We start from the raw sequence: 72,089 nt of genomic DNA, 5'->3' as shown, positions 1-72,089 counted from the left end.
CACTACACCCAACCACCCCTCCCCCACAGGACTGCTACAGGTACTCAAGGTCATTAAAGATATGATTTGATCTTAACCACCACAGAACTTCAATAGTGAATGTTATGGCTTTTTCCGCCATGCATTCGCACCACCGAAAACTCTAATTGAGCTATGTCAATAAAAGATAGTAACCATTCATGTTTAGATCGTGAATGAGGAGGTTTCCATCACCAGGCAACCATTTTTTTGGTTGCCGTGAGGCCAGACACCCATAATCGCTTTTCCTGCAAAGACAGATCCAATTTGGAGGTGTCATTGAGAGGTATAATCTGCGGAGAGAATTGTGGAGAGAATACTGGAGACTAGTCTCCAGAATTGGGATACCTCCGAGCACTCCCAGACCATATGAATGAAGGTACTGGGAACACCCTGAGGGGAAAGAGAGCATTTCGGGTTTGGATGTATTTTCATTTGGAACGGTCCGCACGGGCTAAGATAAGATCTGTGGACAAAATAAAAAATTATATTCTGATGATTAGGATTTCTAGAAGAGAGAATTAGATTAGGCCATACAGTTTACCAGCTAATTTCAGTGACTGAAGGTGAGAGGTCTCTCTTCCATTGTTGGTCAGTGGCAGGGGCTTCTGAGATGCTTTTAAGAAATGCAATTATAGATCAGAAACCAGTCCCCTGGGTTTAGGGGGTGAATTGGTAGTGTTTCGCAACAGAGGACACCATCAGCTCGCATGGCGTAGTGAAGTTGTAAATGAAATAAGAACGATTTGCCCAGTAAATTAAAAGTTGTTTGTAAATCCTGAAATGCCCAGAGGACCCCCTCATCGAGAACATTAGCTGTGATGTGTACAGCCTTGTCACTCCACTGGTGGAAAGATATAAGTGCCCTTCCTCAAACAGAGGTCGTGATTGTGGAACAAAGGAGTGTGATTGTGCCAATTGGTTTTGATTTTGGATAACTTTTCTGTGGTTTGCCACACATAGATAGATCAAATCAAATCATATGTTATTTGTCACATACACGTGTTTAGCAGATGTTATTGTGGGTGTAGCGAAACGCTTGTGCTTCTAGCTCCGACAGTGCAGTAATATCTAACAATTTCACAACATATACCCAATACACACAAATCTAAGTAAGGAATGGAATTAAGAATATATACATATATGGATGAGCAATGACAGAGCGGCATGGACTAAGATACAGCAGAATATTATAGAATACAGTATATACATATGAGATGAGTAATGCAAGATATGTAAACATTATTAAAGTGACTAGTGTTCCATTTCTTAAAGTGGCCAGTGATTTCTATAGGCAGCAGCAGCCTCTAATGTGCTAATGATGGCTGTGTTATTAAGGCGCCAAATGTTGTTTTGGAGTATCTCAAGGAGAGATGGTGCAGATGTATTAGGTTCTCCTCTATGGGACGCCAAGCAATCTGAGCGTCTAAATCAAACCACGTAGAAAGAGGGAAAACAAATGACCAGAAATAATACTCAACATTTGGAAGGCTTTGGCCACCTGCGCTCTTTTGCCTTTGCAGGGTCGTTTAATGTGTGGAGGCTAGTTTTGTCAGACAAATTTAGAGACTGAGGAATTGATTTTTTCCCCAATATCCAGTTGGTGGTGCCAGAGGGAGCATTGAGCTCAAAAAGTTCAAGCGTGGAAGGATGTCCATCTTGATAATAGAAATTTGAGATTGAAATTAATTTGGATTTTCTTTCCATCTTTCCAGATCTGACACCACGTCTTTGAGAATCTTGTTGTAATTATTTGTAACTAGGGATTTGATTGTGGGGTGGATATTAACTCCCAGGTATCTAAAGGGTACTACAGGGTACCAAGTGTTGCAATTGGATAATCTCCCATATTAATGAGAGGTAAAATAGCAGACTTGACCCAGTTGATTTTATAGCTTAAAATGTGCCTAAATTCATTAAAGATGTCAAGAATATGAGGTAGAGATTGCTGTATATTTAGGAGGAATAGCAGGATATCGTCTGCATATAGGGAGATGTAATGCTTAGTGTCATGTATAATGATTGGTATGTGAATAGTGGATTGGCGGACCGTCTGGGCAAAGGTTCCAATGATAAGGCAAATAACAGAGGAGAGAGTGGACAGCCCTTTCGTGTGCCCCGGGGTAGAGCACAATGGGAGGAGCAATTGTTGCCCGTCAGGACAATCGCAGAAGAATTGGCATATAGAAGTTCAATCATACTGTATCTATGAAGCTTTTTCCGAGACCCATATGGCGCAAGACTGTCCACAAGTACTGCCACTCGAGGCGATCTGTAGTGTGACATAGTACAGTAAGCTACCAAAAGTAAAAGGAATAAAACATGATTGTTGTGGTGTGCTGACGCTCTAATCAAGATTGTCTGGACCACTGAAGGATGCTCAGTCCTAAGAATGGAAAACTGCAATAGTAAAAGAAGAAACATAATTGAAGGGAATGTTAAGCTGCCCCCCAGAACCTCCTATTATAATGCAAAGGAATAAATATAATTTTAGAGGTGTGAAATGCATTAATCAATATGAGTCATTCATAATGTATGAGTATGGACATTCACCCTGCGATAAAACCAACCCTTTCTGATATAGGAGCAATGAATTGCCATGGAAACAGGGTCTTGGGAAGAAAGGAAATGTCAGAATGCTGTTTAAGTGTTTCTGAATCAACGCCTGAGGCCGTTTGCAGGACGCAGGGTGTGCAGGAGTACAGACTATCAATCACACACCACACACTGGTTAACAGATGGTGGGAGGAGGTTGACTGATTACTGACAACTTGGCAAAATTGGTTGAAAAGATGTCCAGCTGAATTTTTGTGACCACAGAGATCCTATAAATCAATATATGTAATAATGGTACCGTCTTCCACATGCCTTTTGGCGAACACCAAACGTGTTTGCTTATTTTTTTCTTTAGCAATGGCTTTTTTCTGGCCACTCTTCCGTAAAGCCCAGCTCTGTGGAGTGTACGGCTTAAAGTGGTCTTATGGACAGATACTCCAATCTCCGCTGTGGAGCTTTGCAGCTCCTTCAGGGTTATCTTTGGTCTCTTTGTTGCCTCTCTGATTAATGCCCTCCTTCCCTGGTCCGTGAGTTTTGGTGGGCGGCCCTCTCTTGGCAGGTTTGTTGTGGTGCCATATTCTTTCCATTTTTTTATAATGGATTTAATGGTGCTCCGTGGGATGTTAAAAGTGGTGCCCCTTGCTTAGTGGTGTTGCAGACTCTGGGGCCTTTCAGAACAGGTGTATATATACTGAGATCATGTGACAGATCATGTGACACTTAGATTGCACACATGTGGACTTTATTTAACTAATTATGTGACTTCTGAAGGTAATTGGTTGCACCAGATCAGGCTTCATAGCAAAGGGGGTGAATACATATGCACGCACCACTTTTCTGTTATTTATTTTTTAGAATAAATATATATATATATACAGCTCTGGAAAAAGTATCAGTTTCTGTGGTTTTACTATTTATAGGTATGTGTTTGAGTAAAAGTTACATTTTTAAAAATTCTATAAACTACTGACAACATTTCTCCCAAATTCCAAATAAAAATATTGTCATTTAGAGCATTTATTTGCAGAAAATGACAACTGGTCAAAATAACCCAACAAAATGCAGTGTTGTCAGACCTCGAATAATGCAAAGAAAATAAGTTCATGTTCATTTTTAAACAACACAATAGTAATGTTTTAACTTAGGAAGAGTTCAGAAATCAATATTTGGTGGAAAACCCAGATTTTCAATCACAGCTTTCATGCGTCTTGGCATGCTCTCCACCCGTCTTTCACATTGATGTTGGGTGACATTATGCCACTCCTGGCGCAAAAATTCAAGCAGCTCGACTTTCTTTGATGGCTTGTGACCATCCATCTTCCTCTTGATCACATTCCAGAAGTTTTCAATGGGGTTCAGGTCTGGAGATTGGGCTGGCCATGACAGGGTCTTGATCTGGTGGTCCTCCATCCACACCTTGATTGACCTGGCTGTGTCGCATGGCGCATTGTCCAGCTGGAAAAACCAATCCTCAGAGTTGGGCAACAATGTCAGAGCAAAAGGAAGCAAGTTTTCTTCCAGGACAACCTTGTACGTGGCTTGATTCATGCGTCCTTCACAAAGACAAATCTGCCTGACGATTCCAGCCTTGCTGAAGCACCCCCAGATCATCACCGATCCTCCACCAAATTTCACATTGGATGTTGGAACAGACTGTGCTATTACACCCTCTTAAGCATTATTTGGACAGTATTGTACTGCAGGAAGTAGTATATTGCTATCATAATGGCGAGAAAAAGGCAATTAACAAAGGAAGACAGACCATTATAACCCTTAAAAGTGTAGATCTTTCCTTTAGAGAAATTGCAAAGAAAGCCAAGGTGTCAGTGAGTACAGTTTCCTACACCATCAAAATGCACTTGGAAACTGGAGGGAACTCTGACAGGAAGAGGTCTGGCAGACCCAAAGCCACAACAGAATCAGAAGACAAGTTTCTGAGAGTCAACAGCTTGAGTGATAGGCGGCTCACAGGACAACAGCTTCAAGCACAGCTTAACACTGGTCGAAGTAAGCAAGTCTCAGTTTCAACTGTGAAGAGAAGACTTTGAGCTGCAGGTTTGGTAGGTCGAGCGGCAGTAAGAAAGCCATTGCTATGAAGCACCACCAGTGGACTCCTGAAGACTGGAAGAAGGTCTTATGGACCAATTAATCAAAATGTTAAATCTTCGGTTCATCACGCAGGGTTTTTGTACACCGTCAACTGGCGAAAGGATGGTTCCTCAGTGTGTGACACCAACTGTCAAACATGGAGGAGGAAGCGTGATGGTCTGGGGCTCTTTTGCTGGATCCAGAGTCAGTGACTTGCACAGAGTGAGTGGCACCCTGAACCAAAACGTCACCACAGCATTTTTCAGCGCCATGCAATACCCTCTGTGTACACCTAGTTGGTAAGGGGTTCCTACCGCAAGATAATGACCCAAAACATACCTCCAGGCTGTCAGAACTACCTTAGAAGAAAATAACAAGACAGTAGGCATCAAATCATGGAATGGCCAGCACAATCTCCAGACTATCAAATTGTATCAAATAGTTTTTGTATATATTTTTGGAATACCTAAAATTCTACATCAAATAGCTAAATGATCCATGGTATGACCATCTTAAAACAATTCCATATGTCATCTTAGAATGCTTGGAATTTCAGCCTGTTTGAGGTGGAATGGAGTTTTTGGGCGCCGCATAACGTCACATGGTAATCTGATTATAATAGACCAATATTTGCATAATTATCTTGTATTTGCCTATGTACCCTCCTATGCTAGAACGAGAGAGAGGCTTCTTCTGTCAAAAACACATCCTGCCCTAGGCTACTAGCTAGCTAGCTAACGTTACAGTGTGGAGTTTTTAATAATGTGCTTTCAATAATGCTTGCCCTGAATTTACCTGATGCCATCGACAACACAGAGCTCAGTCAAGAAAGTCAGAAAGAAAGTTAATGTCGAGTGAGAATGTTTCACTTTCAGTCTTCTGCCGTGAATCATTCAACCATATACAGGTATGAGACTAAAGTTATGTTACAGTGCATACATTTTTTGTTCAACTGTATCAAGTTGTTTGCTTTGCTAGCTATATTGTTAGCCAGGTAGCTAGCCAGAATGTTGACTGAAATTACATTTAAACTTAGTCTACCGGTTGTCTGTGCGGTTTGTCCTTCAGCTGCTTGGAATTTGAGACAAAATATCCACAGGAAAGTAAGATTTAAATTGGGCTTCTTTTTTAGAAATAGATCTTGGGTCTCCCTAAAAATCAGGAAGCAGTTTGTACAGTCAACTTTCCTGCCAGTTCTTGACTATGATGACAAAATTTACCAGAATGTAGCAGCCACTACTCTTAAACCTTTGGATGTCGTCTACCATAGCGCCCTTCGCTTTATCACAGGGGATAGTTTTAATACTCACCACTGCATCCTGTATCAAAAGGTTGGCTGGTCCTCATTAAAGTCCCGTAGGTCACTTCACTATTCTCTTTTTGTTTAAAAACTCTACTACACAAGCTTCCGACTTACCTAACGTTGTTGTTAAAGTATAAAAACATGAGTTACCAAACCCGTTCACAGGGTCTCCACCTAAATAGGTAAATCCACATTTAGTTTTAATGCGCCACATTGCTGGAACAATTTGCATAACTCATTACAATTGGATGTTCTGGTGCCGCTCTGGCAGTGTAGGGTGTTGATTGAGGACCTACAGTAGCAGCTGAGGAATGTAACAGTTTTTCTTAACGTAAAAAAAATATATGAATAATAATTGAACATGCATGCCATGACAATGACAATTGTAACAACGAGAGTATAAATGTAATTTTATTCAACATTTGCACAATTTTGCAGGCATTAGTTTCATGCTGTGTATACCAATTAATTGTGTATTACAGCCTAATTAATCAGACTAGGAACCTCTGTGACTTGTTTTTTAGCTGGTGAATTTGTGTACAGTTGTAGCAGTCAACAGGCAATAACAAGTTATAGGAGATGAATGAATACATGTTTTAACTCTAACCTATATTTCTGGAATTTGTCTTTCAGCATAAAAAAAAACCTGCCTCTCCTCCACCAGTGAATCAATGAGGGTGAATAAGCAGCACTTCAGGTATTTTGTCTTTGTATTGCCTAACCCTTATGATAATAGATCATATGACTATGAAAGATCAGGCTTTGTGCTCAGATTGGTAACTAAATAATCCTGCCTGGTCTAGCTGGTTTGTGACTTTGTTACTTACAGGCATATAATATCATAAATATTTCAGGTATGGACATTCAGATATAAAATGATGTTACATGTTTTCTCAAATGTTAGAGTGAAAACCTTAGGATTGTAAAATGTTACTTTGTCACCTTGCAAACAGGTTGATAACATTTACCTACACAATTCTCTTCCATTCATGATCACCTTTCTTATGTGCTAAAGGGTCATTGCTGAGGAAGACCTGAATGATGAGGAGGACCATGAGGTCATGGACTTCCTGGAGGAAGATGCTTTTGATGAGGAGCTACTTGAAGATGAGGACGAAGAGTATGAGACTGACACACACACACACACACACACACACACACACACAGGACAGACAGGTGAACATCGACAGGTAAAGAAGCAGCTGAACGGGTTCCCCGCTAACCCTCCTAGGTTGATGCTGGTGGAGGTGGCTGCTGTACATACCAAACTGGTGGTGCAGTCGTAGAAATGCTTTAGCCTGGCCCCAGATGTGTTTATGTTGTCGTGCTAACTCCTAACGTATGATAGTTGTCATGCAATGTTACCATAGAATTTAGGTATATATAGGAGTTGGCAATATTTCACAAACAGATCGAAGACCAGCTAACATTTCTCTGACTGTCAGAACAGAAAGAGTGAAACTTCAATGTACTTGAAGACTACTCTAGAAATTGTTGGCTTTATTACAGAAAATATAAAATGGAGAATATTACGTTGTTTTTTTGTGCTGCACCTGAATGCGATGGCAAGCGGTTGTGTATGATGTTATGGTTATGATAGTGATGTAGGTCCTAACTTGCACTTTGTTTTCAGGTTTGAATGAGACAAAGTATTCCCCTAACCTTATTCTTTCAATATAGCTATTGCTTTATTGATTTTATATTACTTGTGTATGTCTTTCCTTATCAAATGTAAGACGCAATGCTTTCTGTAGTTTTTTTATTTGTTTAATTTACTATCTGGTTAAGAAAGTCTGATCATGAAGAATACCATAGAATTTTTGAAAAGTATGATCAGTCACTAAAACAGGTGTTCCTTATTTTGTAAGGATCAGAATAGAAATACCTACACTGCTCAAAAAAATAAAGGGAACACTTAAACAACACAATGTATGTCACGCCCTGACTCTGGGGACTCTTATTTGTTGAGTCAGGGTGTGATTTTCTATGTGGTGTAGATCTATGTTTATAGTCTAGTATGTCTAGATCTATGTTGGCCGGTGTGGTTCCCAATCAGAGGCAGCTGTCGCTCGTTGTCTCTGATTGGGGACCATACTTAGGCAGCCTATTGGCACTAGTGGGTTGTGGGATCTTGTTCCGTGAAAGGTATGTTGTTTGTGTCTACCTTGGACTTCACGTTTCGTTTTGTTTATTGTTTTGTCGAGTGTTTATTAAGTTTAAATAAACATGTATGCATATCACGCTGCGCCTTGGTCTGACCCGTCTATGAACGAACGTGACAGAAGATCCCACCGAACAAGGACCAAGCAGCGTGCCCAGAAGGAGCAAACGCCGGGGATTCAACGGGAGGTAACTTTAGTAGATATCTTCCTCGGTTGGGGGAGAATAACTGAGGAGGAGGCCGTCCGTTATCGGGAGGCGATGAAGGTTGATGCCCAGGTAGGAGAGGAGAAACGGCGCCAACCGTGCCGACGACGGAGACCCGAGAGGCAACCCCAATAATTTTTTTTGGGGGGGCACACGGGGTGGATGACGAGGCAGCAGGAGGCCGTTAAAGGGCGGATCTGCAGATTAGGAGAGGAGGCCACCATGTTACGGGGGCTATTGGTTCAGAGGGAGCAGGAGTTATTCGGTCAGAGGGAGGCGCTACAGGAGGCTAAAAGGGAGAAGGAAAGTGTAGAGGCACAGCGAGAGGAGCTGGTTAGGCAGCAGAAGGAGCGGGGGTTAATAAAGGAACCCAGTCCCGCTCCTCGCACCAAGCAAGTGGTGCGTGTCGCCAGTCCGGTCCGGCCCGTTCCTGCTCCCCGCACTAAGCCAGTGGTGCGTGTTCCCAGTACGGCCCGACCGGTTCCTGCTCCTCGCACCAAGCCAGTGGTGCGCGTCGCCAGCCCGGTCCGGCCTGTTCCTGCTCCTCGCACCAAGACAGTGGTGCGCGTCGCCAGTCCAGCCCGGCCTGTTCCTGCTCCTCGCACCAAGCCAGTGGTGCGCGTCGCCAGCGCGGTCCAGCCTGTTCCGGCCCCTCGCACCAAGACAGTGGTGCGCTTCGCCAGCCCGGCCTGGCCTGTTCCTGCCCCTCGCACCAAGCCAGTGGTGTGCATCGACAGCCCGGCCCGGCCTGTTCCTGCCCCTCGCACCAAGCCAGTGGTGCGCGTCGCCAGCCCGGTCCGGCCTGTTCCTGCCCCTCGCACCAAGCCAGTGGTGCGCGTCGCCAGCCCGGCCCGGCCTGTTCCTGCCCCTCACACCAAGCCAGTGGTGCGCGTCGCCAGCCCGGTCCGGCCTGTTCCTGTCCCTCGCACCAAGCCAGTGGTGCGTGTCAACAGCCCGGTCCGGCCTGTTCCTGTGCAAGGAGGAGCAGGAGGAGCACTGCCACAGCCCTGCAAAATGACCTCCAGCAGGCCACAAATGTGCATGTGTCTGCTCAAACGGTCAGAAACAGACTCCATGAGGGTGGTATGAGGGCCCGACGTCCACAGGTGGGGGTTGTGCTTACAGCCCAACACCGTGCAGGACGTTTGGCATTTGCCAGAGAACACCAAGATTGGCAAATTCGCCACTGTCGCCCTGTGCTCTTCACAGATGAAAGCAGGTTCACACTGAGCACATGTGACAGACGTGACAGAGTCTGGAGACGCCGTGGAGAACATTCTGCTGCCTGCAACATCCTCCAGCATGACCGGTTTGGCGGTGGGTCAGTCATGGTGTGGGGTGGCATTTCTTTGGGGGGCCGCACAGCCCTCCATGTGCTCGCCAGAGGTAGCCTGACTGCCATTAGGTACCGAGATGAGATCCTCAGACCCCTTGTGAGACCATATGCTGGTGCGGTTGGCCCTGGGTTCCTCCTAATGCAAGACAATGCTAGACCTCATGTGGCTGGAGTGTGTCAGCAGTTCCTGCAAGAGGAAGGCATTGATGCTATGGACTGGCCCGCCCGTTCCCCAGACCTGAATCCAATTGAGCACATCTGGGACATCATGTCTCGCTCCATCCACCAACGCCACGTTGCACCACAGACTGTCCAGGAGTTGGCGGATGTTTTAGTCCAGGTCTGGGAGGAGATCCCTCAGGAGACCATCCGCCACCTCATCAGGAGCATGCCCAGGCATTGTAGGGGAGGTCATACAGGCACGTGGAGGCCACACACACTACTGAGCCTCATTTTGACTTGTTTTAAGGACATTACATCAAAGTTGGATCAGCCTGTAGTGTGGTTTTCCACTTTAATTTTGAGGGTGACTCCAAATCCAGACCTCCATGGGTTGATACATTTGATTTCCATTGATCATTTTTGTGTGATTTTGTTGTTAGCACATTCAACTATGTAAAGAAAAAAGTATTTAATAAGATTATTTCATTCATTCAGATCTAGGATGTGTTATTTTAGTGTTCCCTTTATTTTTTTGAGCAGTGTATTACTGTAAACGAGTTATACCTTCCAGAGCTTGAGTTGTAAAACAAGAACTTGAAAAGATACTTACATGCCATGATTTTGACTTTCAATATAACCTTGTTTACCATTTGTTTATTATGTTATGTAAATAACTAACAAGATAATTTATGTAGAATGACAACAACCTTTCATTGCAGTCTGGTTTCTTTATTTACTCGCTACATTATGAAAAACGTTTTGATGATAGTGAAGATTATTCCATGGGCCTCTGCATCAGACAGTATATAGGCCAGGATGGTCCACCATGCAAACAGACTGTTCTGGTCCTGCATCTTCTGGTGACCTACTGCATCTTGAAAACAGTACAACAATGCTATAGCAAATTAAGATGCGTGATGTACGCCTTTTGTTTTGATGACAATACAAAGTAGCCTACACACCTGTGGAAGTTTGTCACTTTAAGGGTCCTGCTCCAACTGACAGGTTGAATACCGTGTGCCTTTATTTTTTAATTTTTTGGAAGGGGTAAGGGGGCGGTCTCTCAATGATTTTATCAGCCAATCAGGGCTGTATATGCAAATATATTCACATTTGTATCCCCACACCTACACAGTCGGACTGAGCATTTCAGTGGCCCAAGGAGGCTCAGGGAAATAAAATAAAAAAAATAAAAAATTGGAGTTAAAAAAATAAAAAATACACAAACACACAGTGATTTATTAGACATAAAGTGATTATTTCAACATAAAAAGACTGCTTGGGGGCTTTAAGATATCAGAGACATGCAAAAAGTTTCATGACTACTAATTAACAGTTTCTCTCTCCAAGGGCATAGTCATGTGCATGTCTTTTTATTTTTTTTATTCCTTTATTTAACTAGGCAAGTCAGTTAAGAACAAATTCTTATTTACGACGCTGGGCCAATTGTGCGCCGCCCTATGGGACTCCCAATCACGGCCGGTTGTGATACAGCCTGGAATCGAACCAGGGAGTCTGTAGTGACGCCTCAAGCACTGAGATGCAGTGCCTTAGACCGCTGTGCCACTCGGGAGGTGTCATAGTGTGCATGCATAATAAACGGTGGTGCTGTTTCCAATGTGATTAACATGAGTAGAGGAGAGATGATGAGTAACATTTTTAATTGGAGGAGAGGAGCTGGTATCAAAACACCTGCAGCGAGAGGGAGGAAGAGGGAGAGAGAGAGAGAGAGAAAACTGTAGCGGATGATTTGGACGGAGTCAGGCGCAGGAGGGGTAAATCACAGACTAAATGGTTTATTCAGCCAATACAGCGGTTCGCAGCAATGCGTAGAACAACTGCAGTGCGGTATAACGGCGCACTGGAGAAAAACAAAACATACAGGTGAATATCCCGGCGATCACAGTAAATAAAGCTCCACCGAGCTATCGACACCTCCACATGAAACAATCACACACAAAGACATGGGGGGCAGAGGGAATACTTATACAGGGACTGATGAGGGGATGAACGGCCCCACAAACCGCGGGCTCAGCTTCCGGCAGGGCAGGCGGAGGGGCAGGTTCCGGGTCGAGAGCCAGACCCGATCACCCGGTACAAAGACCGGGGCCTCACTGCGGTGACGGTCAGTGTTGGCTCTCTGACAACGCACGGCGTGCTGGAGGTGGACGTGGGCGGCGTTCCACATCTCCTCCGTGCGCCAAAACCAGTCATCCACCGCAGGAGCTACAGTCTGGCTCTGATGCCATGGTGCCAGGACCAGCTGATACCCTAAAACACATTGAAATGGAGATTAGTGGAAGATAGAGGTTAGTGGAATAGTGGCGGAGAGAGTTCTGGGCATTTTCGGCCCATGGCAAGTACACCGACCACTCCCCCGGCCAGTCCTGATAGTAGGACCACAGGAACCTACCCACATCCTGATTCACCTGTTCCACCTGCCCATTAGATTTGGGGTGAAACTCAGAGGTCAGGCTGACGAGACCCCCAGACGTTCCATGAATGCCTTCCAGACCCTAGACGTAAACTGGGGACCCCGGTCAGACACTATGTCCTCTGGCACCCCGTAGTGCCGGAAGACGTGAGTAAACTGGGCTTCCACAGTTTGCAGGGCCGTGGGGAGACCGGGCAGAGGAAGGAGGTGTCAGGCTTTAGAAAAGCGGTCCACATTGACCAGGATGGTGATGTTACCCTGAGAGAGGGAAAGATCAGTTAGGAAGTCAATCGATAAGTGGGACCATGGCCGTTGTGGAACTGGTAAGGGATGTGACTTACCCGCTGGAAGGTGCCTTACTCTGGGCGCACACCGAGCAGGAGGAGACATACACCCTCACGTCCTTAGCCAAGGTAGTCCAGCAGTACTTCCCGGTCAGGCAGCGCACTGTATGGCCGATGCCTGGGTGACCAGAGGAGGGGGACGTGTGGTCCAATAGATAAGGCGATCACGGACACTAGATGGCACGTACCGCAGCCCAGCTGGGCACTTAGGTAGAGATGGCTCGGTGCGTAATGCCCGCTCTATGTCCGCGTCCACCGCCCACACTACAGGCGCCACAATGCAGGAGGCCGGGAGTATGGGGGTGTTGTATATGGGCCTCTCCTCTGTGTCGTACAGCCGTGACAGTGAGTCTGCCTTCACGTTCTTTGTGCCTGGTATATAGGACAGCGTGAAATCAAACCGGGTGAAGAACAAGGCCCACCTAGCCTGGCGAGGGTTCAGCCTCCTCGCTGCCCAGATGTACTCCAGGTTACAGTGCTCAGTCCAGAGGAAATGGTGTTTCACCCCCTCGAACCAGTGCCTCCACGCGGTCAGGGCTCTGACAACATCCAACAGCTCCCGATCACCAACATCATAGTTCTGCTCTGCCGGGCTGAGAGAAGAAGGCACAGGGGCGGAGCTTAGGTGGCGTGCCCGAGCGTTGGGATAGGACAGCGCCTGCCCCTACCTCGGACACATCCACCTCCATTACGAACGGTAATGACGGATCGAGATGGGCCAGTACCGGGGCTGAGGTGAACAGAGCTCTCAGGTTACTGAAAGCCCTGTCAGCCTCAGCAGACCAATGGAGCCGGGATGGCCCACCCTTCAACAGAGAGGTGATGGGAGCTGCGAAATTGTCAAAGCCCCGGATTAACTTCAGATAGTAATTGGCAAAGCCAATGAAGTGCTGCACGTCCTTTACCGTGGTTGGAATCGGCCAACTACGCACGGCTGAAATTCGGTCTCCCTCCATCTCCACACCTGATGTGGGGATGTGGTATCCGAGGTAGGAGACGGATTGTTGGAAGAACAGACACTTTTCTGCCTTGGCATATAGGTCATGCTCCAACAGTCGGCTTCACTCTGCGAACCAGGGACACATGCTCGGCGCGCGTAGCGGAATACACCAGAATGTCATCGATGTAGACCACCACACCGCGACCAAGCATGTCCCGAAACACCTAGTTCACAAAGGACTGGAAGACTGATAGAGAGTGCATCAACCCGTACGGCATCACCAGGTATTCATAATGCCCCGTGGTTGTGCTAAATGCTGTCTTCCACTCGTCCCCTTCCTGGACACGCACCAGGTTGTACGCACTCCTGAGATCTAATTTTGTGAAGAAGCGCGCCTCATGCATTGATTCGATAACAGAGGAGATGAGGGGTAGAGGGTAACTATAGCGAATGGTAGTTTGATTAAGTGCACGGTAATCAATGCAAGGGTGCAGACCTCCGTCTTTCTTCTTCACGAAAAAGAAACTCAAGGAGGCGGGCGAAGTGGTGGGACATATGAACCACTGGCGCAGGGACTCGGAGATGTATGTCTCCATAGCCTCTGTTTCAGCCTGCGGCAGGGGATATATACACTACCATTCAAAAGTTTGGGGTCACTTAGAAATGTCCTTGTTTTCCATGAAAACATACATGAAATGAGTTTGAATAGGAAATATTGCAAAATATATAGGAAATGTAGTCATTGACAAGGTTAGAAATAATGATGTTTTATTGAAATAATAATTGTGTCCTTCAAACTTTGCTTGGAATAGCATGCATTTCTCAGAACAAGAATAGACTGACGAGTTTCAGAAGAATGTTATTTGTTTTTGGCCATTTTGAGCGAACCCACAATTTGCTGATGCTCCAGATACTCAACTAGTCTCAAGAAGGCCAGTTGTATTGCTTCTTTAATCAGCACAACAGTGTTCAGCTATGATAACATAATTGCAAAAGGGTTTTCTAATGATCAATTCGCCTTTTAAAATGATAAACTTGGATTAGCAAACACAACATGCCATTGGAACACAGGACTGATAGTTGCTGATAATGGTCCGCTGTACACCTACAGTGGGGCAAAAAAGTATTTAGTCAGCCACCAATTGTGCAAGTTCTCCCACTTAAAAAGATGAGAGAGGCCTGTAATTTTCATCATAGGTACACGTCAACTATGACAGACAAATTGAGAAAAAAAAATCCAGAAAATCCCATTGTAGGATTTTTAATGAATTTATTTGCAAATTATGGTGGAAAATAAGTATTTGGTCACCTACAAACAAGCAAGATTTCTGGCTCTCACAGACCTGTAACTTCTTCTTTAAGAGGCTCCTCTGTCCTCCACTCGTTACCTGTATTAATGGCACCTGTTTGAACTTGTTATCAGTATAAAAGACACCTGTCCACAACCTCAAACAGTCACACTCCAAACTTCACAATGGCCAAGACCAAAGAGCTTTCAAAGGACACCAAAAACAAAATTGTAGACCTGCACCAGGCTGGGAAGACTGAATCTGCAACAGGTAAGCAGCTTGGTTTGAAGAAATCAACTGTGGGAGCAATTATTAGGAAATGGAAGACATACAAGACCACTGATAATCTCCCTCGATCTGGGGCTCCATGCAAGATCTCACCCCGTGGGGTCAAAATGATCACAAGAACGGTGAGCAAAAATCCCAGAACCACACGGGGGGACCTAGTGAATGACCTGCTGAGAGCTGGGACCAAAGTAACAAAGCCAACCATCAGTAACACACTACGCCGCCAGGGACTCAAATCCTGTAGTGCGAGACGTGTCCCCCCTGCTTAAGCCAGTACATGTCCAGGCCCGTCTGAAGTGCATTTGGATGATCCAGAAGAGGATTGGGAGAATGTCATATGGTCAGATGAAACCAAAATATAACTTTTTTGGTAAAAACTCAACTCGTCATGTTTGGAGGACAAAGAATGCTGAGTTGCATCCAAAGAACACCATACCTACTGTGAAGCATGGGGTTGGAAACATCATGCTTTGGGTCTGTTTTTCTGCAAAGGGACCAGGACGACTGATCCGTGTAAAGGAAAGAATGAATGGGGCCATGTATCGTGAGATTTTGAGTGAAACCCTCCTTCCATCAGCAAGGGCATTGAAGATGAAACGTGGCTGGGTCTTTCAGCATGACAATGATCCCAAACACACCGCCCGGGCAACGAAGGAGTGGCTTCGTAAGAAGCATTTCAAGGTCCTGGAGTGGCCTAGCCAGTCTCCAGATCTCAACCCCATAGAAAATCTTTGGAGGGAGTTGAAAGTCTGTGTTGCCCAGCGACAGCCCCAAAACATCACTGCTCTAGAGGAGATCTGCATGGAGGAATGGGCCAAAATACCAGCAACAGTGTGTGAAAACCTTGTGAAGACTTACAGAAAACGTTTGACCTGTGTCATTGCCAACAAAGGGTATATAACAAAGTATTGAGAAACTTTTGTTATTGACCAAATACTTATTTTCCACCATCATATGCCAATAAATTCATTAAAAATCCTACAATGTGATTTTCTGGATTTTTTTTTCTAATTTTGTCTGTCATAGTTGACGTGTACCTATGATGAAAATGACAGGCCTCTCTCATCTTTTTAAGTGGGAGAACTTGCACAATTGGTGGCTGACTAAATACTTTTTTCCCCCACTGTATGTAGATATTCCATAAAGAATCAGCCATTTCCAGCTACAGTAGCCATTTGCAACATTAACCATGTCTACACTGTATTTCTGATCAATTTGATGTTATTTTAATGGACCAAAAAATTGATTTTCTTTCGAAAAGAAGGACATTTCTAAGTGACCCCAAACTTTTGAACGGTAGTGTATATGACTCCTGGGAGGCACAGCATCTAACAGGAGGTTTATCGCGCAATCCCCCGCCCGATGGGGTGGTTATTTGGTCGCCTGCGTTTTGGAAAACGTGTGCGCCAAAAAGAGGTATTCGGGGGGAATGCGCACGGTGGAGGTAATGTCTGGACTTTCCACCGTGGTTGCACCAACGGAAACAGCTAGACACCTACCATGGCACTCTCACGACCACCCCGTGAGAACCATCTGCGGCCATGAAAAGGTGGGGTCGTGTAGTGTTAGCCAGGGAAGGCCCAACACAACAGTGAAATCAGGGGACTCAATAATATAAAAGGTGATTTGCTACCTATGGGTCTCCTGCGTAAGCATAGTGACTGGTGCTGTAACCTCCCTAACAAAACCTGACCCTAGTGGTCGACTGTCAAGTGCTTTGATGGGCAATGGAATGGACAGGGGAACCAATGTAATACGTAGACTATTAGCTAAAGACCTGTCCATAAAGTTCCCAGCTGTGCATGAATCGACCAGCGCCTTACACTGGGGAACTATCGTGTAATCAGGGAAGTTGACGTGGATGGTGAAATGCGCAGCAGAGGGCTCTGAACGAGTGTGGGTTTGCCTTACCTGGGGTGACGCGAGAGTGCCCTGCCTGCCGCCTCCAGACCCAAAAGAACTCTGATGACAGCATGCAGCAGAATGTCCTCTCTTGCCACAAGAGTGACACTGGATCTGTCATCCTCTGTTCTCTCGGATCGCTGCACCACCCAGCTCCATCGGAACGTGATCCGGGTTGAAGGGGGGTGGAACAGGCAGGCCCCTTCCAGGACGTCCTCTTGAAGCCAGCAGGTTGTCCAACCGGATGGCCATGTCCACCAGTTGGTTGAAGGTCAATGTGGTATCCCGGCAGGCTAGCTCTCTTCGGATGTCCTCATGCAGGCTGCATCGGAAGTGGTCGATGAGGGCCCGCTCGTTCCACCCGGACACAGCCGCTAGAGTTCTAAACTCCAGGGCAAGGTTTTGCGCGGTCCTCGTTCCCTGCCTCAGATGGACCAGACGCTCGCCCGCCTCTCTTCCTTCAGGGGGATGATCGAAGACGGCCCGGAAGAGGCGAGCGAACTCCCCGTAGTTGTCCAACGCGTCTCCTCCTTCACTCCAGACAGCGTTGGCCCACTCCAGGGCTTTCCCTGAGAGGCAGGAAGCGAGGGCGGACACCTTCTCCCGATCCGATGGAGCCGGGCTGATGGTGTAAAAATAGAGGTCCAGCTGCAGGAGGAAACCCTGGCAGCGGGCTGTGGTCCCGTCATATTCCCTCGGTCGAGACAGGTGAATACCTCTGGGCGCTGTGGTGTGGGTGGCTGGATCCGGTCGCTCAGCTGGTTCCGCAGGGTCGGGTCCTCTACTCTCCAGGCACTGGACGACCTGGAGAACCCGATCCATCACTTTGCCCAAGCTGGCTAACATGTTGGAATGCTCCCGGACGCGCTCAACGACTCCAGGCATATTCCCCGCTCCTGCTGACTCCATGCTGTTGGGTGTGTGATTCTGTAGCGGGTGATTTGGATGGAGTCAGGTGCAGGAGGGGTAAATCACAGAATAAATGGTTTATTCAGCCAATACAGCAGTTCGCAGCAATGCGTAGAACAACTACAGTGCGGTATAACGGCGCACTGGAGAAAAACAAAACATACGGGTGAATATCCCGGCGATCACAGTAAATAAAGCTCCACCGAGCTATCGACACCTCCACATGAAACAATCACACACAAAGACATGGGGGGCAGATGGAATACTTATACAGGGACTGATGAGGGGATATTAACCAGGTGTGTGTAAAAACAAGACAAAAAAAATTGAATGATGAGATGAGGAGCGGCAGTGGCTAGAAGGCCGGTGACGACAAACGCCAAAGCCTGCCCGAACAAGGAGAGGAGGCAGCTTCGGAAGAAGTCGTGACAAAAATGAACAAGTATGACCAAATTAAAGTTTTATTCCAACACTAATGACACACTGTAACATGAGGTTGTAGTTCATTATCGCATGGACACTAGTAAAGACTCTACCGAAGTGGCAATTGTCACAAGGGAACATGGCAGGCACTACAAAAGGAATTCTATACTTGTCCTTGCCTCATTAGAAATGACATAAACCATCTTATTTGATGGTTTTTGTTTTGTCATCATCGTTCTCTGTCTTCATGATTCTACATAATGTATTGCTTCTGGTGCATCGTTACACCTCTCAACAGATGAGAAAGAAATACTAGTTTCACTCAAAAAAATTGACTAGCAGGTCACACACACATGCATGCAAGAATGCGCATGCACACAAACACACACACACAGTGGAAGCAAGGACAGTGAACCCTAACTGGACTGACAGCCATAATACATATCTATCAGGGGTTATTCTACACGGCTTAGAGATGGAGTCCATAGTGTGATCTCACCTTCACCATCACTTGTCTGTTTGGTGTAAATGTGAGATTAGTTTACTGTTATGTTGGACTGCATGAACAGACTCCTAACCTCTCAATGTTTTTATTTGTCTAGAAATGTATTGTGTTTTTATATTTCTCACTGTTTATTATTACATTCATGTATTTGAAACGCTTTCTTTTTTAAAAACTAAAATGGGCTATTTGAGTGACTGTCAGTAGCTAGATTTCCATCCAATTGGTGACAGATTTTCATGCAAATATTAGAAATTTTTTATAATAAAAAAGCATTTTCCCATCAGTGGTGTTTCCACCAAACGGACTTGTCGCGGATAAAAATGAGTGTGTGATGACATAGTGCACACAAAATGTACTTTTCTGCTTAAGTTTTCATGTACCGAATACATATCTAAAGTTCAATGACTCTACACTACATTTTAGTCATTTAGCAGACACTCTTATCCAGAGCGACTTACAGTTAGTGAGAGCATACATTTTTCATACTAGCCCCCCGTGGGAAACGAACCCACAACCCTGACGTTGCAAACGCCATGCTCTACCAACTGAGCTACACGGGGCCAATCAAAAGCTACACTACCAGTCAAAAGTTTGTACACACCTACTCATTCAATGGTTTTTCTTTATTTTTACTATTTTCTACATTGTAGAATAATAAAGAAGACATCAAAACTATGAAATAACACATATAGAATCATGTAGTAACCAAAAAAGTGTTAAACAAATCAAAATGTATTTTATATTTGAGATTCTTCAAATAGCCACTCTTTGCCATGATGACAGCTTTGTACACACTTGAAGAAACTTTCAAAGGTCTTGACATTTTCCGTATTGACTGACCTTCATGTCTTAAAGTAATGATGGACTGTCGTTTTTCTTTGCTTAGTTGAGCTGTTCTTGTCATAATATGGACTTGGTCTCTTACCAAATAGGGCTATCTTTTGTATACCCCCCTACCTTGTCACAACACAACTGATTGAATCAAACACATTAAGAAGGAAAGAAATTCCACAAATTAACTTTTAAGAAGGCACACCTGTTAATTGAAATGTATTCAAAGTGACTACCTCATGAAGCTGGTTGAGAGAATGCCAAGAGTGTACAAAGCTGTCATCAAGGCAAAGGGTGGCTATTTGAAGAATCTCAAATATAAAATATATTAAGATTTTCTTAACACTTTTTTGGTTACTACATGATTCCATACGTGTTATTTCATACTTTTGATGTCTTCACTATTATTCTACAATGTAGAACATAGTAAAAATAAAGAAAAACCCTGGAATGAGTAGGTGTCCAAACTTTTGACTGGTACTGTATACTATCAACGGGCCCTAAAAAACTGCAATATCCTATGTTTCTCAGAGTCATGGTTGAACGAGGACATGGATATACAGTTGAAGTCGGAAGTTTACATACACTTAGGTTGGAGTCATTAAAACTAGTTTTTCAACCACTCCACAAATTTCTTGTTAACAAACTATAGTTTTGGCAAGTCGGTTAGGACATCTACGTTGTGCATGACATAAGTAATTTTTCCAACAATTGTTTACAGACAGATTATTTCACTTATAATTCACTGTATCACAATTCCAGTGGGTCAGAAGTTTACATACACTAAGTTGACTGTGCCTTTAAACAGCTTGGAAAATTCCAGAAAATGATGTACTGGCTTTAGAAGCTTCTGATAGGCAAATTGACATCATTTGAGTCAATTGGAGGTGTACCTGTGGATGTATTTCAAGACCTACCTTCAAACTCAGTGCCTCTTTGCTTGACATCATGGGGAAATCAAAAGAAATCAGCCAAGACCTCAGAAAATAAATTGTAGACCTCCACAAGTCTGGTTCATCCTTGGGAGCAATTTCCAAACGTCTGAAGGTACCACGTTCATCTGTACAAACAATAGTACGCAAGTATAAACACCATGGGACCACGCAGCCGTCATACCGCTCAGGAAGGAGACGCGTTCTGTCTCCTAGAGATTAACGTACTTTGGTGCGAAAAGTGCAAATCCATCCCAGAACAACAGCAAAGGACCTTGTGAAGATGCTGGAGGAAACAGGTACAAAAGTATCTATATCCACAGTAAAACGAGTCCTATATCGACATAACCTGAAAGGCCACTCAGCAAGGAAGAAGCCACTGCTCCAAAACCGCCATAAAAAAGCCAGACTACGGTTTGCAACTGCACATGGGGACAAAGATCGTACTTTTTGGAGAAATGTCCTCTGGTCTGATGAAACAAAAATAGAACTGTTTGGCCATAATGACCATCGTTATATTTGGAGGAAAAAGGGGGATGCTTGCAAGCTGAAGAACACCATCCCAACCGTGAAGCACAGGGGTGGGGTGCTTTGCTGCAGGAGGGACTGGTGCACTTCACAAAATAGATGGAATCATGAGGAAGGAAAATGATGTGGATATATTGAAGCAACATCTCAAGACATCAGTCAGGAAGTTAAAGCCTGGTCGCAAATGGGTCTTCCAAATGGACAATGACCCCAAGCATACTTCCAAAGTTGTGGTGTAGTGTCGAGTTAACGTTGCTAATTATGCTGTGATGACAAGGAGGACCCGCTGACGCTGTATTTTCATCATAAGGTTTATTCATAACAAAGGGTTACAGCGTCGATTTACAGATACCTGCAGATACCCGGAGAATAATCGCCCCATCTCCAATATGATTATTCTGACCTCTTTTCTGTCCTAACTGTGGTATATATGCTATGTAATCTGATATGGGTGTTCCCCTACAGACCAATCCCAGGAGGACACCTAACAGACTTCCTCTGTTCTATGGTGTGTCACTCTAAAACGGCTCCCTGTAAAACTGAATAAACATCCTCTCAGGTTCCACTTGAAAACATTAGCAAAGTCATAATTCTTCATACACTACATATTCCCCCCTTCGAGACTAACTAAAAGTCTCGAAAACAAAAATAATAGGATTATGACAAGTAACAATTTCTCTTATTGAGTATTTTTTAACATTAAACCAAAAACAAATTTTTCTAAGGAGTGTAAATACCTTTCTATGAAATATGAACAAATCTTTATGAAGTGTAAATACATTTCTATGAAATATGAACAAATCTCTATGGAGTGTGAATACATTACTATGAACTATGAACAAATCTTTATGGAGTGTGAATACATTACTATGAAATATGAACAAATCTTTATGGAGTGTGAGAGCGAAAAACCTGTCTGGCAGCCTTCTTTCCAAATATCCATCCATCAATCAATCAAGACAGTAAAATTCTCTCACGGCCCCTCTGCCCCAGGCAACCACTTAAGTACTCTAGATCAATTCATACATCTTTATCAATGCATTTGAAACTATGATGCAATTAAATACACATGAAAGCCCCAGCAAACAAAATACTATCCAAAATGTCCACACTCAGGCTGGTCGACCCATCGGACCCTACTGTGGATTCTCTCTATCCCTTCCTAGACTCCATATCCCTAAGCTTCCACGAAATAAACAAAAACATCTGAGATCCCCACATGTATCTAATAACAGCAAATATCATTCTACAAAAATTAATACCTAATACAGAAAGAATATGACACAAATTATGTATTCGACATGCAAATATGTCTATATATCATTGCTGTCATGAACCCTGCATCCTGAGTCGGTTCCTGCCTGTGTTGCCTTTTTTCTGCTCGGAATCTCCAGTTTCCTGAGGGTTCGTGAACGCTCCCGGCCTGGTTGCCGGGCGACGTTGCTAGGCGGGAGATCTCCCGATTAACCGCACCTGCATCTCATCAGCGGTCTGCACACCTGGTCCTGATCATCACCCTTCTTAAGCCCTGACCTGACATCCATTCCCTGCCGGATCGTTAGCCATGAACAGTATGTTTGTCAGTGTATCAGTCTTGGAGTTTCTAGCGTTAGTTTTGTTGTTTTGCACCTTGTTGGCTTGCCGTGTACTTACCCCCGTTTTGTTTCTATCTGCAGTCAATCTCCCGGAACCTTCACCCAACCCCTGCCTGGTTGTCGGCGGCTGCCGAGCCATTCTTGGATCTACCACTGCACCTCCACCAACTCGTCTCCGCCGTCCGCTCTGTCCCCTGGATTATTCTACATCGTTTTTTTGAATCTGTTAAATAAATACTCACCTTCGTTCAACTCACCTTGTCCTGGTCTGCTTCTGGGTTCTGGCTTAATAAACCGTGACAGAACGATCCGGCCAGAAATGAACCCAGCGGACCTGGACTCTGTTCGCTATGCCATTACCCATCAGGAGAAGATGTTGGGACAACATAGCACGGCGCTACAGGAGATAGCTTTGTCCGTTCGGAACTTTTCTACCCGTCTGACGAAGATCCAGGCTCAGCTCAGTTTGCCGGTGGAGAATCCACGACCGGTTTCACCCATCTCGCCTGCCGCTTCTGGAGCTGTGCCCTTCCGTGAGCCCAAGGTTCCGACGCCTGATAAATATGAGGGGGAGTTGGGAAGATGCCGTTCTTTCCTTATGCAGTGTGGATTAGTGTTCGATCTACAGCCCCACTCTTATGCCACAGACAAGGCTAGGATAGCCTTTGTCATTGAGTTGCTGCGTGGTCGAGCTCTGGAGTGGGCTTCAGCCGTTTGGGAACAACAGGACACCTGCATGGCCTCATACCAGGAGTTCACGGCCGAGATGAGGAGGCTATTTGACCATCCCGTCCGAGGTATGGACGCAGCTAGGCGCCTGTTTTCGCTTCGCCAAGGAACTCGCAGCGTTGCCGACTTCGTGATCGAGTTCAGGACTTTGGCTGTGGAGAGTGGGTGGAATGAGGAATCTCTGCAAGCAGCCTTTTACCAGGGGCTGTCGGAGCAGCTCAAGGATGAGTTGATCTCCTATCCGGAGCCTAGTGACCTGGACAGCTTGGTAGCCTTGTCTATTCGGGTGGATAACCGAGTTCGAGAGAGAAGGAGGGAGAAGCAATGGGGCCCGTCCACTTGTTCCCGGCGGTCGTCAAACTGCTCGGCTCGCTAAAGTTGGGAGGACTTTTAGCGAGCCAGTTTCAACCTCTCAATACCTCTGTCAGACCCCGTTTCCCGGCTACCCTCATGAACAGGAATCAGAGTCTAGCGATTAACGCTTTCGTCGATTCAGGTGCCGATGGAAGCAAATATGATTCCCAAAAACCCTACTCTTTTAAAATCTTCTACCAGACAGCCGTCTGGTGTACATCTTATTGTACAGTTCAACTTACACAATGCTTCTCTTCCCAACAATGCAATAGATTAATTTTCTTTATTTTTATAGCAGAGCTCAATTGGTTCCTTTAAGAGTAATCAACTGTTTTACTCCCTCAAATCCCTATCCTAATTAGTCAATTTTACATAGTGAGATGTGTAACCTCTTCAGGCTGAACACAGATAAAAGCTTTTCTACTATTCACCATCACTTCTCATAGTCCTTTGTTTATTTTCACTTCAATTGTTGGATTATTTTTTTCCCTAATTGGTGCTACCAGCTGACACCCCCCTTCGGATCTTCTAGGCACCCCTAGAATCCTTGCTCCTTTAAGGGTTCACCTGTCCTCCAGATGATCTTCACTTGCTCCTGTATCTTCCTCTGAAATTCCCTCTTTCCAGAAACAAAACAACAAAACAGTACTCGCCTTGATTTTTGACTTGATTTTTGATCTGTTGCAGCAGACTCTGTCGCGTCACACCCTGTCACATGATGTACACGTCAGCACTTCCGCTCTCTCTCTCTCTCCTCGTTCCTCTTATGTCTCTCATATGACAGAATAACAAAGAAACAGACAAGAATTTAGCAGTTTATGCAGTCACTGAGTTATTTCAACCATTAAATATTCCTCCAGTCACATTCGCGCTAAGAATTAACTCAGGAATAATATAAATAGCTCAATAACATTTTTTATTTTATTTATTTATTTAATTATTTTTATTTTTAATCCGTCAACATCTCTCTCTCATTTATCAATTCAATAGGTCTCAAGAAAACAGTTTCATCGTCAAACAACAGCCGATGTAACAACCAGAATACACTATTAGACTAACTCTTCTCTCCTCTCTTTGTTCCTTCATTCGTCTGCGTCTCCCCGCAGAGGAGTGTAGCAGAGGAGTGGCATATTTACCCCTACGTCACGCTAGTCATAAAATCACACGCGCATGCGCAGTCCATTCATCACTACGATTTCACAGTGGAAGGAGCTCTCTCCCAGCTCTCTCCAAGTCAGGCAACAGAAAGTTAACAGTCCCACTGTATTTCCTCTCTTTTACCCCTCATAGACAAACAATAAAACTTAACAGAGCTCACAAATCATAGGACTCAAATCCCACGCTATCCTAAACACAGTTCTGGAGGCTCGATCCATTCCAATGGACCTCCAAGGTAAAAATACCGCATGTAGCACGCATCAAATTAGCATGTAGCATGTATAAGATAGCATGTAGCATGAAGCATTTAGCATGTAGCATTTGGCATTTTAACCTCCGCCGCGTCGTAAAATTCCTTTGTTCCTAAATTTCTGCTACCACGAGGTCCCGCCGGAAATCTAATGAGCGGTTACGTCAATCAAAATGATTCGTCAACCACAAGCTGAGAGGTAACATACAACCAAATATATACCACAGCCTCAAGTCCCCTGGACTTACCTACTTCACCTAACGTGTTATAGGATTTTTTGGCCCATCATAATGATCACCTCCTTAAGAGGGTTTCCGTAGATTCGCAGCGGTTCTAAGTTACACACATATACCTTGGCCTTATTCCTCTCAATCTATTCTTCTTGAACTTCATTCAAGCAAAATATCCCCATAGACACTCCCCCCTTTTTGCGTTGTTTACCAGCGCAAACAAATTTAGAACGGACTCCTATCCCACAGCACATCAGCAACGCACACACGCAAGTTCTTTAACGGTGTATTCTTTCAACGCACACACACAGACACACGAACTGACCAGAGCCCAAAGTAGCGAGAAAACTCACCCTTATCTGCCTCTGGAGCCAGAGTCAGCTCGGCGCCCATGAATGAAACGCTGAGGAAAAACGCAATTCCTTCCAAATCCTCGCCGCCATTTTGTAGTGTCGAGTTAACGTTGCTAATTATGCTGTGATGACAAGGAGGACCCGCTGACGCTGTATTTTCATCATAAGGTTTATTCATAACAAAGGGTTACAGCGGCGATTTACAGATACCTGCAGATACCCGGAGAATAATCGCCCCATCTCTAATATGATTATTCTGACCTCTTTTCTGTCCTAACTGTGGTATATATGCTATGTAATCTGATATGGGTGTTCCCCTACAGACCAATCCCAGGAGGACACCTAACAGACTTCCTCTGTTCTATGGTGTGTCACTCTAAAACGGCTCCCTGTAAAACTGAATAAACATCCTCTCAGGTTCCACTTGAAAACATTAGCAAAGTCATAATTCTTCATACACTACAGTGGCAAAATGGTTTAAGGACAACAAAGTCAAGGTATTGGAGTGGCCATCACAAAGCCCTGACCTCAATCTTATAGAAACTTTGTGGGCAGAACTGAAAAAGCGTGTGCGAGCAAGGATAAATCATTATCTCTACTATTATTCTGACATTTCACATTCTTAAAATAAATTGGTGATCCTAACTGACCTAAGACAGGGAATGTCTACTAGGATTAAATGTCAGGAATTGTGAAAAGCTGAGTTTAAATGTATTTGGCGAAGATGTATGTAAACTTCCCACTGCAACTATATATACATACATACATACATACATACATACATATACACTGCTCAAAAAAATTAAGGGAACACTAAAATAACACATCCTAGATCTGAATGAATGAAATAATCTTATTAAATACTTTTTTCTTTACATAGTTGAATGTGCTGACAACAAAATCACACAAAAATGATCAATGGAAATCAAATGTATCAACCCATGGAGGTCTGGATTTGGAGTCACCCTCAAAATTAAAGTGGAAAACCACACTACAGGCTGATCCAACTTTGATGTAATGTCCTTAAAACAAGTCAAAATGAGGCTCAGTAGTGTGTGTGGCCTCCACGTGCCTGTATGACCTCCCTACAATGCCTGGGCATGCTCCTGATGAGGTGGCGGATGGTCTCCTGAGGGATCTCCTCCCAGACCTGGACTAAAGCATCTGCCAACTCCTGGACAGTCTGTGGTGCAACGTGGCGTTGGTGGCTGGTCATGGCTCACATCAACACCATCATCCCAGACACCCTGGACCCACTCCAATTCACATACCTATCAAACAGATCTACAGATGGCGCAATCTCAGTTGCACTCCATACTGCCCTCACCCACCTGGACAAAAGGAAAACCTATGTAATAATGCTGTTCATTGACAACAGCTCAGCATTGAACACCATAGTCCCCTCCAAGCTCATCACCAAGCTCAGGACCCTGGTACTGAACACCTCCCTCTGCAACTGGATCCTGGACTTCCTGACTGGCCACCCCCAGGTGGTGAGGCAACAAAGCATCTGCCATGGTTACCATCAACACAGGTGTACCTCAGGGATGTGTGGTTAGTCCCCTCATGTAACCCCCGTTCACCCACGACTGTGTGGTCACAAACGACTCCAACACCATCAAGTTTGCTGACAAAAAGACGGTGGTAGGACTGATCACTGACAACGATGAGGCAGCCTATAGGGAGGAGGCCAGAGACTTGGCATTGCTCCCTCAACGTCAACAAGACAAAGGAGCTGATCGTGGACTACAGGAAATAGAAGGGCGAGTACGCCCCCATCCACATCAATGGGGCTGTAGTGGAGCCAGTCAAGAGCTTCAAATTCCTCAGTGTCCAGATCATTAAGGAATTAACATGGTCCACACACACCCACACAGTTGTGAAAAGGGCATGACAGTGCCTCTTCCCTGTCATGAGGATGAAAATATTTGGCATGGGCCCTCAGATCCTCAAAAAGTTAAACAGCTGCACCATTGAGAGCATCTTGACTGGCTGCATCACCGCTTGGTACGGCAACTGCAACGCACCCGACCGCAAGGAGCTACAGAGGGTGGTGAGTACAGTCCAGTACATTAATGGGGCCGAGCTTCCTGCCATCCAGGACCTCTATACCAGGCGGTGTCAGAGGAAGGCCCAATGTTTTTGGAAAGATTCCAGCCGTCCAAGCCATAGACTGTCCTCTCTGCTACCGCATGGCAAGCAGTACCAGTGCACCAATTCTGGAACCAACACACTCCCACACACACATAACATGCGCACACATGCATACTGACGCCACACACACACTCACACAGACACACTTTCGCATTCACCACATACGCTGCTGCTAATGCTCCACATACGCTGCTGGTCGAGCTCAGTCTATTGTCTACCCTGTTCCCTAGTCACTTTAACCCTACCTATATATACAGAGCTACCTCAATTACATTGTACTGTTGTTTACGAAGCATGTGACAAAAATAATTGATTTTATTTGAAAATGTGTTATTTGTTCACCCAGGTTCCCTTTATCTAATATTAGGCTTTGGTTGAAGATCTCAACACATTCAGTGTCTGTCACGGTTAACTAAGCCAGAACCCAGAAGCAGACCAGGACACGGTACGTGAGACAAAGGTGAGTGTTTATTTATAGAGTCCGAGTGAAGCTGAATAAATCAAATCAAATCAAATCAAATTTTATTGGTCACATGCGCCGAATACAACAAGTGCAGACATTACAGTGAAATGCTTACTTACAGCCCTTAACCAACAGTGCGTTTATTTTAAACAAAAAAAGTAAGAATAAAACAACAACAAAAAAAAGTGTTGAGAAAAACAAAGAGCAGAAGTAAAATAAAGTGACAGTAGGGAGGCTATATATACAGGGGGGTAACGGTGCAGAGTCAATGTGCGGGGGGCACCGGCTAGTTGAGGTAGTTGAGGTAATATGTACATGTGGGTAGAGTTAAAGTGACTATGCATAAATACTTAACAGAGTAGCAGCAGCGTAAAAAGGATGGGGTGGGGGGCAGTGCAAATAGTCCGGGTAGCCATGATTAGCTGTTCAGGAGTCTTATGGCTTGTGGGTAGAAGCTGTTGAGAAGTCTTTTGGACCTAGACTTGGCACTCCGGGTACCGCTTGCCGTGCGGTAGCAGAGAGAACAGTCTATGACTAGGGTGGCTGGAGTCTTTGACAATTTTGAGGGCCTTCCTCTGACACCGCCTGGTATAGAGGTCTTGGATGGCAGGGAGCTTTGCCCCAGTGATGTACTGGGCCGTACGCACTACCCTCTGTAGTGCCTTGCGGTCAGAGGCCAAGCAGTTGCCATACCAGGCGGTGATGCAACCAGTCAGGATGCTCTCGATGGTGCAGCTGTAGAATTTTTTGAGGATCTGAGGACCCATGCCAAATCTTTTTAGTCTCCTGAGGGGGAATAGGCTTTGTCGTGCCCTCTTCACGACTGTCTTGGTGTGCTTGGACCATGATAGTTCGTTGGTGATGTGGACACCAAGGAACTTGAAGCTCTCAACCTGTTCCACTACAGCCCCGTCGATGAGAATGGGGGCGTGCTCAGTCCTCTTTTTTTTCCTGTAGTCCACAATCATCTCCTTTGTCTTGGTCACGTTGAGGGAGAGGTTGTTGTCCTGGCACCACACGGCCAGATCTCTGACCTCCTCCCTATAGGCTGTCTCATCGTTGTCGGTGATCAGGCCTACCACTGTTGTGTCGTCGGCAAACTTAATGATGGTGTTGGAGTCGTGCCTGGCCATGCAGTCATGGGTGAACAGAGAGTACAGGAGGGGACTGAGCACGCACCCCTGAGGGGCCCCGTGTTGAGGATCAGTGTGGCAGATGTGTTGTTACCTACCCTTACCACCTGGGGGCGGCCCGTCAGGAAGTCCAGGATCCAGTTGCAGAGGGAGGTGTTTAGTCCCAGGATCCTTAGCTTAGTGATGAGCTTAGAGGGCACTATGGTGTTGAATGCTGAGCTGTAGTCAATGAATAGCATTCTCACGTAGGTGTTCCTCTTGTCCAGGTGGGAAAGGGCAGTGTGGAGTGCGATAGAGATTGCATCATCTGTGGATCTGTTGGGGCGGTATGCAAATTGGAGTGGGTCTAGGGTTTCTGGGATTATGCTGTTGATGTGAGCCATGACCAGTCTTTCAAAGCACTTCATGGCTACAGACGTCAGTGCCACGGGTCGGTAGTCATTTAGGCAGGTTATCTTAGAGTTCTTGGGCACGGGGACTATGGTGGTCTGCTTGAAACATGTTGGTATTACAGACTCGGTCAGGGACATGTTGAAAATGTCAGTGAAGACACTTGCCAGTTGGTCAGCACATGCTCGGAGTACACGCCCTGGTAATCCGTCTGGCCCAGCGGCCTTGTGAATGTTGACTTGCTTAAAAGTCTTACTCACATCGGCTACGGAGAGCGTGATCACATAGTCGTCCGGAACAGCTGGTGCTCTCATGCATGCTTCAGTGTTGCTTGCCTCGAAGCGAGCATAGAAGTGGTTTAGCTCGTCTGGTAGGCTTGTGTCACTGGGCAGCTCGCGGCTGTGCTTCCCTTTGTAGTCTGTAATAGTTTTCAAGCCCTGCCACATCCGACGAGCGTCAGAGCCAGTGTAGTATGATTCAATCTTAGACCTGTATTGACTCTTTGCCTGTTTGATGGTTCGTCGGAGGTCATAGCGGGATTTCTTATAAGCTTCCGGGTTAGAGTCCCGTTCCTTGAAAGCGGCAGCTCTACCCTTTAGCTCAGTGCGGATGTTGCCTGTAATCCATGGCTTCTGGTTGGGGTATGTACGTACGGTCACTGTGGGGACGACATCATCGATGCACTTATTGATGAAGCCAGTGACTGATGTGGTGTACTCCTCAATGCTGTCTGAAGAATCCCGGAACATGTTCCAGTCTGTGCTAGCAAAACAGTCCTGTAGCTTGGCATCTGCGTCATCTGACCACTTTTTTATTAACCGAATCACTGGTGCTTCCTGCTTCAGTTTTTGCTTATAAGCAGGAATCAGGAGGATAGAGTTATGGTCAGATTTGCCAAATGGAGGGCGAGGGAGAGCTTTGTATGCGTCTCTGTGTGTGGAGTAAAGGTGGTCTAGAGTTTTTTTTCCCTCTGGTTGCACATTTGACATGCTGGTAGAAATTAGGTAGAACGGATTTAAGTTTCCCTGCATTAAAGTCCCCGGCCACTAGGAGCGCTGCATCTGGATGAGCGTTTTCCTGTTGATTAATGGCCTTGTACAACTCGTTCAGTGCAATCTTAATGCCAGCATTGGTTTGTGGTGGTAAATAGACAGCTATGAAAAATATAGCTGAAAACTCTCTTGGTAAATAGTGTGGTCTACAGCTTATCATAAGATACTCTACCTCAGGCGAGCAAAACCTCGAGACTTCCTTAGTATTTGATTTTGTACACCAGCTGTTGTTTACAAATATACAGAGACCGCCACCCTTTGTCTTACCGGAGCCAGCCGTTCTGTCCTGCCGATGTAGCGTGTAGCCTGCTAGCTGAATGGTATCATTGTTGTCGTTCAGCGCGACTCCGTGAAACATAAGATATTACAGTTTTTAATGTCCCGTTGGTAGGATAACCGTAATCTTAAATCGTCAATTTTATTCTCAAAAGATTGAACGTTGGCTAATAGTATTGATGGGAGAGGCAGTTTACTGCGCTCGCCGTCGGATCCTCACAAGGCACCCCGACCTACGTCCACGATATCTCCGTCTCTTCCTCAGGCGAATGACGGGGATCTGGGCCTTGCCGGGTGTCTGTAGAATATCCTTCGCGTCCGACTCGTTGAAGAAAAAGTCTTCGTCCAATGCGAGGTGAGTAATCGCTGTCCTGATATCCAGAAGCTCTTTTTGGTTATAAGAGACGATGGCATAAACATTATGTACAAAATAAATTACAAATAACGCGGAAAAACACACATAATAGTACAATTGGTTAGAGGGCTGTAAAACGGCAGCCATCTTCTCCGGCGCTGGGGACAGGGAACAGAGCGGGTGGCGTGGATGGGTTGTTGAGGGTGCAGTGGTTGGTCCGGTACTGGCTCGGCAGCCGCCGACCATCAGGCAGAGGTTGGGTGAAGGTTCCGGGTGAGAGACTGCAGACAGAACAAAACGGAGGTGAGTACACAGCAAATCAACAAGGTGCAAAACAACAAAACTAACGCTAGAACTCAAAGGCTGATACGCTGACAAACATACTGTTCATGGCTAACGATCCGGCAGGAACTGGATGTTGGGCCAGAGCCTAAGAAGGGTGATGATCAGGACCAGGTGTGCAGATTGCTGATGGGATGCAGGTGCGGAAAACCAGAGCGCTCCCCGGAGCGTTCCCGAACCCTCGGGAAACTGGAGAATACGAGCAGGAACACTAGTCACCAGACAGGACCCGACTCAGACAGCCGGGATCGTCACAGTACCCCCCCTCCGACGAACGCCACCGGGCGGACTTCCCGGAGCGCCAGGATGGAGGCGGTAGAAGTCACTGATGAGGGTCTGCGTCTAGGACCTGTCGCCGCGGAATCCAACTCCTCTCTTCAGGGCCATACCCCTCCCAGTCCACGAGATACTGGAAACCCCGGCCCCGCCGTCTGGAATCCATGATGCGACGCACCGTGTAGGCAGGACCACCTCCGATCATCCGAGGAGGAGGAGGAGGAGGCGGAGGAGGCAACAGAGGACTGAGGAAGACAGGCTTGAGGCAGGAGACATGAAAGGTGGGATGGACTCTGAGCGTCCTCGGTAGTTTGAGTCGAACTGCCACTGGATTGATCACCTTCTCCACCACAAACGGACCAATGAACTTCGGCAACAACTTCCTAGACTCAGTCCGTAACGGAAGATCCCGCGTGGCCAACCAAACCCTATCTCCGATGGTATAGGTGGGAGCGGGAATCCGGCGACGATTCGCCTGGAGCTGATACCGGTCGAAACTCTAAGGAGTGCCTTTCTGGCCCGATGCCAGGTCCGGTGGCAACGCCGAATATGGGCCTGCACAGAAGGCACTGAGAGCTCCTTCTCCTGAGAAGGAAACAGGGGAGGTTGATAGCCATACAGGCACTGGAAGGGAGACATCCCAGTGGCAGATGTAGGAAGAGTATTGTGGGCATACTCAACCCAAGGCAACTGAGAGGCCCAGGAGGTGGGGTTGGAAGAGACCAGACAGCGTAGCGTTGATTCCATCTTCTGGTTGGCTCTCTCCGCCTGACCATTGGATTGGGGGTGAAAACCAGATGTGAGACTGACCGTAGCTCCAATGGCCAAACAGAAGGACTTCCAGACAGCAGAGGTAAACTGAGGGCCACGGTCGGAAACGATATCACTGGGCAAACCGTGGACCCTGAAAACCTCCCTAACCAGGATCTCGGACGTCTCCGAGGCAGAGGGAAGCTTGGCAATTGGCACAAAGTGGGCGAACTTGCTGAATCTGTCCACGATAGTCAGAACGACCGTGTTCCCCTCAGAAGCGGGCAACCCCGTGACGAAGTCCAGGGCCAGATGCGACCATGGTCGCGGGGAATAGGAAGGGGGTGAAGTAGTCCAGAGCTGGGCCGATTGGTACTCTTATTCTGCGCACACACTGGACAGGCAGCAACAAAACCCCGAGTATCCTCGGCCATGGCAGGCCACCAAAAAGCGTCTGCGAAGAAACGCCATAGTCCGAGCCACGCCAGGGTGACAAGCCATCTTGCTGGCGTGGGACCATTTGAGGACAGCAGGACGAACCCGACTCAGGCACAAACAACCGACCGGGTGGACCGTTACCGGGACCGGGCTGAGTCCGAAGGGCCGCCAGCACCTCCTCCTCAATCTTCCACATAACTGCTCCCACGACGCAGTTCCGGGGGAGGATTGTCTCGGTCTTGGACCCACTCTCCTCCGTCTTGGAGAACATCCGGGACAAGGCGTCCCGCCTTGCCGTTCTTAGATCCAGGTCGGAACGTCAGGGCAAACTTGAATCGTCCGAAAAACAACGCCCACCTGGCCTGACGGGAGTTGAGACGTTTAGCCGATTGCACGTAAGCAAGATTCTTGTGGTCCGTCCAGACCATAAACGGTTGCTCCGCCCCCTCCAACCAGTGGCGCCACTCCTCCAAGGCAAGTTTCACCGCGAGAAGCTCCCGGTTACCCACATCGTAATTCCTCTCCGCAGGCGAAAGGCGACGAGAGTAGTAGGCGCAGGGATGGAGTTTACTGTCCGTGGAGCATCGCTGCGACAGGATGGCGCCAACTCCCACATCAGACGCGTCCACTTCAACGACGAACTGACGGGCCGTGTCCGGTTGAGAGAGAATCGGTGCGTTGGTGAATCGCCTCTTCAAATCCAGAAACGCTCGATCCGCCTCCGGATTCCACTTGAAGGTCCTGATGCTGGAAGTCAAGGCAGTTAACGGAGCGGCCACACGGCTGTAATCCCGGATGAATCTGCGGTAGAAATTCGCAAACCCCAAAAATCTCTGGAGCTGCAATCTCGTACCGGGCTGGGCCCATTCCAGAACCGCTCTAACCTTCTCCTGGTCCATCCTAATCTCTCCCCTGGAGATGATGTACCCGAGAAAGGATGTCGTGTGGGCGTGAAACTCGCACTTCTCGGCCTTCACAAACAGGCGATTCTCCAACAATCGCTGCAGAACCTGCCGGACATGCTGGACGTGGTCGGAAGGTTCCTTCGAGAAGATCAGAATGTCATCCAGGTAAACAAACACAAAGAGACCGATCATATCTCTCAGGACGTCGTTCACCATACTCTGGAATACCGCTGGAGCATTGGTCAGTCCAAACGGCATCACCTGATACTCGAAGTGACCCATCGGTGTATTGAAACCCGTCAACCACTCGTCCCCCTCTCTGATCCGGACCAGGTGATACGCATTGCGTAGGTCTAGCTTGGTGAACACCGTAGCACCCTGTAAGGAGTCGAAGGCAGAACTCATCAAGGGCAGGGGATACTTGTTCTTGACCGTGATGTCATTCAACCCCGATAATCAATACACGGTCGAAGAGAGCCATCCTTCTTACCCACAAAGAAGAATCCTGCCCCCAGGGGTGATGACGAGGGACGAACGAGACCAGCAGCTAGGGACTCCTTGATGTAGGTCTCCAACGCCTCACGTTCAGGTCGGGAGATACTGTATAACCTTCCCTTGGGGTAGACAGCTCCAGGGACCAGGTTGATGGCACAATCATATGGTCGGTGGGGAGGGAGTGACAGAGCCTTCTGCTTACTGAAAACTTCCCCAAATCGTGATATGTCTCGGGAACCAGGGACAAATCTGGGGGTTTAGCCTCAATCACCTGACTGGGAACCGAATGGGGGCAGGCAGTCTTGAGACAGTTAGCATGACAATCAAGGCTCCAACTCGTTACCTTGCCCGTCACCCAATCGAACGTGGGATTGTGTTCCTTCAGCCAGGGGTATCCAAGGACCAGAGGAACATGGGAAGACGGCAGAATGAAGAATGAAATCATCTCAGAATGATTCCCCGACAACCGCATCTTAACCGGTTCAGTCCTCATCGTGATACGTGCCAGACTACTGCCGTTCAGAGTGGTAGCTTCAATGGCTTCCGGCAATTGCTCCTTGGAAAGCCCCAGCTGTTCCACCAACTCGGCATCTAGAAAGCTTCCATCGGCACCTGAATCGATAAACGCGTTAATCGCTAAGCTCTGATTCCTGTTCATAAGGGTAGCCGGGAAACGGGGTCTGACAGAGGTATTGAGAGGTCGAAACTGGCTCGCTAAAAGTCCTCCCAACTTTAGCGAGCCGCGCAGTTTGACGACCCGACTGGATCCTGAGAAGCTGATCGGTTGGACGGGACCCCTTGCTTCTCCCTCCTTCGCTCTCGGACTCGATTATCCACCCGAATAGACAAAGCTACCAAGCTGTCCAGGTCACTAGGCTCCGGATAGGAGATCAACTCATCCTTGAGCTGCTCCGACAGACCCTGGTAAAAGGCCGCTTGCAGAGACTCCTCGTTCCACCCACTCTCCACAGCCAACGTCTTGAACTCGATCACGAAGTCGGCCACGCTGCGAGTTCCTTGGCGAAGCGAAAACAGGCGCCTAGCTGCGTCCCTCCCTCGGACGGAATGGTCGAAGAGCTTCCTCATCTCGGCCGTGAACCCCTGGTATGAAGCCATGCAGGGATCCTGTCGTTCCCAAACGGCTGAAGCCCACTCCAGCGCTCGACCACGCAGCAACTCAATCACAAAGGCTATCCTAGCCTTGTCTGTGGCATAAGAGTAGGGCTGTAGATCGAACACTAGTCCACACTGCATAAGGAAGGAACGGCATCTTCCCAGCTCTCCCTCATACTTATCCGGCGTCGGAACCTTGGGCTCACGGATGGACACAGCTTCAGAAGCGGCAGGCGAGATGGGTGAAACCGGTAGTGGATCCTCCACCGGACACTTGCGTTGGTTCTGGACCTCCGTCAGACCGGTAGAAAGGTTCCGAACTGACAACGCGATCTCCTGTAGTACCGTGCTATGATGGCCCAACATCTTCTCCTGCTGGGTAATAGCATGGCGAACAGAGTCCAGGTCCGCTGGGTTCATTACTGGCCGGATCGTTCTGTCACGGTTAACTAAGCCAGAACCCAGAAGCAGACCAGGACACGGTACGTGAGACAAAGGTGAGTGTTTATTTATAGAGTCCGAGTGAAGCTGAATAATCCAGGGAACAGAGCGGGTGGCGTGGATGGGTTGTTGAGGGTGCAGTGGTTGGTCCGGTACTGGCTCGGCAGCCGCCGACCATCAGGCAGAGGTTGGGTGAAGGTTCCGGTGAGAGACTGCAGACAGAACAAAACGGAGGTGAGTACACAGCAAATCAACAAGGTGCAAAACAACAAAACTAACGCTAGAACTCAAAGGCTGATACGCTGACAAACATACTGTTCATGGCTAACGATCCGGCAGGAACTGGATGTTGGGCCAGAGCCTAAGAAGGGTGATGATCAGGACCAGGTGTGCAGATTGCTGATGGGATGTGTGACAGGTTAAAGGACATATTCATAGCCTGTTATACACTAAAAAGTATTAGTAAGTTCATGGTATGTAAGGATCTTAAAATATCTAAGGTTAAAAAAGATTATGCATCCAGTACTACTTCATAGAGATTGATAAAATGCATAAATGTGTTTAAAATCCGTCAAGAGTCAAAGGGTTAATATTGTAAGAGGAATGTGTAAATGTTATATTGACTACTTTATTTTGTGGTGCCTAATTTAAGGGTAAAAGTGTTCATCTGTGATCTACTAAATGCTCTTAATCTATGAGCCTGAGATCGATTGCTCTGGTCTCCACCCAACTTCCTGGGGGAATCGCGGTCTTTTTCTCATTACACTAAATTTGTCAGTGAGGAAACATAACTGCGTCACGTTCGTGATTATTTCTCCCCCTTTTTCAGGTACGTTATTGATATGAAACGAGTTAATTTGAATGTAATAACTTGCTAACCTGTGAAGAGAGTTTAAGGTATGTGTTAGTAACATCTTGAGGAAGTTAGAGTTAAGTTGAAGAGAGTTATTAGGTGCGTGTGTGACTGTAATCTGCTTGGTTGCAGCGATAGCTTCGTACTGAGAGTAGCTGCCATTTTATGCTAATTGTGAATGAATATGTGCGTTGTTAATATAATATTTGGGGTTATTTGTATAATGTGTTTTCGAATACTTTGTTGACATGGTTGATAAATGTAGTTATGGGTTACTGAGCTAAAGCTACTTTGTGTTTGACAGTTATATTGAAACATTTGTATATGTTTTAGTGAATTACAGTTTATGCTGTTGTGACTTGAATAAGCTTTGTACCCTACAAATCTCTGGTTCCTGTAGATCTGTTGTTCTGTAAAATGTGGTATTTTTGTAAAATCATTACACTAAATTTGTCAGTGAGGAAACATAACTGCGTCACGTTCGTGATTATTTCTCCCCCTTTTTCAGGGGTGTAACATTTTGGAGGCTCCGCTGAGATTGCTGCTCAGATGTCCGGCTTCCACATCCTGGTCGCTGAATTCCGAGCCAGCTAAATCCCTACATAACAACCCAGGCAGGCTGCAGTGAGGAAAGTGTTGCTGTTCGAGGGGAGCTGGAAGTTGGGGGGTTAAGTACGTGTCAACTGAGGCCGTTGAGAGACCATCAGAGACAGTAAGGACCACCTAATTCAGAGTCAACTCCTGCACAGTAAAGGTTCCTCCTGTCCTGTCAACATGACAACCGCCTTGGAAGAACTACAGGAAGAGGTAGTAGGAGAATTGCACACCCTGACTAAAGACAAGTTACTAGACGTATGTGATTTCCTTGACATATCAGGCGAACAGAGAGAGAGATGTTCAAGACAAATCCCGCATATCACTGATGACTCACATTATGATGTTCCTTGAAAGAGAGGAAGTTGCAGAGTTAGAAGATGGCGGCATGTCGGAATTATTGTTACTTAAAGACAAAATGACAGAGATGATCAGTGGCATAGATAGCAAGACAGGGCAAACTGACCATGATATTGAAACAGCCAGAACACATCACAGAATAGAGGGACTGAGAACTGTAACCCCACAACAAGGGGGTGGGAACTGAGCAGAGTACTGCAGACCAAGCCAGTGATTCTCTGCGCCAGCCCCAACCCCCTGCCCATCTTCAGAGGAGCATGCAGCTCTCACCCAGTGCACAGCCCGGCTCATACTGGCGCAAAGAGTTAAAAATTTCTGGTCAGATAGGTGAACCGGGCCAGAAAGATAAACTGACTTTTTCCAGCCTTGCCCATCAGATTGAGAATGGACTTAACAGAGGCTATCCTGAGGTAGAAATAGTAGACGCAGTAATCAGGGCTATTTCTCCAGGCTCACAGCTACGCAGCTACTTGGAAGGTAAACCCCAGCTAACTCTTCCCACACTTAGATGCATCCTGCGTTCCCACTTCCAAGAGAAGAGTGCAACAGAGCTTTACAAACAGCTAGCTTCAGAAGCACAGCATAGCAAGGAGACCCCTCAAAGCTTCCTGATGCGCGTCTTAGATTTGAGGCAGAAAGTACTATTTGCGTCCCAGGAGTCAGAATCAGGGCTTAAGTATGACCCTGCCCTAGTCCAGCGCATGTGTTTACACACAGTCCTTACAGGTCTCCAGAGTGACAGTATCAGGATAGACATGCAGCCTCTCCTGCTTGATAGCGAAACATCAGATGAGGTTTTGCTAGAGAAGCTTAACATTGCTTGTGCTAATGAGTTAGAAAGACGAAACAAAAAGCGTTTTAATGCCCCACAGCCTGCTACAACTGTAAGTGTAGCTCAGTTAGAAGATACGCCATCTGCAAAGTGTCCTGTGAAGGAAGCCAAAGCTAAGATACCCGTAGAACTGTTAACAGAGTTAGCTGAACTTAAGACAGGTGTAGCTTCCCTAAAAGGTCTCAGTGCAGAGATTGCTCAGATTAAGGAGACATTACAGCAGCCTATGTTTCAGTCATCGCCTTATGCCCATGCCCCACTTCCAGTTAGGAGGCCAGATAGGGAACCCCAGCCACCTGTTTCCCAGCAGCAGTATTACACGCAACTACAGTCAGCCCCATGCACCTGACCCTGCGCAGTATCAATATGCACCTAACCTGTATACCAACCGCTCTGCTCAAGCTCCAAGGAGGTGTTTTGTCTGCCAGCAGGCCAGAACAGATGCACGCTGCACACACTGCTTCCGATGTGGGAGTGAGGAACATTTTCAAGCTGGATGTAAAATCCGGGGAGTCAGACCATCCAAAGAGGCCCCTTTAAACGGGGAAGGGTTACCGCTGAGGGACAAGTGTTAACCGTAGCTACCAAAAAGTCCCAGAAATGTGCAAATTGTGCCAGAGAAGAGTCATTTGAGAACCTGAAACAATGTTCATCATGTAAAGAGACACTGTACTGTTCCAAAGGATGTCAAAACCAACATTGGACTAAACATAAGGAAAAATGCACTCACCTGAAAATTGACTCTACCTGTGAAAAGCTTTCCTGTACAGAAGAAAATGCCCACTCTTTACCATCCCTAGCTCAAGGTTGCCACCCCCATAAGGTCACCTCGCTAGTCGGTAGACAGTGCCTTGTTGAGTGTCACCTGAATCGCCACCACCTCCAAGCTCTATGGGACACAGGCTCTCAGGTATCGGTCATTGATGAACGATGGAAAGCGGAATCTCTCCCAAACGCAAGGCTGAGGGATGTTTCAGAAATTCTGGACTCACCTGATGATCTAAGATTGACGGCAGCAAATGGGACTGAAATGCCGTACCTGGGATGGATTGAAACAACTTTTCGGCTAGCCTCTGAAACTGACCAAACGAAGGAACTGATCATCCCAGTGCTGGTAATGAAAGGCTGTCACCTATCTCATCCCATCATAGGTTTCAATGTTATTGAGCACATCCTGACAAGGACCGAAAAGACTAAACGGTACAGCACAGTGAAAAAAGCTTTCCCAAGCCTCAAAAGAAATAAGGTGAGGGCTTTTATACAGGCTGTTAGCGCAGAACAGACAGATGAATACGCGGTGAAGACCAAGAAAGAGAAGGTTGCTGTACCAAAACACAGTAGCATTCAGATTGAGTGCCGGGTAGCTTCCCAGCCTTTCAAAGATGACATGACAATGCTTTTCCAGCCAGACCTGAACCCGCAGTGGCCAGATGAACTTGAGTTCTTTGACACACTAGTCAGAGTTAAGAAAGGTGTTTTTCCAGTTGTCATGCTTGATGTCTCTAACCCCACTGACCACGACATTGCCCTGCTAGGACGCACCATAATCGGTACAGTACAAACCATTATGACTGTGTTACCTGCCCAAGTCTTTGAAAAAGCTGTCACCCCAGCCACAGTGAATCACACCAGTGTTCAAACCCCATGTACTGCTACTGAACAGTGGGATCCACCAGTAGGTTTAAGTCACCTAACCGAAGAACAGAGAGAGGTTGTTAGGAAAATGCTTAGAGAAGAGTGTCACTCCTTCTCCAGATCAGACAATGACATTGGCTGCATTGAACGATTGAAAATGACTATTTCTCTAAAGGACTCTGAACCAGTCAAGCGCACATACATGTCAGTGCCCAGGCCACTGTATCAGGAGATGAAGGGTTACCTTCATGACCTCATAGCCCAGGGTTGGGTTAGGAAGTCAAACTCTTCATATTCTTCACCTGTCGTGGTGCGTTAGGAAGAAGGGACGGGACCCTCCGGTTGTGTATAGATTACAGAGACCTGAACAGAAAGACACATCCCGACCGGCCAGCCCATCCCTCGGGTCCAGGACATCATGGACAGTTTAGGTGGTAATTCCTGGTTCTCCCTTTTAGATCAGGGAAAAGCATATCACCAAGGGTTCATCTCTGAAGAAAGCAGATCACTGACAGCATTTGTGACCCCATGGGGACTCTATGAGTGGATACGTATGCCATTCGGCCTCATGAACGCTCCTGCAGCTTTTCAGCGTTGTATGGAGGAATGTTTGGAAGGGCTCCGGGACAACATCTGCATTCCTTATCTGGACGACACGCTAGTTTTCAGTAAAACTTTCGACAGCCATGTGAATGATGTGCAAAAGGGTTTTGCAGCGTCTCAGAGAGTATGGCATCAAACTCAAGCCAAGTAAGTGTGATCTCTTTAAACCCCAGGTCCGTTATTTGGGCAGAATAGTGTCTGCAGACGGCAGCAAAGTTGACCCAGCCGATTTTGAAGCAGTAAGAGCATTGAAAGAGATCAGACCACAGACTGTGGGCCAGCTCAGAAAAATGCTTGGTTTACTCACTTACTACAGACAGTACATCAAAGACTTTTCTAGGAGGGCCAGCTGTCTGTATGACCTCCTGAAAGCAGATTCAGAGAAATTACCTGACCACCCACGGAAAGCAAAAACAAAGAAAGTAAGTCATGTGGTGCCCTCAAACAAGCCAATCCTGTGGACTGACCAGCATCAACAGGCACTTGAACAGCTGATTGAGTGTCTGCTTCACCCACCAGTCTTAGGTTTCCCTGACTTCACTCAGCCATTTGTTGTACACACTGATGCGTCACACCAAGGCTTGGGAGCAGTTCTTTATCAAGAGCAAGATGGGAAGCTTAGGGTCATTGCTTATGGCTCTCGAACCTTAACAGCAGCTGAGAAGAACTATCACTACCACTCTGGCAAGCTAGAATTTCTAGCTCTAAAATGGGCAATCACTGATAAGTTCCATGATTATTTGTACTATGCTCCGACCTTCACTGTATACAGTGATAACAACCCGCTCAGCTACATTCTGTCTACTGCAAAACTGAACGCAACCACTTCCAGGTGGGTTGCAGAATTGGCTGATTTCCACTTTACAATAAAGTACAGGCCAGGCAGAGAGAACGGTGATGCAGATGCTTTGTCGAGGATGCCACTGGATGTAGAGTCACTGATGAGAGAATGTTCTGAGGAGCTTCCACCAGACACCATTGCCGCCACTATACAAGCAGTAGAGGTACAGAAAGAGCCTTTTGTGCCTTGGTCAATTTCAGCTGCATCTATGTCAGTATCAGCTGAAGGTGAGACAACTACAGCAACAATCAGCTCGATCCCAAAAAGAGGGGATAAGAGAGGCACAAGAGTCTGATCCGGTCATCCGTCCTGTGCTCGATTTCAAGCTGTCTGGTTCCAAACCGCCAGTTAAAGAGCAAAAGGAATTCAGTCCAAAGACAAAATGCCTATTCAGAGAATGGGACAAATTGACAATCGACAGTGATGGTATTCTTTACAGAATCACTACAGCCCGCAAGCAGTTAGTTCTACCAGAGCAGTACAAAGGTAAAGTGATGGAAGAGTTGCACAATAACATGGGACACCAAGGTACTGACCGCACTGTATCACTAGTACGTGACCGCTTCTTCTGGCCTTATATGCAATCTGACATTGAGCACTATGTGACTAAAACTTGTAGCTGTGTCAAGCAGAAAAAGCCAGGCCATGAAACAAGAGCTCCCTCTGACAAACATTGTGACAACACAGCCATTTGAACTGGTATGTATAGATTTCCTCCATCTCGACAGATGCAAAGGGGGATATGAGTACATCCTCGTGATTGTTGATCATTTTACACGTTACACTCAAGCCTACGCCACCACATCAAAGTCAGGAAAAACTGCTGCAAATCTCATCTTCAATGACTTTGCCCTGAAGTTTGGGTTCCCCTCCCGCATCCACCATGACCAAGGGGGGAGAATTCGAAAATCAGTTGTTCCATCAGTTAAAGAAACTCAGTGGCATGGCGGGGTCCAGAACAACACCCTACCACCCGATGGGGAACGGTCAAGTGGAACGAATGAACAGAACATTGTTGCAAATGCTAAAGACACTAACTGAGACACAAAAGTCAAACTGGAAGGAGTCTCTAAACAAACTGGTTTATGCCTATAACTGCACCCGTTGCGAAGTGACTGGCTATTCACCATTTTATCTTCTGTTTGGGAGATCACCCAGGCTTCCAGTTGATATGTTCTTTGGATTGTGCACAGAGGCAGGTTCCAGTAACCAGCGAGACTACGTGGAGAACTGGAAACGAGGAATGGAAGAAGCATACGCCATTGCAAATGAAAATGCTCAGAAAGCTGCTGAAAGAAGTAAAAAGTACTATGACACTAAAGTTAGGAGTTCAGTGCTACAGCCTGGCGAGCGAGTTCTGATTAAAAACCTGACACCAAGAGGAGGACCAGGCAAACTCCGTAACTATTGGGAAGATCAAATTCACACAGTAGTGAGACAAATGGGTTCAGACCTGCCGATTTATGAGTTGAGACCAGAAAAGGGTAGGGGACGCTCCCGGGTCCTGCACAGAAACCTGCTCATGTCCTGTGACCACTTACCTTTTGAGAGACAACCAGAAATGACTAAAGATGACAAAAGTAAGAAAAAGAGACATCAGCCTGGATCACAGCCTCTAGATTCTGATGAAGACAGCGGGGATGAATATGACCTTCATCATGAGCCGCTACAGGTCCCCACATTTCCTACAGTACCTGAGAGGTATGCTGAACCAGCGAGAGAGTCGGAAAACAGGCCCCCACCAGTGAAACAAACAGTTGCGGTGCCAGTTCCTGATATGCTACCAGCACAGCCGCTTGTTGAAAATCAGCTGGAGGAGAAAACAACAGTTAAAGAACTGCCTGCTGAGGAGATGAACTTGCCTGCTGAAAATGTGCCTGATGATCGTCCACTAAGTGCCTTTCCTTCATTAACTGCTGCTGCTGAACCTGAGGAACCAGCTTACCAGCTGCCACAAAGAGAGAGACACCCTCCAAGACGTATCACCTATGATCAGCTTGGTATCCCTTCCTGCTACAGTATACAGCCACAGCCACAGTTGTTCCCTGTCTACCCTGCACCAGGACTGGTTCCATGGCTGCCATCACTACAGCGATATTACCTTCAGCCACCCTACATGTATGGACTTCAGCAAACTTGAGGCCACAGACAGAGTTGACATGTTTGACCATGGACTACTGACTGATTTCACAGACTTTCACAAGACAATTAGCAGACTATGCATATAGATCATTAAAACTGATGGACTGTTGACAATAGTATGAGAAAAAGACTGCTTATGGACTGTTTATACAGCTGGTCAACAGATATGGACTGTGAATATAATTTCTTGGTTCTATTTGAACTGTGAACTTTGACCTCTGCTCAAGGACTAGCTTACAGAAGAGGATTTTCTACGTCCAGTGCTTATAGACTGTTTAAGAAGATAATGTTGGTAATGTTGGGACAACATTTATTTTGTCGGGGAGAGTGTGACAGGTTAAAGGACATATTCATAGCCTGTTATACACTAAAAAGTATTAGTAAGTTCATGGTATGTAAGGATCTTAAAATATCTAAGGTTAAAAGATTATGCATCCAGTACTACTTCATAGAGATTGATAAAATGCATAAATGTGTTTAAAATCCGTCAAGAGTCAAAGGGTTAATATTGTAAGAGGAATGTGTAAATGTTATATTGACTACTTTATTTTGTGGTGCCTAATTTAAGGGTAAAAGTGTTCATCTGTGATCTACTAAATGCTCTTAATCTATGAGCCTGAGATCGATTGCTCTGGTCTCCACCCAACTTCCTGGGGGAATCGCGGTCTTTTTCTCATTACACTAAATTTGTCAGTGAGGAAACATAACTGCGTCACGTTCGTGATTATTTCTCCCCTTTTTCAGGTACGTTATTGATATGAAACGAGTTAATTTGAATGTAATAACTTGCTAACCTGTGAAGAGAGTTTAAGGTATGTGTTAGTAACATCTTGAGGAAGTTAGAGTTAAGTTGAAGAGAGTTATTAGGTGCGTGTGTGACTGTAATCTGCTTGGTTGCAGCGATAGCTTCGTACTGAGAGTAGCTGCCATTTTATGCTAATTGTGAATGAATATGTGCGTTGTTAATATAATATTTGGGGTTATTTGTATAATGTGTTTCGAATACTTTGTTGACATGGTTGATAAATGTAGTTATGGGTTACTGAGCTAAAGCTACTTTGTGTTTGACAGTTATATTGAAACATTTGTATATGTTTTAGTGAATTACAGTTTATGCTGTTGTGACTTGAATAAGCTTTGTACCCTACAAATCTCTGGTTCCTGTAGATCTGTTGTTCTGTAAAATGTGGTATTTTTGTAAAATCATTACACTAAATTTGTCAGTGAGGAAACATAACTCGCGTCACGTTCGTGATTATTTCTCCCCTTTTTCAGGGGTGTAACAGATGCAGGTGCGGAAAACCAGAGCGCTCCCCGGAGCGTTCCCGAACCCTCGGGAAACTGGAGAATACGAGCAGGAACACTAGTCACCAGACAGGACCCGACTCAGACAGCCGGGATCGTCACAGTGTCAAAAATATGCAAAAATAGAGAAAATCAGAAAGGGGGTGAATACTTTTTCATGGCACTGAAGTATGAGTCCAAACTAGGCTACTGATTAGGCTACTGTGCGCCTCCGCTGGCAAAATAGATGCCATAACCAATTTTTTTACAACTAAGACCATCTTTTGGTGAGTCTTAAATATCACCAGTAGCGCTGCTTGAAATTGGCACATTGGCACACATTTTTAAGGACCCTCCACAAATATTTCCACCCCTCCCACCTCAGCGTAAGCGAGCTGATATAAGACAGGTACAGTGGGGGAAAAAATTATTTAGTCAGCCACCAATTGTGCAAGTTCTCCCACTTAAAAAGATGAGAGAGGCCTGTAATTTTCATCATAGGTACACGTCAACTATGACAGACAAATTGAGATTTTTTTTTCAGAAAATCACATTGTAGGATTTTTATGAATTTATTTGCAAATTATGGTGGAAAATAAGTATTTGGTCACCTACAAACAAGCAAGATTTCTGGCTCTCACAGACCTGTAACTTCTTCTTTAAGAGGCTCCTCTGTCCTCCACTCGTTACCTGTATTAATGGCACCTGTTTGAACTTGTTATCAGTATAAAAGACACCTGTCCACAACCTCAAACAGTCACACTCCAAACTCCACTATGGCCAAGACCAAAGAGCTGTCAAAGGACACCAGAAACAATATTGTAGACCTGCACCAGGCTGGGAAGACTGAATCTGCAATAGGTAAGCAGCTTGGTTTGAAGAAATCAACTGTGGGAGCAATTATTAGGAAATGGAAGACATACAAGACCACTGATAATCTCCCTCGATCTGGGGCTCCACGCAAGATCTCACACCGTGGGGTCAAAATGATCACAAGAACGGTGAGCAAAAATCCCAGAACCACACAGGGGGACCTAGTGAATGACCTTCAGAGAGCTGGGACCAAAGTAACAAAGCCTACCATCAGTAACACACTACGCCGCCAGGGACTCAAATCCTGCAGTGCAAGACGTGTCCCCCTGCTTAAGCCAGTACATGTCCAGGCCCGTCTGAAGTTTGCAACAGTGCATTTGGATGATCCAGAAGAGGATTGGGAGAATGTCATATGGTCAGTTGAAACCAAAATATAACTCAACTCGTCGTGTTTGGAGGACAAAGAATGCTGAATTGCATCCAAAGAACACCATACCTACTGTGAATCATGGGGGTGAAAACATCATGCTTTGGGGCTGTTTTTCTGCAAAGGGACCAGGACAACTGATCCGTGTAAAGGAAAGAATGAATGGGGCCATGTATCGTGATATTTTGAGTGAAAACCTCCTTCCATCAGCAAGGGCATTGAAGATGAAACGTGGCTGGGTCTTTCAGCATGACAATGATCCCAAACACACCGCCCGGGCAACGAAGGAGTGGCTTCGTAAGAAGCATTTCAAGGTCCTGGAGTGGCCTAGCCAGTCTCCAGATCTCAACCCCATAGAAAATCTTTGGAGGGAGTTGATAGTCCGTGTTGCCCAGCGACAGCCCCAAAACATCACTGCTCTAGAGGAGATCTGCATGGAGGAATGGGCCAAAATACCAGCAACAGTGTGTGAAAACCTTGTGAAGACTTACAGAAAACGTTTGACCTGTGTCATTGCCAACAAAGGGTATATAACAAAGTATTGTGAAACTTTTGTTATTGACCAAATACTTATTTTCCACCATAATTTGCAAATAAATTCATAAAAAATCCTACAATGTGATTTTCTGGATTTTTTCTCATTTTGTCTGTCATAGTTTACGTGTACCTATGATGAATATTACAGGCCTCTCTCATCTTTTTAAGTGGGAGAACTTGCACAATTGGTGGCTGACTAAATACTTTTTTCCCCCACTGTACATTACCAACCCTGGTGCCAGCAGTGCGCTGGCTTTTACTAGTCGAAATTGCCAAAGAGCGTGCGTTTGACACTAGTGCCGCCTTATTGCCAGCCGAAAATAGAGCCCTGTATCTTACAACATGTTATTTTCTAGCTGTCTGCACTGCACTGTACATCAGCAGGGATGAAGTGAGACAGAGGTTATCTGGTACTCTATCATTAACACGTCAATAAGGCACTCGCACACATTTAGCCCCAGGCAGTCCCAGTCTACTCTTGGCAGGTTCAAGGTCACGGAAAAGGTGAATGAAATGACGAAAAATGTCTGGTTCTCTCTGGCTGAACTGTCCATTGGCATTATGTAATCTATCAATAAATCCATCAATAAAAGCCCTTTACAGGGCTAATGCGACTTTACAGGGCTTGATTAAATCATATCCGCTTTAGCCGACATCCACATAGCGGTTCTTTTGGCGGTGTCGGAGGTGGGACCGCGTTAGAGCTGTCAATCCACAAGCGGCTCCCGGCATTATACCTAAAGCTGGCATTAAGAGAAATCCCATGCAGCCTTGTTTACAAGTTCGAACATTGGAATGTGAGATGTAATCTACACCTCGATTAGGCTGATAAAAATCCTAATTATTCAGTTTAATGATTTTAATTTGAGTGTCATTATTTCAATATAGCCAACACTTTCTCGTTCTGAACTTCTAACACGAGTTGTACATAGTCGCATGTATAGGATACACATGGTTGTCACGCCCTGACTCAGGGGACGATTATATGTTGAGTCAGGGTGTGTATATTCCTTGTTGTGCTTGTTCTATGTTATAGGATCTAGTAGGTTTAGATCTATGTTGGCCGGTGTGGTTCCCAATCAGAGGCAGCTGTCGCTCATTGTCTCTGATTGGGGAGCATACTTAGGCAGCCTATTGGCACTAGTGGGTTGTGGGATCTTGTTCCGTGTGAGGTTTGTTGTGTGTTACCTTTGGACGTCACGTTTCGTTGGTTTATTGTTTTGTCGTTGTTTATTAAGTTTAAAATAAACATGTATGCATATCACGCTGCGCCTTGGTCTGACCCCTGGGCCAGACTGCACTCAATCATAGGACCTACTGAAGAGATGAGTCTTCAGTAAAGACTTAAAGGTTGAGACTGAGTCTGCGTCTCTCACATGGATCGGCAGACCATTACATAAAAGGAGAAAACCCTTCCTCCAGCTGTTTACTTAGAAATTCTAGGAACAATAAGGAGGCCTGTGTCTTGTGACCGTTGCGTATGTGTAGGTATGTACGGCAGGACCTAATCGGAGAGATAGGTAGGAGCAAGTCCATGAAACAAAAGGTTTCAGATTTTTTGCAATGTTACGAAGATGCTCTTGAAATATGTTTGATATATTCGTCAAAAGAGAGATCAGGGTCCAGAGTAAAGCCAAGTTTTATTTGAGACGACTGTACAACCATCAAGATAAGATTCATTGTCAGATCATACAGCAGATCTCTTTGTTTCATTCACTTCCTTATGTCTGAAACACAGGCTTCCAGGTTAGGCAATTTTGGAGCTTCACCATGTTTCATCGAAATATACAGCTGTGTGTCATCTGCATAGCAGTGAAAGTTGACATTGTGTTTCCGAATGACAACACCAAGAGGTAGCATATATAGTGAAAACAATAGTAGTCCTAAAACGGAACCTTGAGGAACACCGAAACCTACCATTGATTTGTCAGAGGACAGAACCAGGCAAGAACATGTCCACATAGACCAATTAGAATTTCCAATCTCTCCAAAAGAATGTGGTGATCGATGATGTCAAAAGCGACACTAAGGTCTAGGAGCACAAGGACAGATGTAGAGCTTTGGTCTGACGCCATTAAAAGGTCATTTACTGGTCTAAAACCAGACTGGAGCGTTTCGTATACATGATTTGTCTTCAGGAAGGCAGTGAGTTGATGAGCAACAGCTTTTTCTACAATTTTTGAGAGGAATTGGAGATTCTATATACAGTTGAAGTCGGAAGTTTACATACACCTTAGCCAAATACATTTAAACTCAGTTTTTCACAATTCCTGACATTCAATCCTAGTAAAAATGCCCTGTCTTAGGTCAGTTAGGATCACCACTTTATTTTAAGAATGTGAAATGTCAGAATAATAGTAGAGAGAATGATTTATTTCATATTTTATTTATTTCATCACATTCCCAGTGGGTTAGACGTTTATATACACTCAATTAGTATTTGTTAGCATTGCCTTTAAATTGTTTAACTTGGGTCAAACATTTCGGGTAGCCTTCCACAAGCTTCCCACAATAAGTTGGGTGAATTTTGGCCCATTCCTCCTGACAGAGCTGGTGTAACTGAGTCAGGTTTGTAGGCCTCCTTGCTCGCACACGCTTTTTCAGTTCTGTCCACAAATGTTCTATAGGATTGAGGTCAGGGCTTTGTGATGGCCACTCCATTACCTTGACTTTGTTGTCCTTAAGCCATTTTGCCACATCTTTGGAAGTATGCTTGGGGTCATTGTCCATTTGGAAGACCCATTTGCAACCAAGCTTTAACTTCCTGACTGATGTCTTGAGATGTTGCTTCAATATATCCACATCATTTTCTTTCCTCATGATGCCATCTATTTTGTGAAGTGCACCAGTCCCTCCTGCAGCAAAGCACCCCACCCCTGTGCTTCACGGTTGGGATGGTGTTCTTCAGCTTGCAAGCATCCCCCTTTTTCCTCCAAATATAACGATGGTCATTATGGCCAAACAGTTCTATTTTTGTTTAATCAGACCAGCGGACATTTCTCCAAAAAGTACGATCTTTGTCCCCATGTGCAGTTGCAAACCGTAGTCTGTCTTTTTTATGGTGGTTTTGGAGCAGTGGCTTCTTCCTTGCTGAGTGGCCTTTCAGGTTATGTCGATATAGGACTAGTTTTACTGTGGATATAGATACTTTTGTACCTGTTTCCTCCAGCATCTTCACAAGGTCCTTTGCTGTTGTTCTGGGATTGATTTGCACTTTTTGCACCAAAGTACGTTCATCTCTAGGAGACTTCTTCCTGAGTGGTATGACGGCTGTGTGGTCCCATGGTGTTTATACTTGCATACTGTTGTTTGTACAGATGAACGTGGTACCTTCAGGCGTTTGGAAATTGCTCCCAAGGATGAACCAGACTTGTGGAGGTCTACAATTTCTTTTTTGAGGTCTTGGCAGATTTCTTTTCATTTCCCCATGATGTCAAGCAAAGAGGCACTGAGTTTGAAGGTAGGCCTTGAAATACATCCACAGGTACACCTCCAATTGACTCAAATGATGTCAGAAGCTTCTAAAGCCATGACATCATTTTCTGGAATTTTCCAAGCTGTTTAAAGGCACAGTCAACTTAGTGTATGTAAACTGCTGACCCACTGGAATTGTGATACAGTGAATTATAAGTGAAATAATCTGTCTGTAAACAGTTGTTGGAAAAATGACTTGTGTCATGCACAAAGTAGATGTCCTAACCAACAAGAAATGTGTGGAGTGGTTGAAAAACAAGTTTTAATGACTCCAAAGTAAGTGTATGTAAACTTCCAACTTCAACTGTAGGTTCCGGGTCAAGGTTTGGCTTTTTCAGGAGAGGCTGCCACTTTTAGTGAGTTTGGTACACATCCGGAGGATAGGGAGCCATTTATTATGTTCAACATAGGAGGGCCAAGCACAGGAAGTAGCTCTTTCAGTAGTTTAGTTGGAAAAGCGTCCAGAAGGCAGCTGGAAGGTTTAGAGGCCATTAATATTTTCATGAATTATAAAAAACTTGAGATAGATACAGGATTAGAAAAATTGAGTATCTCCATTGATCCGAGGTCCTGGCAGTTCTCTGCAGACTCGGGACAACTGAGTTTTGGAGAAATACACATGTTCAAAGAGGAGTCTGTAATTTGCTTTCTAATGATCATGATCTTTTTGTCGAAGAAGTTCATGAATTCATCACTGCTGAAGTGAAGGCCATCCGCACTTGGGGAATGCTGCTTTGCAACAGTATCAAATTTTTTTTTTAATTGTCTTTATTCTCCTCAATCAGGATGGAAAAGTAGGCTGATAATGCAGCAACAAGGGCTTTTCGATATTGCACGGTACTGTCTTTCCAAGCAACTCAGAAGACTTCCAATTTGGTGTAGAGACATTTCCGTTGCAATTTTCTGGAAGCTTGTTTCAGGGCTCTCACATTTACTGTATACCAGGGAGCTAGTTTCTTGTGACAAATGTTTTTGGTTTTTAGCGGTGCGACTGCATCTAATGTATAATGCGAAGTTAAGTTTAGATCTTCGGTTACATTTACATTTACATTTTAGTCATTTAGCAGACGCTCTTATCCAGAGCGACTTACAGTTAGTGAATATGTTACACCCCTGAAAAAGGGAAGAAATAATCACGAACGTGACGCAGTTATGTTTCCTCACTGACAAATTTAGTGTAATGATTTTACAAAATACCACATTTTACAGAACAACAGATCTACAGGAACCAGAGTTTTGTAGGGTACAAAGCTTATTCAAGTCACAACAGCATAAACTGTAATTCACTAAAACATATACAAATGTTTCAATATAACTGTCAAACACAAAGTAGCTTTAGCTCAGTAACCCATAACTACATTTATCAACCATGTCAACAAAGTATTCGAAACACATTATACAAATAACCCCAAATATTATATTAACAACGCACATATTCATTCACAATTAGCATAAAATGGCAGCTACTCTCAGTACGAAGCTATCGCTGCAACCAAGCAGATTACAGTCACACACGCACCTAATAACTCTCTTCAACTTAACTCTAACTTCCTCAAGATGTTACTAACACATACCTTAAACTCTCTTCACAGGTTAGCAAGTTATTACATTCAAATTAACTCGTTTCATATCAATAACGTACCTGAAAAAGGGGAGAAATAATCACGAACGTGACGCAGTTATGTTTCCTCACTGACAAATTTAGTGTAATGAGAAAAAGACCGCGATTCCCCCAGGAAGTTGGGTGGAGACCAGAGCAATCGATCTCAGGCTCATAGATTAAGAGCATTTAGTAGATCACAGATGAACACTTTTACCCTTAAATTAGGCACCACAAACTAAAGTAGTCAATATAACATTTACACATTCCTCTTACAATATTAACCCTTTGACTCTTGACGGATTTTAAACACATTTATGCATTTTATCAATCTCTATGAACTAGTACTGGATGCATAATCTTTTTAACCTTAGATATTTTAAGATCCTTACATACCATGAACTTACTAATACTTTTTAGTGTATAACAGGCTATGAATATGTCCTTTAACCTGTCACACTCTCCCCCGACAAAATAAATGTTGTCCCAACATTACCAACATTGTCTTCTTAAACAGTCTATAAGCACTGGACGTAGAAAATCCTCTTCTGTAAGATAGTCCTTGAGCAGAGGTCAAAGTTCACAGTTCAAATAGAACCAAGAAGTTATATTCACAGTCCATATCTGTTGACCAGCTGTATAAACAGTCCATAAGCAGTCTTTTCTCATACTATTGTCAACAGTCCATCAGTTTTAATGATCTCTATGCATAGTCTGCTAATTGTCTCGTGAAAGTCTGTGAAATCAGTCAGTAGTCCATGGTCAAACATGTCAACTCTGTCTGTGGCCTCAAGTTTGCTGAAGTCCATACATGTAGGGTGGCTGAAGGTAATATCCCTGTAGTGATGGCAGCCATGGAACCAGTCCTGGTGCAGGGTAGACAGGGAACAACTGTGGCTGTGGCTGGATACTGTAGCAGGAAGGGATACCAAGCTGATCATAGGTGATACGTCTTGGAGGGTGTCTCTCTCTTTGTGGCAGCTGGTAAGCTGGTTCCTCAGGTTCAGCAGCAGCAGTTAATGAAGGAAAGGCACTTAGTGGACGATCATCCAGCACATTTTCAGCAGGCAAGTTCATCTCCTCAGCAGGCAGTTCTTTAACTGTTGTTTTCTCCTCCAGCTGATTTTCAACAAGAGGCTGTGCTGGTAGCGTATCAGGAACTGGCACCGCAACTGTTTGTTTCACTGGTGGGGGGCCTGTTTTCCGACTCTCTCGCTGGTTCAGCATACCTCTCAGGCACTGTAGGAAATGTGGGGACCTGTAGCGGCTCATGATGAAGGTCATATTCATCCCCGCTGTCTTCATCAGAATCTAGAGGCTGTGATCCAGGCTGATGTCTCTTTTTCTTACTTTTGTCATCTTTAGTCATTTCTGGTTGTTTCTCAAAAGGTAAGTGGTCACAGGACATGAGCAGGTTTCTGTGCAGGACCCGGGAGCGTCCCCCTACCCTTTTCTGGTCTCAACTCATAAATCGGCAGGTCTGAACCCATTTGTCTCACTACTGTGTGAATTTGATCTTCCCAATAGTTACGGAGTTTGCCTGGTCCTCCTCTTGGTGTCAGGTTTTTAATCAGAACTCGCTCGCCAGGCTGTAGCACTGAACTCCTAACTTTAGTGTCATAGTACTTTTTACTTCTTTCAGCAGCTTTCTGAGCATTTTCATTTGCAATGGCGTATGCTTCTTCCATTCCTCGTTTCCAGTTCTCCACGTAGTCTCGCTGGTTACTGGAACCTGCCTCTGTGCACAATCCAAAGAACATATCAACTGGAAGCCTGGGGGATCTCCCAAACAGAAGATAAAATGGTGAATAGCCAGTCACTTCGCAACGGGTGCAGTTATAGGCATAAACCAGTTTGTTTAGAGACTCCTTCCAGTTTGACTTTTGTGTCTCAGTTAGTGTCTTTAGCATTTGCAACAATGTTCTGTTCATTCGTTCCACTTGACCGTTCCCCATCGGGTGGTAGGGTGTTGTTCTGGACCCCGCCATGCCACTGAGTTTCTTTAACTGATGGAACAACTGATTTTCGAATTCTCCCCCTTGGTCATGGTGGATGCGGGAGGGGAACCCAAACTTCAGGGCAAAGTCATTGAAGATGAGATTTGCAGCAGTTTTTCCTGACTTTGATGTGGTGGCGTAGGCTTGAGTGTAACGTGTAAAATGATCAACAATCACGAGGATGTACTCATATCCCCCTTTGCATCTGTCGAGATGGAGGAAATCTATACATACCAGTTCAAATGGCTGTGTTGTCACAATGTTTGTCAGAGGAGCTCTTGTTTCATGGCCTGGCTTTTTCTGCTTGACACAGCTACAAGTTTTAGTCACATAGTGCTCAATGTCAGATTGCATATAAGGCCAGAAGAAGCGGTCACGTACTAGTGATACAGTGCGGTCAGTACCTTGGTGTCCCATGTTATTGTGCAACTCTTCCATCACTTTACCTTTGTACTGCTCTGGTAGAACTAACTGCTTGCGGGCTGTAGTGATTCTGTAAAGAATACCATCACTGTCGATTGTCAATTTGTCCCATTCTCTGAATAGGCATTTTGTCTTTGGACTGAATTCCTTTTGCTCTTTAACTGGCGGTTTGGAACCAGACAGCTTGAAATCGAGCACAGGACGGATGACCGGATCAGACTCTTGTGCCTCTCTTATCCCCTCTTTTGGGATCGAGCTGATTGTTGCTGTAGTTGTCTCACCTTCAGCTGATACTGACATAGATGCAGCTGAAATTGACCAAGGCACAAAAGGCTCTTTCTGTACCTCTACTGCTTGTATAGTGGCGGCAATGGTGTCTGGTGGAAGCTCCTCAGAACATTCTCTCATCAGTGACTCTACATCCAGTGGCATCCTCGACAAAGCATCTGCATCACCGTTCTCTCTGCCTGGCCTGTACTTTATTGTAAAGTGGAAATCAGCCAATTCTGCAACCCACCTGGAAGTGGTTGCGTTCAGTTTGCAGTAGACAGAATGTAGCTCAGCGGGTTGTTATCACTGTATACAGTGAAGGTCGGAGCATAGTACAAATAATCATGGAACTTATCAGTGATTGCCCATTTTAGAGCTAGAAATTCTAGCTTGCCAGAGTGGTAGTGATAGTTCTTCTCAGCTGCTGTTAAGGTTCGAGAGCCATAAGCAATGACCCTAAGCTTCCCATCTTGCTCTTGATAAAGAACTGCTCCCAAGCCTTGGTGTGACGCATCAGTGTGTACAACAAATGGCTGAGTGAAGTCAGGGAAACCTAAGACTGGTGGGTGAAGCAGACACTCAATCAGCTGTTCAAGTGCCTGTTGATGCTGGTCAGTCCACAGGATTGGCTTGTTTGAGGGCACCACATGACTTACTTTCTTTGTTTTTGCTTTCCGTGGGTGGTCAGGTAATTTCTCTGAATCTGCTTTCAGGAGGTCATACAGACAGCTGGCCCTCCTAGAAAAGTCTTTGATGTACTGTCTGTAGTAAGTGAGTAAACCAAGCATTTTTCTGAGCTGGCCCACAGTCTGTGGTCTGATCTCTTTCAATGCTCTTACTGCTTCAAAATCGGCTGGGTCAACTTTGCTGCCGTCTGCAGACACTATTCTGCCCAAATAACGGACCTGGGGTTTAAAGAGATCACACTTACTTGGCTTGAGTTTGATGCCATACTCTCTGAGACGCTGCAAAACCTTTTGCACATCATTCACATGGCTGTCGAAAGTTTTACTGAAAACTAGCGTGTCGTCCAGATAAGGAATGCAGATGTTGTCCCGGAGCCCTTCCAAACATTCCTCCATACAACGCTGAAAAGCTGCAGGAGCGTTCATGAGGCCGAATGGCATACGTATCCACTCATAGAGTCCCCATGGGGTCACAAATGCTGTCAGTGATCTGCTTTCTTCCGAGATGAACCCTTGGTGATATGCTTTTCCCTGATCTAAAAGGGAGAACCAGGAATTACCACCTAAACTGTCCATGATGTCCTGGACCCGAGGGATGGGCTGGCGGTCGGGATGTGTCTTTCTGTTCAGGTCTCTGTAATCTATACACAACCGGAGGGTCCCGTCCTTCTTCCTAACGCACACGACAGGTGAAGAATATGAAGAGTTTGACTTCCTAACCCAACCCTGGGCTATGAGGTCATGAAGGTAACCCTTCATCTCCTGATACAGTGGCCTGGGCACTGACATGTATGTGCGCTTGACTGGTTCAGAGTCCTTTAGAGAAATAGTCATTTTCAATCGTTCAATGCAGCCAATGTCATTGTCTGATCTGGAGAAGGAGTGACACTCTTCTCTAAGCATTTTCCTAACAACCTCTCTCTGTTCTTCGGTTAGGTGACTTAAACCTACTGGTGGATCCCACTGTTCAGTAGCAGTACATGGAGTTTGAACACTAGTGTGATTCACTGTGGCTGGGGTGACAGCTTTTTCAAAGACTTGGGCAGGTAACACAGTCATAATGGTTTGTACTGTACCGATTATGGTGCGTCCTAGCAGGGCAATGTCGTGGTCAGTGGGGTTAGAGACATCAAGCATGACAACTGGAAAAACACCTTTCTTAACTCTGACTAGTGTGTCAAAGAACTCAAGTTCATCTGGCCACTGCGGGTTCAGGTCTGGCTGGAAAAGCATTGTCATGTCATCTTTGAAAGGCTGGGAAGCTACCCGGCACTCAATCTGAATGCTACTGTGTTTTGGTACAGCAACCTTCTCTTTCTTGGTCTTCACTGCGTATTCATCTGTCTGTTCTGCGCTAACAGCCTGTATAAAAGCCCTCACCTTATTTCTTTTGAGGCTTGGGAAAGCTTTTTTTACTGTACTGTACCGTTTAGTCTTTTCGGTCATTGTCAGGATGTGCTCAATAACATTGAAACCTATGATGGGATGAGATAGGTGACAGCCTTTCATTACCAGCACTGGGATGATCAGTTCCTTCGTTTGGTCAGTTTCAGAGGCTAACCGAAAAGTTGTTTCAATCCATCCCAGGTACGGCATTTCAGTCCCATTTGCTGCCGTCAATCTTAGATCATCAGGTGAGTCCAGAATTTCTGAAACATCCCTCAGCCTTGCGTTTGGGAGAGATTCCGCTTTCCATCGTTCATCAATGACCGATACCTGAGAGCCTGTGTCCCATAGAGCTTGGAGGTGGTGGCGATTCAGGTGACACTCAACAAGGCACTGTCTACCGACTAGCGAGGTGACCTTATGGGGTGGCAACCTTGAGCTAGGGATGGTAAAGAGTGGGCATTTTCTTCTGTACAGGAAAGCTTTTCACAGGTAGAGTCAATTTTCAGGTGAGTGCATTTTTCCTTATGTTTAGTCCAATGTTGGTTTTGACATCCTTTGGAACAGTACAGTGTCTCTTTACATGATGAACATTGTTTCAGGTTCTCAAATGAATCTTCTCTGGCACAATTTGCACATTTCTGGGACTTTTTGGTAGCTACGGTTAACACTTGTCCCTCAGCGGTAACCCTTCCCGTTTAAAGGGGCCTCTTTGGATGGTCTGACTCCCCGGATTTTACATCCAGCTTGAAAATGTTCTCCACTCCCACATCGGAAGCAGTGTGTGCAGCGTGCATCTGTTCTGGCCTGCTGGCAGACAAAACACCTCCTTGGAGCTTGAGCAGAGCGGTTGGTATACAGGTTAGGTGCATATTGATACTGCGCAGGGTCAGGTGCTTGGGGCTGACTGTAGTTGCTGTAATACTGCTGCTGGGAAACAGGTGGCTGGGGTTCCCTATCTGGCCTCCTAACTGGAAGTGGGGCATGGGCATAAGGCGATGACTGAAACATAGGCTGCTGTAATGTCTCCTTAATCTGAGCAATCTCTGCACTGAGACCTTTTAGGGAAGCTTACACCTGTCTTAAGTTCAGCTAACTCTGTTAACAGTTCTGCGGGTATCTTAGCTTTGGCTTCCTTCACAGGACACTTTGCAGATGGCGTATCTTCTAACTGGACTACACTTACAGTTGTAGCAGGCTGTGGGGCATTAAAACGCTTTTTTGTTTCGTCTTTCTAACTCATTAGCACAAGCAATGTTAAGCTTCTCTAGCAAAACCTCATCTGATGTTTCGCTATCAAGCAGGAGAGGCTGCATGTCTATCCTGATACTGTCACTCTGGAGACCTGTAAGGACTGTGTGTAAACACATGCGCTGGACTAGGGCAGGGTCATACTTAAGCCCTGATTCTGACTCCTGGGACGCAAATAGTACTTTCTGCCTCAAATCTAAGACGCGCATCAGGAAGCTTTGAGGGGTCTCCTTGCTATGCTGTGCTTCTGAAGCTAGCTGTTTGTAAAGCTCTGTTGCACTCTTCTCTTGGAAGTGGGAACGCAGGATGCATCTAAGTGTGGGAAGAGTTAGCTGGGGTTTACCTTCCAAGTAGCTGCGTAGCTGTGAGCCTGGAGAAATAGCCCTGATTACTGCGTCTACTATTTCTACCTCAGGATAGCCTCTGTTAAGTCCATTCTCAATCTGATGGGCAAGGCTGGAAAAAGTCAGTTTATCTTTCTGGCCCGGTTCACCTATCTGACCAGAAATTTTTAACTCTTTGCGCCAGTATGAGCCGGGCTGTGCACTGGGTGAGAGCTGCATGCTCCTCTGAAGATGGGCAGGGGGTTGGGGCTGGCGCAGAGAATCACTGGCTTGGTCTGCAGTACTCTGCTCAGTTCCCACCCCTTGTTGTGGGGTTACAGTTCTCAGTCCCTCTATTCTGTGATGTGTTCTGGCTGTTTCAATATCATGGTCAGTTTGCCCTGTCTTGCTATCTATGCCACTGATCATCTCTGTCATTTTGTCTTTAAGTAACAATAATTCCGACATGCCGCCATCTTCTAACTCTGCAACTTCCTCTCTTTCAAGGAACATCATAATGTGAGTCATCAGTGATATGCGGGATTTGTCTTGAACATCTCTTCTCTGTTCGCCTGATATGTCAAGGAAATCACATACGTCTAGTAACTTGTCTTTAGTCAGGGTTTGCAATTCTCCTACTACCTCTTCCTGTAGTTCTTCCAAGGCGGTTGTCATGTTGACAGGACAGGAGGAACCTTTACTGTGCAGGAGTTGACTCTGAATTAGGTGGTCCTTACTGTCTCTGATGGTCTCTCAACGGCCTCAGTCGACACGTACTTAACCCCCAACTTCCAGCTCCCCTCGAACAGCAACACTTTCCTCACTGCAGCCTGCCTGGGTTGTTATGTAGGGATTTAGCTGGCTCGGAATTCAGCGACCAGGATGTGGAAGCCGGACATCTGAGCAGCAATCTCAGCGGAGCCTCCAAAATGTTACACCCCTGAAAAAGGGAAGAAATAATCACGAACGTGACGCAGTTATGTTTCCTCACTGACAAATTTAGTGTAATGATTTTACAAAAAATACCACATTTTACAGAACAACAGATCTACAGGAACCAGAGTTTTGTAGGGTACAAAGCTTATTCAAGTCACAACAGCATAAACTGTAATTCACTAAAACATATACAAATGTTTCAATATAACTGTCAAACACAAAGTAGCTTTAGCTCAGTAACCCATAACTACATTTATCAACCATGTCAACAAAGTATTCGAAACACATTATACAAATAACCCCAAATATTATATTAACAACGCACATATTCATTCACAATTAGCATAAAATGGCAGCTACTCTCAGTACGAAGCTATCGCTGCAACCAAGCAGATTACAGTCACACACGCACCTAATAACTCTCTTCAACTTAACTCTAACTTCCTCAAGATGTTACTAACACATACCTTAAACTCTCTTCACAGGTTAGCAAGTTATTACATTCAAATTAACTCGTTTCATATCAATAACGTACCTGAAAAAGGGGAGAAATAATCACGAACGTGACGCAGTTATGTTTCCTCACTGACAAATTTAGTGTAATGAGAAAAAGACCGCGATTCCCCCAGGAAGTTGGGTGGAGACCAGAGCAATCGATCTCAGGCTCATAGATTAAGAGCATTTAGTAGATCACAGATGAACACTTTTACCCTTAAATTAGGCACCACAAACTAAAGTAGTCAATATAACATTTACACATTCCTCTTACAATATTAACCCTTTGACTCTTGACGGATTTTAAACACATTTATGCATTTTATCAATCTCTATGAACTAGTACTGGATGCATAATCTTTTTAACCTTAGATATTTTAAGATCCTTACATACCATGAACTTACTAATACTTTTTAGTGTATAACAGGCTATGAATATGTCCTTTAACCTGTCACACATACATATATATATTTTTTTTATACTGGCCCCCCGTGGGAATCAAACCCACAACCCTGGCGTTGCAAACGCCATGCTCTATAAACTGAGCTACATCCCTGCCGGCCATTCCCTCCCCTACCCTGGACGACGCTGGGCCAATTGTGCGCCGCCCATGAGTCTCCCGGTCGCGGCCGGCTGCGACAGAGCCTGGATTCGAACCAGGATCTCTAGTGGCACAGTTAGCACTGCGATGCAGTGCCTTAGACCACTGATTTTTGTACTCCGACGTCCTTGGGTAGGTGGAGGGAGTCTGGAAGGGCATCTAGTAATCTTTATAGCGTGGCTGTTGATAATCCTTGGTTGGGGTCTGAGCGAATTATTATTTTTTGCGATTGCAAACGTAATAAAATGGTGGTGATTATGAGGAAAAACATTTAGATCCACAATATCTATTCCACGGGACAAAGCTAAATCCAGAGAATGATTGTGGCAATGCGTAGGTCCCGAGACATGTTGGGGAAAAAAACACTGAGTCGATAATGGCTCCGAAAGCCTTTTGGAGTGGGTCTGTGGACCTCTCCATGTTAATATGTAAGTTACAAAAAATGTGAACATTATCTGCCATGACTACGAGGTCCAATAGGATTTCAGTGAACTCAGTGAGGAACACTGTATACGGCCCAGGACGCCTGTAAATATTAGCTATAAAAAGTCGTGTTTAGCATGAATGTATATATGTGTGTGTGTGTGTGTGTGTGTGCTAAGGTGCGGAGAGTCAGTGCAGGTGGTCAGTCCAGTTCAAGTGTTCAGCAGTCTGACTGCTTGTACATAGAAACTGTCTCTGAGCCTGCTGGTATCAGACCTCAACAGCTCGTGGCTGGGGTGTGTGAGGTCCTTCCTCAGCCACCGTTTCAAGTAGATATCCTGGATGGAATGTCCTCGATGTCCTGGATGGGTGGGAGCATGGTCCAAGTGATATAGTGGGCCGTCTTCACCACCCGCTTGAGGCCTTCGCAATTCCCATACCAGGCCGTGATGTAACCGATCAGGAAGCTCTCCATGGTGCAGCGGTAGTATTTGGAGAGGACCCGGGTGTGGCATGCCGAATTTCTTCAGCCGCCTTAAGAAGTAGAGATGCTGTTGTGCTCTCTTGACAAGAGGGGTGGTGTTGTTGGTCCATGTCCAGTCCTCGATGATGTGGACACAGAGGAACTTAAAACTGCTGACTCTCTCTACTGCAGTCATGTTGATGTGGATCGGGGCATGTACCCTTCTCTGCTTTCTGAAGTCAACAATCAACTCCTTTGTTTTGCTGACATTGAGGGAGAGGTTGTTGTCCTTGCACCACAATGCCAGTTCACTTACCTCCTGTCTATTGGCTGACTCGTCATTGTTGGTTATCAGACCTACAATGCTGTGAAAGGTAAATGCCCCCTTTCTAATTTTCTCTACTTTTGCATATTCTTGATACTGAATGTTATCAGATCTTCAACCAAAACCTAATATTAGATAAAGGGAACCTGAGTGAACAAATAACACAACAATTACATACTTACAGTGCCTTGCAAAAGTATTCATCCCCCTTGGCATTTTTCCTATTTTGTTGCATTACAACCTGTAATTTAAATTGATTTTTATTTGGATTTCATGTAATGGACATACACAAAATAAGTTAAATGAAAAAAATAACTTATAATAATAATAATATGCCATTTAGCAGACGCTTTTATCCAAAGCGACTTACAGTCATGCGTGCATACATTTTTGTGTATGGGTGGTCCCGGGGATCGAACCCACTACCTTGGCGTTACAAGCGCCGTGCTCTACCAGCTGAGCTACAGAGGACCACTTGTTTCAAAAAACTTCTAAAACATAAATAACGGAAAAGGGGTGCATGCATATTTATTCACCCCCTTTGCTATGAAACCCCTAAATAAGATCTGGTGCAACCAATTACCTTCAGAAGTCACATTATTAGTTAAATAAAGTCCACTTGTGTGCAATCTAAGTGTCACATGATCTGTCACATGATCTCAGTATATACACACCTGTTCTGAAAGGCCCCAGAGTCTGCAACACCACTAAGCAAGGGGCACCACCAAGCAAACGGCACCATGAAGACTAAGGAGCTCTCCAAACAGGTCAGGGACAAAGTTGGGTAGAAGTACAGATCAGGGTTGGGTTATAAAACAATATCCGAAACTTTGAACATCCCACGGAGTGCTATTAAATCCATTATAAAAAAATGGAAAGAATATGGCACCACCACAAACCTGCCAAGAGAGGGCTGCCCACCAAAACTCACAGACCAGGCAAGGAGGGCATTAATCAGAGAGGCAACAAAGAGACCAAAGATAACCCTGAAGGAGCTGCAAAGCTCCACAGCGGAGATTGGAGTATATGTCCATAGGACCACTTTAAGCCGTACACTCCACAGAGCTGGGTTTTACGGAAGAGTAGCCAGAAAAAAACCATTGCTTAAAGAAAAAAATAAGCAAACACGTTTGGTGTTCGCCAAAAGGCATGTGGGAGACTCCCCAAACATATGGAAGAAGGTACTCTGCTCAGATGAGACTAAAACTTAGCTTTTTGGCCATCAAGCTAAACGCTATGTTTGGCGCAAACCCAACACCTCTCATCACCCCGAGAACACCATCGGCAGGGACTGAGAAACTGGTCAGAATTGAAGGAATGATGGATGGCGCTAAATACAGGGAAATTCTTGAGGGAAACCTGTTTCAGTCTTCCAGAGATTTGAGACTGGGACTGAAGTTCACCTTCCAGCAGGACAATGACCCTAAGCATACTGCTAAAGCAACACTCGAGTGGTTTAAGGGGAAACATTTAAATGTCTTGGAATGGCTTAGTCAAAGCCCATACCTCAATCAAATTGAGAATCTGTGGTATGACTTAAAGATTGCTGTACACCAGCAGAACCCATCCAACTTGAAGGAGCTGGAGCAGTTTTGCCTTGAAGAATGGGCAAAAATCCCAGTGGCTAGATGTGCCAAGCTTATAGAGACATACCCCAAGACACTTGCAGCTGAAATTGCTGCAAAAGGTGGCTCTACAAAGTATTGACTTTGGGGGGGGGGGTGAATAGTTTTCTGTTTTTTTGTCTTATCTCTTATTTGTTCCACAATAAAACATATTTTGCATCTTCAAAGTGGTAGGCATGTTGTGTAAATCAAATGATACAAACCCCCCAAAAATCAATTTTAATTCCAGGTTGTAAGGCAACAAAATAGGAAAAATGCCAAGGGGGGTGAATACTTTCGCAAGCCACTGAATTTAATTTATTTCATAAACAAAGTTATGCAACAACCAATGCCACTGTGTGAAAAAGTAATTGCCCCCTTACACTCAATAACTGGTTGTGCCACCTTTAGCTGCAATGACTCCAACCAAACACTTCCTGTAGTTGTTGATCAGTCTCTCATGTCGCTGTGGAGGAATTTTGGCCCACTCTTCCATGCAGAATTGCTTTAACTTAGCGACATTTGTGGGTTTTCAATCATGAACTGCTTGTTTCAGAATTCTCTGATACAGAACATAATTCATGGTTCCTTCTATTAAGGCAAGTCGTCCAGTTCCTAAGGCATTAAAGCATCCCCAAACCATCACACTATCACCACCATGCTTGACCGTTGGTATAAGGTTCTTACTGTGGAATGCAGTGTTTGGTTTTTGCCAGGCATAATGGGACCCATGTCGTCCAAAAGGTTATACTTTTGACTTATCTGTCCATGAAACATTCTTCCAAGAGTCTTAATGATCATCTAGGTGCTTCCAGGTGGTTTTTGGCAAACTTCAGTCAATTGTTTGGACGAGATGGGTCCCATTATGTCTGGTGAAAACTAAACACTGCATTCCACAGTAAGACCTTCATACCAACAGTCAAGCATGGTGGTGGTAGTGTGATGGTTTGGGGGTGCTTTGCTGCCACAGTAACTAGAAGACTTGCCTTAATAGAAGGAACCATGAATTCTGCTCTGTATTAGAGAATCCTACAGGAGAATGTCAGGCCAAACCGTCTGTGAGCTGAATCTGAAGCGCAGCTGGGTCATGCAGCAAGACAATGATCCAAAACACATAATCAAGTCTACATGAAAATGTTTAAAAAGCAATACATTTGGAGTTTTGGAATAGCCTAGTCAAAGTCTAGACCTAATCCAAATTGAGATATTGTGGCAGGACTTGTGACTGGCATGATTACTTTTATAAGAAACATTAATATGTTGGAAATTCCAAATTGTTTGCATAGTCAACTTACACACAGCACTGACACACACACTTAACCCACCAGACATGCCACCAGGGGTCTTTTCACAGTCCCCAGGTCCAGAACAAATTCAAGGAAACATACAGTATTATACAGAGCCATGAGTGCATGGAACTCCCTTTGATCTTATATAGCGCAAGTGAACAGCAAACCTGGTTTAAAAAAACAAATAAAGCAACACCTCACGGCACAACGCCTCTCCCCATGTGACCTACTTGTTGTGTGTATGTACTGACTTGTATGTGTAACTAATAGACGCACACACACACTACATGTTAATGTTTTTAAATGTATGTAAATTGTAAAATATTTTGTCTGTAATGTATTTTTCATTACACACTGGACCCCAGTAAGACTAGCTGTCGCTAATGGGGATCGTAATAAATCAAATAAAAAAATGCTGGCCTTGATGTGGGCCATGACCAGCCTCTCGAAGCACTTCATGATGACCGGGGTGAGTGCAACGGGGCGATAGTCATTTGGGAATGTCACCTTGTTTTTCTTGGGCACTGGGACGATGGTGGTCTCCTTGAAGCAGGTGGGGATTACAGCCTGGGACAGGTTGAAGATGTCAGAGAAGACGCTCAACCAGCTGGTCAGCACACACTCTGAGGAAGAAGCCTGACATGTCATCTGGGTCAGCGGCTTTGTGAGTATTCACTCTTTTGAGAGTGATGTACATGGTCCAGCACATTGTTTCCTCTCTTGGGGCAGGATACATGTTGGTGATATTTTGGAAGAATTAGTTCTACAGAGTGGGACAGGTGTGGCTTGATGATCACAAAAGCAGCTGCTCACCGATTTGGCAGCTCCAATGCAGTTACACCTCCCACATTCCAAAGCATCAGCTATGTTGGTGTCGGTTATCGCAAGTTAATGCTTGATCTGATTGAATCTACGCCTTCACACCTTCAGTAAATCAGGTTGTGTATTTTCACTGTGTAGTTAATAAAAAATGCCCTCTCCGTGTATTTTAAACTACAAAAAAGTAATATTTACTTCTGAACAATCTGAAGATGTGTGGTTATGGTGTTTTTGTTTGACTATTTATCTTGTTGTGTATATTAGTTGTTAGCACTTAGCTATCAATTTTCAGCTGTTTGGAAAGGATTTAGAATTTGACGTCCTGTTTATAAAGCAGGTCTCTAACGTTGAGAACTAATGGTTCTACATGTTAATATTTTAGCAGACACTCTTATCCAGAGCAACTAGGGGTAAGTGTCTTGTTCAAGGGTACATAGACAGATTTTTTACCTAGTGGCTCGGGGATTCAAACCACCTTGCGGTTACTGGCCCACCACTCTTAACCGTTAGGCTACCTGCTAGAATGGGGAGCATGAGACCCGCATCTTGCTGCAGAGGCAGAATGAGCCAGACGTTATAGTACATATTTAATTATTTGTTACAGTATGTTTACATTCAACATGTAGCTAAATCAATATACTGTGTTGCTAGGGTTGTTGTTGTTAAGTCCAAACTAAACATTTTATTTGGGACAAAACTGTAGCCAGGTTGAAACTTTTAGTTAGGATACATCAACAACAACAACAAGTTTGTGTCCAAACTGAAAGTCACAACTAGACACATTTTGGATAGAAATGTAGCCAGGAATCTAACTTCCCTAACAAGGAAAGTTGTATATTTTTTTGATTTTGAATAATTTAGTCTCCATGGTGATGCAATGGTTCAGTATGAGGGTTTTGTCTTGGGTGTACCTGCAGGTACCTGAATATCTTACAGCTACCATAAACACAATCAACAGGGAGGAAGACACTGGGTTTGCAAACTGGCTAAACTCCCTAACAACATCACAACTGTAAAATGTTCTGTCCCAGACCAGGAAATAACGTTAGAACCCCTAACCCTAACTCTAGCTTCATGTCCATCTGTCAAATGTGGAAAGCCTCTCACAACTTTACTTCCCAGGACTCAGAGGTTACATGACAACCACCCCACCATTGGTGACTTGCTAAAATGAACAATAACATCCACTTCTTCATTGTTCCCCAAAAAGTATAATGAAAAAGAAAGAAGCTAATTTTCTAATATCAGTCTAACTGGCCTTTAACGAAGCTGCTGTCTGCCAAAATCTGTGGAAAATTAGAAAAGTGTTTCCCAGCTGCTCAGTGGTTTAGTGACATATCCCAGGTGTGAGGAGAAAGAGGACAAATCAAAAACAAAATGATGGATCATCTTTAATGGCAGGGAAGCCATCTGGAAAATCATACCGATGAGAGGCAGGTTGGAAAGGCCACATAATCCTAATGGCACTGAGGGAATAGATAGAGGCATTATGGACAGTTTGAGAGGAGAGTAAAGGCTCCGCAGGGTGCTTGGAGTGCCTATAATCTGAGAAGTCCAAGCTCTTTCCTCTGGGACAAGGCTTGGACGGGGGGCAAGGAGGAGACGCTAACAGCACAGTAGTACCAGTGGATCTGTCCATTGTTGCCCTGTTTCAGTACAATCATCTTGTAGTCTTTATGTTCATTCTCTATCTCTCATCTTTTCTCATAAGCCCTACTGGATAAAAGTTAAAAATGAATTTGACTCTATTTACATATTGGGTTTCATATGAGGTTGAGTCATGACTAATAGTATAGGCTAACTGTTATGTATTCTAGTGTGTATAGAGCCACAGATGTCCCTTTTGGCATCAGAGTGATACCAGGCATCTCAATTATGTCTGTGTCATCCAAGCTCAACAGTTGGCTGCCCTTCACAGTGTTATCTGGAGGCAGTGATGCAGTGAAAGGGGATTCTCCTTCACCATTCTGGTCTCTGTGGCAGGGGTCGTCAATTGCGTATGGCAGGGTATGGCAGTCGCCAAAATAGTCTACTAAAATCATTCCAATTCCGATTAAGCGGCAAATGCAGTTTAGCGATTAAGCGGCTGACTTTAGGACCATGAGGACGCCTGGGAGCGGGAGGGAAGGCTGTTTGTATGGCTGCATGGCTTTATGGAGAGTAGAGATCTGTATATAATGACGAGATGCTCAGTCTCCACCCTAACAATGGGAGTCGTTGTCCCAAAGGCAGGAAGGGAGGCGACAAGCTTAGGTCCAAAATAAGCCCATAGAAACGTATTGGGCTTATTTTGGACAGATTTTGGCGAGAGTGAAACCTCTCGCTTTGCTTCTTCCTCACTGGCATACCGGAGAAGGCGGGCAGGCCCACGAGCTCTGGGGGCCCATTCACCTGTCATCTATGTCTATTTAAAAAACAAACAAGTAATTAATAAACATTTTTAATTTCCATATGTACTAGGAAGCTAAGTGTTCGTTTCTTGAGCTTCGGGAATGTGACTGAAAAAGTGCCTCAGCCTTGAAAAATAAAACATTTAACTGATTGAAAGTATAAGGGGATAGCGGTGAACCGATGCCGTGGTCAAGGCAATGACGGTGTCAGTGAAATGAGTGGAGCTTACTCAGGTGTTCGAAAGCGCATATCAAACCGAGTGCCTAATGCTTCTTAGTTCTTTATGAGTTTTAGTATAGAAAACGATCACTCTGCAGAAGTGACAGTTACATGAATGGTAAAAACAGTGTGATTGCCGTAGCAACATCAGATGAGAGACAAGAGATTAACTGTATAGGAAGCTATGGGGACAGGTCTTCTGGATACTGGACAGCCAATAAATTGGCAGATGCAAACAAATTATCATCTTTAGCGGACAACAGTTTGAGGGCTTGAACTCAAAAAGCAGTTTGGGATTTTGTTCATACTGGTGAACCGGCGTTTGAGTTGTGTGGTTGCAATATCAACAGTCCCTTATCTCTGGTATATCTTGGCATGCATCATTCAAGACTAAGTTTAAATTGTATGCAGTGCAATGGGTTGGCAATACTCAGTATAGAAAACAGTCGGGTCTGCAACCTGGACCTACAGGCCGTAGTGAAAACATTTGGACACAAAAAAGGAGGACTTCAGGAGAGTCTCTCAAGTTAGATTTAATTTGATTTAATTTAATTGACCTTGAAAATTGCAGCCCATTTGTGTAGGCTATTAGACAGACAAAAACCCTCTGAGTTCAACAATAAATAGTGGCTGAATTGATCATCAAGCCGACTACTTATTTCCTCATTGTTAGGCTATTTGATGTGTAATTTTTTATAGAAAAGTGTATAAATGGCAGCTAAATGCAGTATATACAGTGCATTCGGAAAAGGAATCAAGACCCCTTGACTTTGTCCCAAACATTTTAAGGTAGCCTACAGCCTTATTCTAAAATGGATTAAATAAATAAAACATATCATCAATCCACACACAATACCACATAATGACAAAGCAAAAACAGGTTTTTAGAAATGTTTGTAAATGTATTAAAAATAAAAAACATAAATATTTTATTTACATAAGTATTCAGACCCTTTCCTATGAGACTCAACATTGAGCTCAGGTGCATCCTGTTTCCATTGATCATCCTTGTGATGTTTCTACAACTTGATTGGAGTCCACCTGTGGTAAATTCAATTGAATGGACAGCTGTCTATATAAGGTCTCACAGTTGACAATGCATGTCAGAGCAAAAACCAAGCCATGAAGTCAAAGGAATTGCCCGTAGAGCTCTGAGACAGGATTGTTTAGAGGCACAGATCTGGGGAAGGGTACCAAAAAATGTATGCAGCATTGAAGGTCCCCAAGAACACAGTGGCCTCCATCATTTTTAAATGGAAGAAGTTTGGAACCACCAAGACTCTTCCTAGAGCTGGCCGCCCGGCCAAACTGAGCAATCGGGGGAGAAGGAACTTGGTCAGAGAGGTGCCCAAGAACCCGATGGTCACTCTGACAGAGCTCCAGAGTTCCTCTGTGGAGATGGGAGAACCTTCCAGAAGGACAACCATCTCTGTCTGCAGCACTCCATCAATCAGGCCTTTATGGTAGAGTGGCCAGACGGAAGCCACTCCTCAGTAAAAGGCACAAGACAGTCCGCTTGAAGTTTGCCAATACGCACCTAAAGGACTCTCAGACCATGAGAAACAAGATTCTCTGTTCTGATGAAACCAAGATTGAACTCTTTGGCCTGAATGCCAAGCTACACGTCTGGAGGAAACCTGGTACCATGGTGGTAGCAGTATCATGCTGTAGGGATGTTTTTCAGCGGCAGGGACTGGGAGACTAGTCAGGATCGAGGGAAAGATGAACGGAGCAAAGTACAGAGAGATCCTTGAAGAAAACCTGCTCGAGAGCGCTCAGGACCTCAGACTGGGGCTAAGGTTCACCTTCCAACAGGACAACGACCCTAAGCACACAGCCAAGACAACACAGGACTGGCTTCGGGACAAGTCTCTGAATATCCTTGAGGGGCCCAGCCAGAGCCCGGACTTGAACCCGATCGAACATCTCTGGAGAGACCTGAAAATAGCTGTGCATTGACGCTCCCCATCCAACCTGACAGAGCTTGACAGGATCTGCAGAGAAGAATGGGAGAAGCTCCCCAAGTACAGGTGTGCCAAGCTTGTAGCGTCATACCGAGAAGACTCGAGGCAGTAATCACTGCCAAATGTGCTTCAACAAAGTACTGAGTAAAGGGTCTGAATACTTATGTAAATGTGATATTTCAGTTTAAAATTTTAATAAATATGCAAACATTTCTAAAAACGTGTTTTTGCTTTGTCATTATGGGGTATTGTGTGTAGATTGGTGGGGGGAAGACAATTTAATCCATTTTAGAATAATGGTCTGAATACTTTCCGAATGCACTGTAGCTAGTAAGCTAGTGTTTTGAGGGTGGATTGACTGTATTATTTGGCATTAATAGACTGGTTTTATGCACAACAACTTTCTATCCAACCTGGGAGAGAGCGCAAGGACGGCTCATGTCATGCAGGTTCAGGTAGCCTATACAGGACAGTTGTATATTCAATAAAGTCAATGGGTAGCTGATTAGTATGCTGTTGCATTGAAAATTCATTTTAGAATCTGCAATGTTTGAATTTACAACTTTTATTCCAACTTTAATTAAGTAATTACATTAATGCCAACTGCCAGCAGTCTAAAAATGGCAGCATTGTGACACTGTGTATAGCTTCCTGAAATGTTAGGCTTAACATGAGAAAATGTTGACCAAATAGTTCTACCAATAAACATTTATCCATTAGCTAAAGCAAAGCTATACATTCCCTGGCACCACAGAAAGCCTATCATCGATTCGGTAGGAACGCAGCCGCATTGACATGTCGCAATTTCAGAACCATGGACAGCGATCAGTAGTCTACAATTGTGGTCAAAAGTTTTGAGAATGACAGAAATATTTATTTTCACAGAGTCTGCTGCCTCAGTTTTTATGATGACAATTTGCATATACTCCAGATTGTTATGAAGAGTGATCAGATGAATTGCAATTAATTGCAAAGTCCCTCTTTGCCATGAAAATGAACTTAATCCCCAAAAAACATTTCCACAAAATTTCAGCCCTGCCACAAAAGGACCAGCTGACATCATGTCAGTGATTCTCTCGTTAACACAGGTGAAAGTGTTGACGAGGACAAGGCTGGAGATCACTCTGTCATGATGATTGAGTTAGAATAACAGACTGGAAGCTTTAAAAGGAGGGTGGTGCTTGAAATCATTGTTCTTTCTCTGTTAACCATGGTTACCTGCAAGGAAACACGTGCCATCATCATTGCTTTGCACAAAAATGGCTTCACAGGCAAGGATATTGCTGCTAGTAAGATTGCACCTAAATCAACCATTTATCGGATCATCAAGAACTTCAAGGAGAGAGGTTAAATTGTTGTGAAGAAGACTTCAGGGCGCCCAAGAAAGTCCAGCAAGCGCCAGGACCGTCTCCCAAAGTTGATTCAGCTGCGGGATCGGGGCACCACCAGTGCAGAGCTTGCTCAGGAATGGCAGCAGGCAGATGTGAGTGCATCTGCACGCACAGTGAGGCAAAGACTTTTGGAGGATGGCCTGGTGTCAAGAAGGGCAGCGAGGAAGCCACTTCTCTCCAGGAAAAACATCAGGGACAGACAGATATTCTGCAAAAGGTACAGAGATTGAACTGCTGAGGACTGGGGTAAAGACATTTTCTCTAATGAATCCCCTTTCCGATTGTTTGGGGCATCCGGAAAAAAGCTTGTCCGTAGAAGACAAGGTGAGCGCTACCATCAGTCCTGTGTCATGCCAACAGTAAAGCATCCTGAGACCATTCATGTGTGGGGTTGCTTCTCAGCCAAGGGAGTGGGCTCACTCACAATTAT

Source organism: Coregonus clupeaformis, chromosome 15 (genome assembly GCF_020615455.1).
Source record: "Coregonus clupeaformis isolate EN_2021a chromosome 15, ASM2061545v1, whole genome shotgun sequence".
NCBI classification, from domain to species: Eukaryota; Metazoa; Chordata; class Actinopteri; order Salmoniformes; family Salmonidae; genus Coregonus; species Coregonus clupeaformis.
Note: the sequence above shows the minus strand (reverse complement) of the source record.